Here is a 72,089-nt window from a genome sequence, read left to right as displayed (position 1 = left end):
TCTTTCTTTTAGAAACTCTTGTGGTCACTCTTTTTATCTCTTCCAGATTCTAGATTTTCAACTTCTAGAACGACCATTTGTTTTTAATATAAGATATTTGGGTATCTAGAGAAATTTTTCCATCTTGAAAGATGTCTAAGATATTGTTCAATAGATCATTCTCAGTGGTTAGCTCACTGATTGAATCAATTAGTTCCACAACTAGCTTTCTCAATTCGCTGATCAAGAAGATACTCACATTTCGCTTGACCAGTCAAATAGGGTTAGCTCATCTTTATCATTATCCTCTTTTCATTTTGCCATAAACGCAAACATGGAATCAAACATTTCTTCATCTTCTGTTACTGCTAACATGGAAAAATCATCAGAGTGTTCAAAATCATCTGAATCACTTGAGGTATTTCCTTAGATGGCCAGACCTTTCTTCACCACGTAATCACAAGTTTATCTTCTCTTTGACGTTTCAGCAACCTTGTCCCTTCTATCATCCTTGTCTACTTCATACTTGACATACTCTTTGCTCACCCTTGTGCAGATCTCTGATGAAGTGACATGGTTTACCACACTTATGTCACAGATCATTTGAGTTTGTAGTGTTGTCAAGATTTCATTTCTTTGTAAGATATTCATGTTTTATCATGATTTTTTGAAGTGAGATAGGCCATGATCTCATCTTCTTCATGGATTTTACTTTATGAAACCTTCAAAGCAAGTGATAATTTATCCTTTTATGAATATTTCTTCCAATAAGCCTCATTAATCGGATCCAACCTTTTCTCTTAACCTTTGAGAATGAGGTCGCCCCTTATTCTATGCATCTTATGAACTTGAAGTTTATCAAATACTGTATGCAACGTCAATACTTCAGGATCCCTTGTCTCATCGACAATATCAACTTCATATGTCCAAGATCCGGGAAGAATCTCCAGTATATTAGAGATCTTCTTGCACGTAGTGATAGGTTTTCCACGAACATCAGATCATTTCAAATGATGGAGAATCTAGTACGCATTTCATAAATAGATTCACCTTTTTCATGGTGAAGATTTTAAACTGAGAGGACATCTAACTTAGATTTCTTTGTTTGCTTAGTATCATTGTACATTGTACTCAAACGATCCCAGATTCTGATTCACAAGACGAAATTACGTCATATTCATTAGCCCGAATGCCCACACATTAAAAACTTATTAGCTTTGTGATTTTCTCAACTTTTCTTTTGTCTGAGTCATTATATTGTTGTTGGGTTTAGGGAACTAACCTTATGACATCCCCATCTTTTACTTTTATAGTAGGAACATAGGAACCTTCACAAACAACAAACCATAGCTTACATTCCTCAACCATCATACAGTCATACATACAACTATTCCACCATCTATAGAACTAACCATCCAAAAGTGGTGGCCTTAAAGGAGATTGACCTTTTCTCAGATCTAATGGAGTCGCCCTTGTTCAGAGGAATCTCTCTCTTAGTGTTACCCAAATAGAGAGCCTGAGCTCTGATACCAACTATTAGAATAGATGTTTCCAGACTAGACCAGGACCCTCAATATAATAATAGTGTGGAAAATAAATAACTCAAAGTAAATCAAGCAAAAGGATTTTACATGGAAAACCCCTTGCTCAAGGGAGGTGATAACCACAATTTGTACTCATAGGATTTCAACTCAAACTCCCTACTCAAACGAAGCAAAGTTTCATACTACAAACTCTTGCAACCTAGTTATTGAACTCTTAATCCCTTCCCCTTTACTGTAGCAACTAAACTGCAAAAGAAACTAAGCAATAACTCTATTTCCACTAAACTAACTAACTCTAGTTGATCTAGACTTCAAGAACCCAACAAGGCTAACTCTAGCCACCAACTTAGATCTCAAAGATAAGAGCATAAACAAGAAGCAACTCGGTTGCAGCCATACATCAACTAACTCTAGTTGACACTCCTAGGCAAATCCACCCAAGAGTACATTGAAACAATAATGTATAGAGTCTTGAGTAAACTATACATGATATGACTAACTAACTCTAGTTAAACCGACTCAACCTAACGACTTAGACAAGCAACAAATCTACAATCCTTTACAACTTAGGAGTAGATTTATAATATAAGAACACAAGACACAAGACTCAAAATACAACAAAGACTCTATAGCACTCCATCAGGTCCCTTATTGAGTATGAATAGTCTTTATCCTTGAAGATGACTTCTTCTTTGTAAGCTTATGAATTTTCTCAATTCAAGACATTATGCCAAATCTTGAGTTGTGTCTTAAGAGAAGAGACTCATATGGTATGGACACAAACCCTTGGAGCAAATATATTGCCTAACAGTCTGCTACTCTAAAAAGTTGTGCACCAACCATGTCTGATTTTATAGCATTTAGACAACTATAATTTTGTCTTTTTCATATACGCAGTCTTTCCTTCACTAGGTTGCTTGTTAGATCTGAAAGTCCATTAAATCATACATAATTTCAAATAAGCATAAAGTAACACTACTTTTCCTTTGTTTTACTCCATATTTGTTTGGGTTGTTTTTCCTTTTCATAGGGCTGTGTTTTTATTAAGACATGCATGAGTTCCTTACATTTTTTTCTGATGCATTATTTTGGAAATTGTTTAGGTGGTGGACATGTTATAACTCCAACCAAACATGATAAACCGTCTATTGTTAAGCATATGATTTCTATTGATTGGAAGTTATGGAAACCTTATATGAAGAAAGGGGCTACGGTATCCATGACCATCCGCTTCCTTGAGAGAATTGCTGGTATTTTTCAGTGCACGAAAAAAGAAATGGACCATTTTATAGTGCATGTTTCATTGATATACCTTGTGTTTTCCTCTTTTATGTTACAGCATTAAGAGAGATGTTCAAAGCAAAGGAAGGGAACTACTTCTCAGAGTTGTCACCGGCTGTGCTGACAAGCGATATTGACCTGCCTGTTATTGAAAAGGAAGAGATCAAAATAGAAGTCGATTATAAAATGATCACAGATGAAAGAGTGAATGAGGCAAAAAATCCAGTATCTTCAAATCTCACCAGATTGGATGATGCAGCTGATGAGTTTTATGATGTTCCTGAACCATCAGATGACGAACACTCAGACCTCGCTTGGGCTTCAAATGCAAGTCCAGAAGTGGGTTGTATGGTACACTTTAGTATCTATAATCTCCCAATATCTTTTATTACTTTTTAGAACTGGTTAAGCATGAATTTTTTATCACACATATCAAAAACAACTTTTAGCGGCATTAAATACGCACACATTAACAAAGAGTCTAAAGTCTTTACTGACATTAGTTAACTGTCATTAGATCCAGCGTCCTATAGGTTTTAGGAACATATACAAAGAATGTTAATTTCCACTAAAAATACATATTTAGAGGCAATTAAGCAATTGCCGTTAGATAATTTTTGCTACATTTTTTTTTGTTATAGTGTCGTTATTATATCATTTATCAAAATTGTTTTATGGCAAAGTTCTTTTATCCTTTAATTCGCAGGAATCTTACCACACAAAATTGACCACGGCAAATATTGTGAAAAAGTTACAAGATCTTACAGGTTAATGTTGTTTAATTGAAAGGCAGTGAAGACTTGAAAATGAAGAATGCTTTATGTTATTGTTGTAACTCTGAGTTAATGATATGTTGTCTACGTTTTCAAATGTTGCAGTTCAGAAAAAGGGTTATATGGACTTGCAAGAAATGGCTCGAGATCAAGAGTGTGTCTCGTTTTTCTATGGAGCAACTCTTCAAAAAGATAAAAGTTTTGGTATACCCTGCAGTTGGGCTGCTGCCGATCCATCGTCATTTTTGATTCGTGCTGATAGTTACTTGGCAGACCAAGAAAAGGTTCTCTCTCTTATTAGTAATGACTTGTAAAATATCATGTTTTATATAATACTCTAAAAAATTACGGCTTTTAGCTTTTAGCCTATAAGCCACTTAAAAAAATAATTCCAAACACGTTAGTCATACCAAACTTTTGGTTTTTGGTTTTTTTTTGTACTTTTTCAGCCTAAAAAAGTGTTAAGAATTTTTATGGTTTCTCAAACACCTCAACAGATGAATTTTTAAAAAAGTTTAAAAGTCAAAAGATACTTCAAATAAATCAAACCAAAATTCCTAGATATCTACTACATATAGTTGTTCTACGCATGCAAACCTTAGTTGAATCCATGGCATGTAAATGTTATGTTGATTGTAGTAGTTCATGATTTTTTTTAGGTTAAGGCCAAGAGTACCTTGTTGCAAATGGTTGCAGCTGATTGGTTAAGATCTGACAGACGTGAAGATGACCTTGCTAGTCGCCCCGGAGGCATAGTTCAGGTAACTTTTTATTCTTTTCAAGACTGATGCCGAAAAGTTCAATAGAGTATCTATCTAAAACTTGTCTTGCAATGTACAGAGATATGCGTCTCAGGGTAGGGCGGAGTTCTTTTTCATTATCAACATCCAGGTCATTTCTTCAGCTTACAAATGTATAATAATCAAACACCTAGACTTTCTAATCTTAAATATTTCCATTCCATTGAATGAATCAGGTTCCGGGAGCAACCACTTACAATCTTGCTCTATATTACATGTTGACATCTCCTTTGGAAGAAACACCGTTACTTGAGCGCTTTGTCAATGGAGATGATTCTTTCAGGAATTCAAGGTTTAAGCTTATACCATATATCTCCAAGGTTGGTATATTAGAGGCATGAAGCAAGATTTTAGCTAAACATAATAGGCACAATACGTAAATATGCCCTTTAACTTGGCTTCAGTTGGCATTTTCGATCTCCGACTTTGAGTGCGCAATAAGCAGACACTTCAACTTATATAAAATTGAACAGTTCTTTCTTGGCGGTGTCCTGCAAGTTTAAGTGTCTAGTTACACACACCCAAAGTTGGAGAGTATAAGTTTATGTTGAAGCAAAGTTAAAAAGCACATTTATGTATTATGTCAACAAAACATAATTTAAAGTTCATTTGTCTTCACTTAAAGGAATATACAAGCATCCCATATTAAAAGTTTTACTGACTAATAATCCATAGGGATCTTGGATAGTGAAGCAAAGTGTTGGTAAGAAAGCTTGCTTGGTTGGTCAAGCACTAGAAGTGCATTATTTTCAAGGAAGAAATTACCTAGAGGTAAAACGCACAATAAAGAGGACGTCATTACTAACCAAAAAACTCTTTCTTGTTACGCTCTCATTTCAAATACTAACCAGGAAATTTGTGTTGATATTTCAGCTTGGCATTGACGTTGGATCATCAACAGTGGCACGGGGTGTGGTCAGCCTTGTTCTCGGATACTTAAACAATCTTGTTATCGAAATGGCATTTTTGATACAAGTATAAATCATCATCTTTTTAATATTATACTCCCTTCTTTTATCATCTTGAAAATAGTTGCATATGTTTAATTCATATTTTTATAGGGGAATACGCCAGAAGAACTCCCAGAATTTCTTCTAGGAACATGTCGATTGAACCATCTAGACGTCTCCAAATCGATTCAAACAGACTCCGTAAGAATCAGCTAAACCAAATATTTTTTAGAAAAAAGTTGCATTACTGCAGGGGTCTATTAATCTAGCAGAAGAATGAAGATAGGTAATGGAAAGCTCATATTGATTGATTCATATTTTTATTTTGTTAATCCGTGCATCTTAATTATGGTGATTAGGCATTTGCTTAATCTATATATGTATTAATTAATATAGAAAAAATATATAACAAGTGCCTTGGATATTTGTTCAATCCATATAGGCATTCTTTTACATTAAGATCATTTGAATTTTGAAGTATATATTTGTTGATTTTTATTTGAAGATGGAGGGTTATTCAATTTGTAAATTTTTCTCATTTTAAATAAAATTTCCATTCTTGGAACATACAAATTCTTCAATAACTGCTCTTGTTAGTTTCTATATTTTATATATTTAAGCATGTGTTTGGCACCAAGAAGGAGAGTGTTATAAATAACTTATTTAAATGTCATAATATAATAAAGGTATAATACATATATTGAACCCTAAACTTGGCTTTAAATTTTAACTTTGACCTCCAACTTTCATAGTGCACAAATAGGCACTTTAACTATCCATTTTTTAAATAAATAAACACATGAGTCCTATATGATAAAATACACGTAGGAGAAAAAATAACATGTAGGATGACATGTAGGACATGTGTGTCTATTTGTTCAATTTTATACAAGTTTAAGTGTCTATTTGTGCACATCCAAAGTTTAAGTGCATAAATGTGATTTGAAGCCAAGTTAAAGGACACATTTATATATTATGTCTATAATAAACATGTGTTTAACTTGGACTCATTTTGAATTTATGTCCTCCAACTTTGAGTGTGCATAAAAAGACTCTTAAATTTGTATAAAATTAAACAAATAGACACATACGACATACCTGACATCCTACATGAAAATTTACATCCTATGGGGTGTCCTACATGTATTATTTCACATAGGACTCGTGTGTCTACTTATTCAACTTTATAAAAGTTTAAGTGTCTAATTGTGTACACACAAAGTTAAACTTTATAAATGTGAAATGAGGCTAAGTTAAAGAAAACATTTATATATTATGCCTAATTAAATTGGTGTATACACTGTCCTTAGAGATACTCATAGTGTTACCATAATAATAATAATAATAATAATAATAATAATAATAATAATGTAATGGTAATTATGTGGAGTTAAGTAACATTTAGTGTATCTTGACATAAAACAATTCTGTAAGGACACGAGTAATAACTTGTGAGTTATTGTTAGAACAACATCTTTAGTGTATCTCAACATACAAACAATTCTTTAAGGATGCGACTAGTAACTTGCAAGTTATTGTTACAACAACATATTTAGTGTATCTCGACATAAAACAATTCTGTAAGGATGCAGGTAATAATTTTTGAGTTATTGTTACAACAACATATTTAGTGTAATTTTCTCACTGGCAATAAGAGTGTATATGTATGGGTTCGTTCAAGTTTATCAAATATCAAACCAAATTATTTGTGTCGAATTTTCAAATCTATAAACCAAAGAAAATTAATAAAACTCAAAATTTTTGACCTAGCGTTCTTTTTTCTAACTAAGTATTCATATAAACATAAAAAGGCATGGAGTCGTAGAAGCTACTAACAAGAATGTCAAAAAGATCTTGAGAAAGATGGTTGATAGTCATAGAGGTTGGCATGTGATGTTACCATATGCCTTGTTGGGATACCAAACAACCAGTAGAACATCAATTGGAGCAACTCCATACTTGCTAGTGTATGGGATAGAAACAGTGATACATGTTGGAGTTGAAATACCTTTATTGAGGATCACTAAAGAAGATGAACTGGGCAATGTTGATTGGGTTCACAATCAGATTGAACACTTAGACTTAATGGATGAAAATTAAAGATGATGACTGTTGTTTTTCATGGCCTATTATATCAACAGAGAATGATTCGTTCTTTCAACAAAAGAGTGAGATTTCGACCATTTGAAGAAGGACAATTGGTCCTCAGACACATTTTCCCTCATCAAAATGAGTACAAGGGAAAATATACACCGAATTAGCATGGACCATACATGGTTCATGAAGTTCTATCTGGAGGTGCTTGGATCCTGTTAGAGATGGACGGACAAGAGTGGCCAAAGCCAATCAACTCACATGTTGTCAACAGATACTATGTCTGAATATTAATTTTTCTCTTATATATTTCCTTCTAATCATATCATTTGCTTACAATTACTTTTGCTTAGCTTTTATATTTCTATATAAACTACATCTTACATGAATACTCAAGAATGATATATGTAGACGTCCTATGACGGCCTCAGTCACCGTTTTATCATTTTTTATATTTTCTTGTATTTGAACTACTTTTAACCTAAATTCTCAAGAATGAGATACGTAGGATGCATCAGAAATGCAACTTGGCATAATTTTTTAGAAGATCTCAAAAATTCTACAAGTCTTCCTACCAGAAGTTTAAGAAATGTCAAGACATTTCACTAGGATAGAAAATTTGAGAAGATCTCAAAATTTCCTTCAAGAGTTTCAGAAGTAATCTTCAGCATGATCAAAAGCTCACGATCAACTCCAAATGAACCGCAAAAATGCTAAAAAGTTAAAGTTAATAATCTTCTAATTTTATAACAAAAGGGAATTTCAAACGTTCAAACCAGCTATTGTATATGTCAAAATCTCAAACTCGAGTGTTCATTTAAGCTTTAACATGACATGAGAGAAATCAATGAACTCAACACATATTAGTTCATTTAAAACTAATAAAAAAATTATGGATGCAGGTTTACAAGGATATCATGATATCACAATATCCTTCTATACAAAAAATATGAAAAAATCAAAAGAGTAAAAACACCCATGGATGACATTTTTTTGGTTACAGAAAATGATATTAATATTACCGAGACAAAAGCAAGCAACTTGATATTTAGAAGAATAATGTCTTGCTCATATTTCCCAGAAAAACAAGTTCCACAACGATCATACAAGTGTTCAAAGGAAAAATAGGTGAAAGAACTGAGAGGACGATACTTTAAGATGTATAAATGACATTCATATCGCATTTCTTAGCATTAAAGACATCTGAAGGGTGTTAGTTTAAATTTTTGACGATAATCAATTTAACTATTTTGGGACAACTCAAATCATCAAAAAGGAAGAATCAAATAAGAAGAAGATTCTCATAGCAAGATTGAAGATCATCAATCAAGGAGGTTGAAATATGAAATGCATAAATCATGTAAGATCGCAAACCAAGGAAGATCACAAACCACCTGCCAATAAATCATAAAAATGTAAGATCTTGATTAGATCTCCAATGGCCCTATTAAATCAAGGAAGTTGCAACAATAAATCAATCAAGAAGGAAATGGATCTCCAAAGGATTGCATACAATTCAAGGAAGTTGTAAGAATGAATCAAATAAGAAAGGAAGGGATCTTCAAAGGCTATATACAATAAAGAGAGTTACTAAGTAGAGACATAAGGAAATGATCACAAAAGGTTGTATACAAGCTATTAAGGCTAAATCAATGAATAACTTAATCTTTATTCTTGGAAAATAAGGATATCCAGCTTTTTTTCAAGGATCAAATCTCTTGGGTTGCCATCTTTCTTAGGAGAATATTCAAGTCTCAACCCTACATAAAGACATGACATTGCAAATGGAAAGATAGTACAATGAGTCTAAATCATCACACCGCTCTCTACTCTACTTTTGATAAGCATTGTATTACTTAATTTCTACTATGTAAACAAAAAAGAGAGAAGAGAAAAAAATTATTGGTAAGGCGTTGTATCAAAATAGAAGAGTGAAAAGAAACAGGGTGTAAATTGGGAATTCACACTCAACTTTGTACTCTCATCAAAAGTTACCAAGGCTAGAAGAAAACACCCTTACAACCCAAGGCAACTGGACGTAAGATCTGCATTGGATCCCAACCTGAATAAAAATTATTGTGTCAAGTTTACTTTATGCATTTTCTATTCCATTCATACATGTCTAAAATATGTAGTCGACTGAGGTTCCTCTCAAGTCAACTACTCACAAGAAAAAAATCAAAAAAATAATAGCAAGTACTTTCCCTCCCCTTGTTGCGCTTTCAATTGGTATTAGAGCCTTATTTCACAGAAAGTTTGTCTAACAACTGGTGAGGAAAATATCATGGCTAAGCAAATCATGGGTGCACTTCTCCAAGAAGGTACATCTCAAACAAGACCATCATACTTTAATAAAAACACTTCTCTCATTGGAAAGTAAGAATCGAAACATTCATAAAATCCTACAATGTGCAGGTTTGAAGAGTCACTAAACAGGGTGATATTCCAATCCCAATTTCCAACACTTGTGATGAAAATCATTCCTCTTCTATGCCAAGCTTGGAAAATTATACAAATGAACAGATGGAAAGTATTCAAATAAATTCCAAACCAAAGGATGTTTTGTATAATGCTATCACTAGAGAAGAATATAAGAAGATATCATGTTGTGACACTGCCGAAGAGATGTGGGATTAACTGGAGATTACATATGAAGGAACTAATAAAGTTAAAGAAACAATCATCACTCTACTAGTGTATGAATACGAACTTTTTCAAATGAAGGAAGGAGAAACCATTGAAGACATGTTTCTTCGAATTAGTAAGATCATTGGAGAACTAAATGCCTCGGGAAAAATATATCCTCCCATAAAGCACATAAGAAGACTTCTTCAAAGCCTACCACCTCAATGGCACGCTAAGGTTGTTGCTCTTGAAAGCATGAACTTGAACAATCTAACCTATGATGAAGTAAGAGGAGATTTAATAGCTTTTCAAAAAATCCATCCGAGCAAGAAAAGCCAAGAAGACAACAAGAACACGATAATACCTTTTAAAGAAGATCAAGAACACAAAGGAAAAGATGAACTAGCAGAGGATGAAATTACTTTAATCACTAGATCAGTTAGGGATCCTTCAAAAGATCAAGAAACAACACAATAGGAAGGAATTTTGGGATGTTGTTGATCAATCAAGAAATGATGGAAAATGTTACGAATGTTTAAAGTATTGACATATAGCCAGTGAATGTCCAGAAGAAAAGAAGAAGTAATCCAGAGGAAACCAAAAGAACAAAGCACTAAGATGCTGGAGCGACGAAGACAACTCAAAGAATGAACACAAAGAAATTGGAAAAATATGATTCATGGCAGTCGGAGAGTTGAGCAAAGAGGTATGTAACAATTGTAATGATTTGAAATTTGAGAAATATGCTAGATCATGTTGTGTCTGATTTTAATAGAATTTCATTTGATTTTTGAAATCTTCAGAATGAAAAAGGAATTTAGAAAAAAAATTGAATGTTCGTGAAGTCTAAAAAGATCTTTTGTATAAGGAAATTCATGAATTAAAAACAACTTTGAAACTCTCAGAATAGATCAAAATCTTTCAACTCTTTCTCTAAAAGTAATAAAGTCTCAAGTAGAAAAAGCTCTTCATGTGGAAACTATGTTAGCTATGATCAGTCTTACCAGTTGATTGAGTCAAAATCCAACAGTACCAATTTCAAATCTGAAGATGTTACTCTTAAATATTGTAGTTGAAAGACAACGCACTTATCATACAATTGCAGATTTTAAAATTATGATACCTCTAAATAGATCTGGAGACCTCAAAACAAGATAATTCTAACCTCAAGGACCCAAAAATACTTGGGAACTAAAAGAAGACAATGATTTTGTTTTGCAGGAACACCGTAGAAAGACAAAAAGGAAAATAGTATCTGGATAGCGAATGTTCAAACCACATCACAGGAGACAAATATTTGTTTAAATCTGTTGTTGAGTATAAAGGAGGAAACATTCATTTTGGCAAAAATTTTAAAGGAACGGTTAATGGTATTGGGACAATCACTTTTAATGATGCCTGCAACATTACAAATATTTACGTAGTTACAGGGCTCAATTACAATCTATTGAGCATCAATCAACTATGTGACTCAAATCTTGAAGTTCGATTTCAAAAGAATAAAGGCTTACTTGAGGATCCTTCTGGAAACAACCTACAACAAGGAAGCATAGTCAAGAATAGGGAAAAACAATGGAGAACACATATGACTAACCTCTATGTTGATGATCCCTAGATTTAACATAAGAAACTTGGTCACCCAAGTATGTGTCTAATTGAAAATCTAGCCAAAAATGATTTTGTTGTTGGACTGCCCAAGCTAGACTAATCAAAAGATCACATTTGCAACGTATGTCAAACTGGTAAACAAACTCGACACTCCTTTTCTAGTAAGGATATTGTTTCCACAAATAAACCTCTACGGATGTTACATATGGATTTATTTGAACCCACTAGAACAACCGACATTGGAGTATAAAGGTACGTTCGTAATTGTAGATGATTACTCTCATTTTACTTGGGTTAGATTTATATTTCATATGATACATTGAAAAACTTTGAGTTCTTCAATGAAAAAGTTCAGCAAGACAAAGGGTATTACATTTCATCTATAAGAAGTGACCATGGAGGAGAAATTGGGAACAAATTATTTGAGAACTTTTGCAATGAAAAGGGTTACACACACAGCTTCTCATTACCTTTATCACCACAACAAAATGGAGTTGTAGAAAAGAAAAATAGAACGCTACAAGACACGACAAGAACAATAATTGTTGAGCACTCTCTTTCACATAAATTCTGGGCACAAGTTATAACCACGGATTGTAATATACTGAATTGATGTTTAATTATACCCATTCTCAAGAAGACACCATATGAATATGTAATAGTAAGAAATCTAACATCGGATACTTTCAACCTTTCAGATGCAAGTGTTTTTTCCACAACAATGATAAAGACAAAATCAATAAATTTGATTCTCGAAGTGATGAAGGTATATTTATTGGTTATTCAAACTCTAGCAGATCTTATATAATCTTTAATAAGCATACTTAACATATTTAAGAATCTGTTAATGTTTTTTTTTATGACACTAACAAATCTGTTAAGATTAGAATAAATTCTAATGATGAAGATAGTCAATTCTCTATATCGATTCACAAGGAAATAAACAATGCTTAAGAGTTGACTACTGAAAAACATCCTAATGATCCTATTGTTGAGATAATTACAAACGAATGGTGAAGCTAACCTAACTATCCAAACAAATTCATCATTGAAAGTTTCAATGAAGGCATAAAAACTAGATCATCAAGAAGAAATGAGACACATATTGCACTTATTTCTCACTTGGAACCAAAGAAGTTGAATAATGCTCTCACAAATGAGCATTGGATCGAAGCTATGAAATTAGAATTAGAGAAATTTGAAAAGAATCAGGTCTGAACTTTAGTCCTTAAACCTGAAAACAAGTCAATCATTGGAACCAAATGGGTTTATAGCAACAAACTTAACGAACCTCGAGAGGTGATTCGAAATAAAGCTCGACTAGTGACTCAAGGATACTCTCATGTTTTAAAACTGTCAAAAACTCTTTACAGTCTTAACCAGGCACCTCATGCGTGGTACGATTGTTTAGCAAGTTTCAGATTGATCATGGTTTTACCCAAGGAAAAATGGATACCAACACTTTTATTAAACAATCCCCCTCTGGATATCTTAATAGCAAATTTATGTTGATGAAATTATTTTTTGGAGTGCTAATAATTCTTTGAGCAATGAATTTTCTGAGCTTATGCAAAGCGAATTCGAAATGAGTATGATGGGTGAGTTAACTTTCTTTCTCAGACTACAAATTTATCAATCTGAGAAAGGCATATTCCCGTGTCAAACTAAGTACTACAAGGTACTTATTCAAAATTTTGGTATGGAAAATTCAGAAATCGTTGGGAACTCCCATGAGTTCAACTTTCTCTCGTGACGAGGATAAAAAACGTAAGAAAGTCAACAAAACAAAATATAGAGATATGATTGGTTCATTACTTTATCTTACTGCCAGTCGATAAGACATTATTTTCAGTATATGCAAATATGCAAGGTTCCATTCAGCTCTTAAAGAATCGTGAAGCATATTATTCGTTATCTAGTGAGAACAATAAAAGAACTTCTTTCTTGAAGGGTTTTCTAACACTGACTATGCAGGTGATAAAGATGACCGGAAAAGCACCAGTGACTCATGTCAACTTTTAGGAAAATCTTTGATTTTATGGAATAGTAAAAAACAGGGTTTTGTATCTCTCTCTACTATGGAAGCAGAGTATATTGCTAGTGGTCAATGTTGTGCTCAAATTTTATGGATGGTTCATCAATTGGGTGACTATGAATTGTTTTTTAAAAATGTTAAAATTATGTGTGATGATTGCAATGATATTTGTCTCTCAAAAATTATGTGCACCACTCTAGGGATAAGCATATTGACATAAAACATCATTTTATTCGAGGTCATGTTTAAATGGTGATATTGGAAGTGCTTTCATAAGTATTGATTTTCAATTGGCTGATATTTTTACTGAAACCCTTTTGGAAGAAAGATTCTACTCTTAATATTGTCGAAAATTCCTTAAATCGATTTCTTGCCTTTATGGTGTGCTCATCCTCCCGTATTTCTGATGTCCTGATTATTGTGTTGTTTTTCTACTCTGGTTATTGGGTTGTGTTACCCACCTTAAGACTGTGTGGTTCTACTTTGTGTTTTATTGAAACTCTATATTCTTTCCTTTTTGTTGATGCCAAAGTGGAGAATATTTTTATCTGATATTATTATATACTGTGTTCTTCATATGTGTTGATATTTGATGCATTTGTTATTGTTATTGTATTCTTTATTTTACTCTATCTGTGATTCTTCTTGTACAGTCACTTTTGAAATGTAAGGTTTAGCCTTATAATGAGAAATTGAGCCTCTTTAAAATAAAATATGTTGAGTCTCTTGAAAACTATGTGACTTTATTTATATACTTTAGCTCTATAAAGAAACTACTCAGGGAATCTAGTTAAAATCAACGTCGACTACTCCTCACTATATTTCAGGGAGAACAAACCACAACCTCAAATTCATAAAAAAAATAACAAAAAACAAGGAAGTATTACTATTAAATATTGTCATCATCAAAAAGGGGGATATTGTTAGTGTAAATTTTTTATGATAATCAACTTAACTATTTTGGGACAACTCAAATCATCAAAAAGTAAAGAATCAAATAAGAAGAAGATTCTCACAGCGAGATAGAAGATCATCAATCAAGAAGGCTGAAATCTGAAATGCACAAATCGTGGAAAATGGAAAATCAAAGAAGATCACAAACCACCTGCTAAGAAATCAGTAAAGTGTAAGATCTTGCTTAGATCTCCAATGGCCATATTAAATCAAGAAAGCTGCAAGACTAAATCAAGAAAGAAAGAAAGGGATCTCCAAACGATTACATACAATTCAAAGAAATTGCAAGAATGAATCAAACAAGAAAGGAGGGGGATCTCCAACGGCTATATAGAATAAAGCAAGTTAATGAAGTAGAGACATAAAGAAAGGATCGCAAATGGATGTATGCAAGATAGTAATGCTAAATCAATGAATAAACATTAATCTGTATTCTTAGAAAATAAGGTATCTTACCTTTCTTTCAAGGATCAAATCTCTTGGGTTGTCATCTCTTTATAGGACAAGATTCAAGTCTCGACCCTATATAAATACATCACACTACAAGTTAAAAGATTGTACAACGAGTCTGAATCATCTCATCGCTTCCTACTCTATTTATGATAAGCATTGTGCTACTTAAGTTCTAATGTGTAAAAAAAAAAGAGAAAAATTATTGGTAAGGCATTGTATCAAAATATAAGAGTGAAAAGAAACAAAGTGTAAATTGTGAAGTCACACTCAACTTTGCATTCTCATCAAAAGTTACCAAGTCTAGAAGAGAACACCCTTGCAACCCAAAGGGACTGTATGTAAGATCCACATTGGATCCTAAACAGTATAAAAATTATTGTGTCAAGTTTACTTTACACATTTTAGATTCTATTCATACTTGTCTGCAACCTGTAGTCGACTAAGGTTCCTCTCAGTTTATCAACTACTCACAAGAAGAAGATCTAAAAAAATTATAGCAATCCCCCCCCCTCTTGCACTTTCAAAGGGCCTATATGAGTCATATTAAATTCTGGAGAGAATTTGAAGTGCAACTTGACAAAAAATATCCATTGTCACGTTAAATTTGGAAGAGACTAACGTTATAGGATATTTGTAAGTCACATTGACACTGAACATGGTCATATGCATTGCCAAAAGGTCATTTCTATCATGTCATCAAAGGTGGTGATGATATTTCTGAGAGGTCCATCAACATTATATTATCAAAGATGATAATGTGATTACCAAGATGGTCATCCATATTATATTATTGAAGGTAATAATATCATTTCCAAGATGGCCATCAATATTATATTATCAGAGTTTGTAATACCATCGCTGAGAGGACCGTCTGTATTATATTAATGAGGTGATAGTATAATTGTTGAGAGGGTCAGAAGCATTATATTATCATATATGGTTCATTTCCGAGAGGTTCATCCGTATTATATTATTGGAGGTGATAATATAATTGCCAAGAAGGTCGTCCATGTTATATTAAGGATGGTAATATCATTTGCTGAGAGGGTCACCCATACCATTTCCCAAAAGAGGTCATATCTTGCCGAGAGGGCTGTGAACAAAATACATCATGTCAATTCATCATATATGGCGTCAAAACTGGAGGAGGCTAACATTTATGAAGTATATTATAAATCACACCAACTTTGAAGGGGTTCTCTATTTACTCTACATAAAATTCGGAGGAGGCTGACGTGCCAATGTAGTAAATACACTACTTTTCTATTTAAATTACAGTTTCTACTAATAAGTATTATTTTATTATTTATCGAGAACATCCAAGAGGAATCATTCTCAATTAAACCACATGTGTGAATGTCACTAAAAATGATGTAGCAGGACCTGCAACTATTTCTTCAGTTAACTAGGACGTAATATGAAAATGAATATCAAACTCTTTGAATGCAAGAATAGGAGAGATTTCCACCACAGTAAAACCACATCCCTATCAAAAGGCATGTCGGTATTTTCTTGGGTTCTTAGTTTTAGTCTCGCATCCACTGTAATTTTCAACTCCAACTGGAACTGTGTGTCACCACCTCCCACCTATCCTACACATTCGATTAAGGTTGTCACTGCGAAGCTATAGTTAATGTGCACGAGGTCTTACCGTCTAGCTGTTGGTACTCCGCATCTTCATGGAGAATTTAATTTCACCAGGTCCATGTCAGAGACAGCGGTGCAGTCGTTACACCATTCGTGCAGGTAAGTCATCAAATCTAATTGATAATACACCAAAAGTTTTGAAAATTATGCCCATGTATGTTCTTACTTATGAATGTGAAGAGATCCACATTCATGATTAAGAGGTTGCAAACCTGTATTTTGCAACTTGATTTTTTTGTCACTCTTTCCAAACCAAAGGTTATCTTGGCATAATAGATTGTCTTACCAACCAATGGAGTTGAACTACAAACAACCTTATTCCTAAGGTTAAGGGATATGCAAGGTGGTTTCCATGTTGAAAACTCATATGTATTCCAACAATCTCTCTTGAGTCTTATTTTCGAGCATCCTAGTCTCTACGTAATTTGATACCGAATATCTTGTGAATTTTTTTCCAAAAAATCATGCACTAAATCTAGTGTTATTTTGATATATAAATGATTTGACTTCTCATGTAATTTTAAATATGTAGGAAATTCAATGATAGGTTCCGATCATAATAATTTTTAATTTGTATCGATTTTTTCTTTCATAGATATGGAAATAAGTTTGACCAAAATTAGATTTGTTAATCTTCTTTGTCAGGTTCTCTATCGTCGGCCCTATCCTAAGAATGGGCTAGTTGTTGACACCTAATTTGATCCTACGCATTTCGAGTTGGTTATCAAGCTTCTTCAATTTCAAATAAATTGAAATAGTCGTCTTTGAAAAATCCTAAAATATTTTAAATCTTTCTCTAGTTAGTTTTGCTAAAAAAAATTCAAGATATAATTATAGAATTTTATATATTGATGTATATATAATTTTCTCTTTTATGTAAATTTAAATAAATAGCCTAAAAGCAGTGTTTAGTGTAAATACATATGTATTTCCTTTTAATTAGCGAATTTTAAAATGATGTATAATTACTCCTCCATTTTAAGTAATGAACTTATGACTTGAGAATTATTTTATCTTGTTAAAATTAAGAAGCTCAAATAATTAATCGTTATCCATCTCATTTTAATTTTAGTTGAATTCAGTTATTTGACTCAATTAGGTTATACCTTATTCTAATTTAGTTAGAATAGCAACTCAAGTAGTCAAATTTTAAATCAAATAGGTCATCTTCATAACTCTTGCAAACATGTACATATATATGTGTGTGTGTGTGTGTGTGTGTGTATAATGTGTCCGAGATTTGGACTTATTTAGGGTTTTATTTTGATGGTTTTAGTGTCCTCAAATGTCTAATTTATAATACAAACTTATTCTAAAACCTTGATTTTCAGGTATGTGAGCTAGGGAGCAAGGTAAGGACACTAACATGCAAAAGGAAACATATTAAGCTAAAGAAGTGTAAAAAGGTGATCTTAGTGATCACCAAGACCACTTGGTGACACGACTAGCGGTTCTTCAGTCCACCTAAAGTTCCAATGTGCCAACCCTGAGGAAAGAAATCAAGTCTCCAATAGGAATGGGCAGTTGGTTAATAGCTAACCCGTTCCGCGATGAAAAAATAGACCGCCCAAAGTTACAGGACTTGAGATGTTGAAGGCTAATGCAAAATGGCGATTGAAGAGGACAATCGGCGGATCACCGATCCACTTAGCAAGCCCGACTTATCTCGCCTAATGAACCTTCATGCCATATTTTGGGCAACTATAAATCGAAATATGAATTGTAAATTGAGAATTTTGTTGTCTTCTAGAAGAGTTTTTTTCTGAGTTTTAGAGTTCCATTGTACATTCTAAAGCTTTTTAAGGCTCAATTTTGAGGATTTACAAGTGGGTTTCTAATTTTTTTAATTTGGACATTTGTAAAGACTTATCCAGTTCATGGCGAATGTATTTGGTAATCATTTTCTTATTTTTAAGATGTGTGGCTAAAACCCGTACTCTTGGGGTGTGACTATGTGGTTGTGTGATTTTAGGTTGAATTAGCTTGTGGGAATTGTTAACGACTAATTAAAATGCTTTATTAAAGTTGGTTTAATCATTAGTTGTGTTTTAATCTATGAATGGTAGTTGCAAATGTAGTTCTAATTTTGAGTTCTTAGCTTGCTTGAGAGAAAGGTTTCTGAACCAAAGCTTTTGATTAATGGTTTGTAGGTGTTGGGTTGATGTGGGTTCATCTCAAAATAGTGAATCCTAAACCAAATCCTACCCACCTTGCTCGAGAGAGAGGATGTATTAAGGTTGTGGGTTGTTCTTAATTGTAAAGTTTATTGTTTTTCAAGATAAATAATTTAAAGCAAAGTAATTGTTCGAATATTTCAAATCATAGTCTATCCTACCCACTAATAATTAGATATTTATTAGTAGTTTCAATTACCCATATAGTTAAATGTGCCTATAATTAATCACATCCTGAGAATTCCTCTCTATATTGTTATTTCACTATTGTTTGATTGCATCATAGCTGATAACTGAAAACAACCCCCCCCCCCATTTGACATTTGTTGTCACCCCTTAGACTTGTTTACATGTCTTTTTTCGATAACTTTCTTTGCTATAACAATTTAGAACACATTTGTACTTCATAACTCAACTTGAACATGTACTACTTTCTGTGGGTTCGAACCCAACTTTTTGTTGGGTTTTGGACTAATCAATGATTGTTTGTACGTAGAATTGGATGAGGTATGCTTGAAACATTAGTCAGATAGAGTCGTTTATGAGGAGTGGTGTTGTTTGAAATTCTTTTACTGAAGTTGAATTTTGATCTTTCTGGTTGTAGTTAAATCGATTTACTTTAGTTTTTCTCATGTGTTGCTTGTGTTGAACGGAGGAAAAGATGAGTGTAAATGAGAGTAATGATAAACAAGTAGACAACCAATACGATATTGGGAACCTCAATGATGTGAATGACCGAATTCCATTGGGTGGTATGGGTGCAATACATCTACCCCCAATTCAAGGGAATGTCATCTTCCATGTCACAAGCACAATTTTACAACTCCTCCTAATAAAGGGACTATATGGAGGATTGGATCACAAAGACTCACATGAAAATATTAGGAACTTTGTGGATGTCTCTGGTCCGTTCTCATTCAAGAATGTATCACAAGAATCCGTCCATTTCAGGTTGTTCCCATCATATTTGATGGGTGAGGCTTGTAAAGGGTTGGCTGAGTTGCAAAGGTATTCCATCACCTCTTGGGATAATCTTACTACAACATTCCATATGTGATTGTTTCCGCTATCAAAGGTGATGACACTTAGGGATAGTATCAAAGGTTTCAAACGCTTGGAAGGTGAACCTATCCATGAGAGGTGGTTGAGGTTTAAGAAGTTAGTACTTCAATGTCCAACCTACGAACTGCCAAATCATATATTGTAGTAGTACTTCTATAGGAGGCTTCACTAGGTGAACAAAGGAGTTGTTGATTAACTTGTTCCCCTAGGTATAATGCAACAGCCCTATGAAGTAGTGTCTCAACTCCTTAATGGGATGACACAGATAAAGAGAGAATGGTATACTAGTGAAGACGAACTCTCTCCTTTCCCGTTTAGAATAATAAAAGATCAGAAAAGATTAAGAGAGAGATAAAAACATGGCAAAAATATGACCCAGTGGGACATCTTGGCAAAAAATGTGATGGGCATTGGTATGAAGAGTGTTAATGATGGGGTTATTGGTGGATCAAATGTCGAAGAAACTCATTTTAAAGTGCTTCCCAATGATGAAGTGAATTTAATAGATAATAAAGTAGGAGGTTATCATTCAAACTATCCAAGGCCGGGTGAAATCCGGGTTGGAATAGAGATGAGGGATGGAGAGACCGTAATGGAAACTGGTGTGACCATAACGCCACTTGAAAGGAAAGAGAGAGTTAAAAATAAAGGTACGTCACATTTCATGAGCAACAAAATCCCAAGGAGTCTGAAAATACCCTTACGGACATGCTCTCATTTATTCTCGACAAAGATGAAGGGTCGAACAAAATGTTGAAAGATATGAATAGGGATGTCTCTACAATTAATCACAGGGTCACTTCCCATTCCGTGTCAATCAAGAAGTCTACACTTAATCACACGGTCAATTCCCATTCCGTATGAATCAAGTAGTTAGAGACTAAAATTGGTCAAATTTATTATCATTTAAATCCACATCCAAAAGAGGTCTGCTAAGTGATACCTCGGCAAACCTAGAGAATAATCCATAAATTGGTATTTGCATCGTGCCACAACGTTAACTAAGGGGCTTCTTGAGAGGCAACCCAACTTTATAATGCTTTAGTTTTTTATTTTTAACAAAGAGTGTTTGATTGAACAGGTTGAAAAGTGAAAAATATAGGAAAATGGAAAGTTTGGGAAGCCAAATTCCAATTGGCGACACGCCAAACAGGTTGGTGAGCCCCGACATAGATCATCGTTGGGACCAAAAAGCTTTAAGGGGTACTCTGAAAAACTCGACAGGCTACATGCTCATTTTGCGACTCGTCAAATAGTTTGTCGAGCCCGACTTTGTTTGTCATTTGAAACCCTAAGTTGCTAGGAATCCTATAAATATTGGTGATATAAAGTACTACTCGGTGCATCACCGAGTGGTTTGGCGAGCATGACTTACTCCGTCAAAGGTACCATAAAATAAAAGGTTTTGAAGGACAAATGGTTTAAAATTTCAAAATCCTTCTTCTTCTCTTATTTTAAACTCTCGTGCCCTCTCACCCAACTTTAGATCTTTCATACTCCCTCCGTTTCACAAAGAATGACCTTGTTTGACTTCGCATGGATTTTAATGAGTATAAAGAAGACTTTTGAATCTTGAGGTCCTAAATTAAAGTTAGGTCAAATGTACATAATTATCCTTTGATCTTACGGCCTAAAACATTCCACGTGAAAAGCTAAAATTAAAATGTTACCAAAAAAAAGAAAGAGGTCATTCTTTTTTAAACAGACTAAAAGGGAAAGGAGATCATTCTTTTTGGAACGGAGGGACTATTATATAGTTTTACCCACTCATTTTGTGAAATCGTTGCTCAAAATTTTGGAACTTTGCCGCCTAGCTATATAACTCTTGAATTCGGCATTAAGGTTGGTTTTCAAAACCCGTACTTTAATTGTGTGGTTGAAATCGAATATAATAGGTAAATTGATGTTGATATTTTCTGGGTAATTGATAATAATCATGATTAATTGTTGGATTGCCAATAATGAATTAAAATGTATGCCTAATTGCTTTGAATTGATCGATTCTTGTGTTCTTTCCTGTAAAATCGAGTCTAAATTATTGGGTTGCGGTATAATTGTATTGGGTCTAGCGGAGTGAAGGCTAAGTAAACTGAAAGTGTGCTAAATGACATAATTTTCTCAATGATAGAGTGTTTGACATCATTCTCAAGAGCAAAATTCATTAAATGGCCACTTTTTGCCAAATCGGGGAAGTTGAGTAACCTGAGGGCATGGATAGTATGGGTCTAACCTTGATTTAAGGGTGTATATGTTTAATTTTGATTTCAGGGGCTGGGGGCTTGATTTTGAAGTTTGGGGTTGAAAATTGGCACGTTGGGCCGTTTGGCGAGCTAAGTTGATCTTGTTGAGTGGTTCGCCAAAGTTCCCACAAATTGCCCTTAATTTCCAATTTTGGTTGAGTTTGTTCTGTAACTTTTGACGAGTTGTTTGAGGTCGCTGAATTCACTCAATGACTCCTTGAAATGCCTTCTTAATCGCCTTTTATACGCCCCTAAACCCTGAAATACATTTTTACTTTCATCAAGCCACTTCTAGCTCACTAATTGGTGTCGGGGATTCACTAAATGGCCCTGAACATCACCGCCCTATCATGAGTTTACAAAAATTGAATGTTGTTACTTTCAGCGAGCACGATTTGGCTCACCAAAACAACTCGGGGATAACATTTTTCTGAAACTTTTCAGGAAATTTTCTAACTTTTTCCTTTATTGTTTTGAAAATATGTCTATAACTAATTTTAATGATAGTGGCATGTCGCCCCGAAAGAGGGTACGTGGAGTTATCATCAATGCAGAAGCATCTATTTCCAAGGATAAGGGTAAGACATTACCTCCAAAATGAGTCAAGGGAAAAGGTAAAGCGTCAATAGGTTAAGACACCGGAGTCTAACTGTAGTGAGGGAAAGTCTTATAATGCTCAGGCCTCATTCTCTGAGCGTGAGGATGAACAGATCCAAATATCATCATGATCCACCTAGGATTCTAGAGAGGACTCCTCCAACTTCTGCCCAGTGCCTCTTCCAGCACAAACGGTGGTTCTAGCGCCACCAATTTATAGACCTTCTCCCTGTAACTCAATTTGTTAAAGTCTGAGGGGTAGAGGACAACCTTGGAGGAGAAGATATTTTCCATAAATGGTGTAGTGGACAGGCATCTAGCAGTGCAGGACACTCTCCAGTTCCACAAATTTGAGGTCTTCACCAGGCCCTGTGGTCCATACATTACTACATGGGTTCGGGAGTTCTATGCTACCTACAGTGACCTGGTGCCTCAGATGAAGAAGAAATATAGTGCCTTCAGGCCAATACAATTTGTAATGGTCCGGGGGAGGAAAGTTAGATGTACCGCAATGATATCAATGTTGTATTTTTGAGAGGGCTACAGATTTTGTGCACGACTACCAGAGTATGATTACTATAAATAATCTAGATGACCTAAAAGGTTAGCTAGCCCCCCTCGATTTTTCACGCCACCTCGAGGTGGATTAAGGACAGAGCGCCTACAAAGAAGGATCTTAATGTAATTGCTATATATTGGTTTGGATCTATCAACAGCTCGATTATGCCTTCACAGGATAAGTCCATTATTCGCCACCCAAAGGCGGCCTGCCTTGGGTCTATTATATCCAAGAAACAGCTTAATTTAGGATTAATCATCAAGTAGAAGATAGCCACGAGGGCCAAGCAGCACCAGACGTCTCTCCCTTTTTCATTACCAAACACAAAGTTATGTCATCAAGCTAGAGTTCCTCTTGATGAGAAGAGGGATGTTGAGGTTATGCCTACATCTTCTACCGACATCCGATGAATAGATGTCGAGTACACGTTGTACGAGGCTGATAAGAGGAGAGTATCTCCGATGTAAACATCCCCGGAGGATGATACAAATACATTACCTATAGATCTAGTCTTGCCTACCCCAGACTCTTTTCCTTCAGGTACTTCTAGCTTCGTTGCTTTTGACAATACTAGATCTTCTACTTCTTCCCCGCCCCTAGATCTGTTGATGGTACTAATGCATCCGGGCCTCTGATCACCTAGTCCATGCTACTAAAGATGGGGTGCCTAGACCATTCTTCTTATGTGTGTGCTTCCCGGCTAGAGGTCAAGGTTCCCAGGATGATTGAGATAATTATTCCTGCTGCACTGACACCTCTCAGGGGTTGCTATTGATACCCTTAGAGTGATAGTAGAGGTCTATGAGAGAAGGCAGAGTGCTACTGATGCAGTGAAGGCTTTGAAAGACGATGTTTCTGAGATGAGGAAGGAAGAGGACCATCTGAATTCCACAAACTTTAATTTTCTATTTGGTACGGTGAAGATCCCAGATGACCCAAGTGTAGATGTTCCAACCTGTGGTGAGGTGTCTCCGACTCCTACTAGAGATCAGAATAGGGATGATGTTATTGTTGCTGAGTCCGAGACCAACACAGATAAGGAGAAACTTGGTGATCATGAGGAGGTTGTTTATGAGGACATGGCGGTCCTAGAGGTTCATGTTCGAGACAACTAGAGAGGCATGTCTGCGGAGCATATTTATGGTGGGCTCTAGTGGATCCAAGGTTAATTTGAATGTGACTTCGAGAACTGATTCCTAGACAAATGGAGTGTCCAATATGTAGACTTCACCCAGGCTTATCCAGCCAAGATGTAGACTTCACCCAGGCTTAGCCTTGCAGGATGAATTTCCCCCTCCCATTATGTTACTTTTTATACACTTTTTTTGTTTAAGTTGCATTTGAGGAAAACTGCTTATTTTTTGTTGGGTGGGGTGAGGTATTTCCATACCTGCCTCTTGTGATATTGATTTTGTTTTTATGATAATGTCTTGTGAATATTGGGCTTATTTGGGATATTTATATATCTTAGTTTTGATTTTGCAGATGTTTTGGCATGTGGCCCATTGTTTTGAACCTAATTTTCAAATTTTATCACCTCTTTTGTGTGTGATTGTAGTTGTTCTTGTGCAGATTTGAGTGTGGTCAATACTGATAATTTGAATAGTGCTTATAATTCAAACAAAATGAATGTGTGGCTACGATGAGGCAAAAGAAGTTAAATAGGAATTATGGGAACTTTTAGCATCTTCTTGTGACTAGGAGGTTGTTGAACGAGTCTCTATTGATGAACATTACACGCTAGCTAGAAAGCATGGAATCTTGTTTGATATTGGTACTATTTTCTTATATTATGAGTCTTTGTTGATCCAGTTGATTGAGTGATGCAAGCACTTGAAATTAGCTTACGCAAAAATTTTGAAGAGTGAACCAATTTGACAATATACCTCTTTTGTGACCAATCTATGAGATATGTGAATAAATCTTGTTACCTTGTCACGACCCGGGAGCACCCCCAAGTCGTCACACGGCGTACTCGACCTCTCAGAGGTCTTATACAAGCCGTTAAACGTCATTCATAGCACATATATGAAAAGTAGTGTGGACTTAAAACGTTTCATCATAATAGTTAAGCTCTTTATAGAATATAAGAAACTAAGTCTCGTCATAAGCCATATTAGACACATACGATATCATAGGGTCACATCCCTTACAGCAATATAAAAAGAAACTAATAGTCTATTATAAAGTCTTTTTGAAAAGGAAACTAAAACATAAGTCATGTCCTCAAACATATGAGGACATACCAATCCTGAGAGAATGTTATTCCCAAGCTTCAACTTCTATGAGAATCCTCACTCGCCACATACACTTGTAGAAATAGATAAACATATGGAATTAACACACTAATGCGCTAAGTATGGTGTACATGAAAGAAAACCATGCAAAAACGGACATTTGCTTTAAAACATACTTTTCATGCTCTTTTGATAGAAACCTCATAAGCAAATATAAGAACCATCTTTAAGTCAATCTTCACATATAATGCATATTCAAGTAATCCACAATATACAACCATAGTCACTTATAATCCATATAAACATTTAGACTCTATACTTAAGGTTACTCTAAGACTCACCTAAGTAAGACATGAAGAGACCGCCCATACACCCTTTTCAATCACACCTAAGCAATTCTCAAATCTAGCCTAGATAAGAACCTTATTAATTTAACATGATTTAACTAAGTCAACATATTTCATTAAGACATTTAAGAGATAAGTAACCAATTAGATGACTTCACATAATGGTCTTGGAGGACCTTGGGAACTTGTCCTAGCACCTTCAAAGCCTACTCGTGCCATGTATAGATAGCGTCTCATTCCACTACTTACATGTTGTAGAACTTCTCCAATACTAGAATCAACATCCCATATGATCTCAATAGGCACTAACTGACATAGACCAAACAAGCTAGGTATGGAATCCGGTGTCATAAATCGACCCCACTCTGTTGGAGGTGTTCTACTTGCCAAAGGTAGAACTAATAATCATCCCATGTTGGCACATGGTTAAGGGCTTCTTTGTAGTATAGTCTCATTCTCAAGTAGAGCTACTACCCACAAGCATATACTCGCGGTGCTTTGTCTTTGTTTTCATAGAGTAATTCATTCCCTAGGTGTATTAGAGAAGGTTTCATTACTAAGTTCTACCAACTCATAATACTTTTTCTTCCAATGATGGGTCCGCTAGGGCTTCCAACCAAGGTCTATCAGGATAGCTCACTTGACTACTCTTGAAAGGACGCCTTAAGCCTACATCCAAAAGTTATCATTAACCTTTTTTACATTATTTAGGGTTATAGACTCATCATGAAGGGGCACCATGCAAGTCTACTGGTTCAAGACATATTCTAGAATACCTCATATGATCATTCAAGGGAGGGCACCAACTTAGGTCTACCGATCCTCGACTTTCATTCATACATTCATTCAATACCTTTTCAAGTACCAAGTAGGGACAACTAGTCTACCACACAAGATACCACATCATTCTTTAAAGGCTCTCCCTAGTCCTTCACATCACACATCATCAAGTAGAGAGGCAATACATTCAATCATATCATTATAGTATCCATAAAAGATCATATAAACATCACATGAGTACTTTCACTTTATACCTTTACATATAACATATCATGATCATACTATAGTTCACTTAATAAGGTCGACATGGCCATATTCATAACATTTATAACAATTAAACAGCGCCATTATAAGTAAACCATACCAAAAAATTATAATTCAACATTAGATCTATACTAAACAAAGGAATTAGGTCAACTTATCACCTTCCAATAGCTATGATCACCATTATTTAGCCTTTTCAAGAAATTCACATAATAAGAGGTCATTACTATAACAATATACATAAGACTAAGCCAACAATTCATCCATGTCCATGATCCATCAATACTCGATAAAGATATCAACATTATAAGGCAATTATGAACAATTCTAACATTAATCAATACATAATTCAATAGCCCAATACAATCTACAGATAAATTCAATAAGATTAAGCCATGATCAATTCACCCAGTTAGAGCCAAAATTAGGAAATTTAAGGAATACATGAGTTCATAGAGTTTTTGATCTTAATCTTTCATTTAACATTTATCAATCCATAAAACGTCACTTAAAACTTTTTCATGCAAGAACCATGTTTAGAAGTCAAAATAGGACTTTAAGGTTTTGAAAAAATCTTTGAAAAACCTTTGGAATTGGATCCTTAAATGGATGAAGAATCAAGGATGAAACACCATACCTTTATTGAAGAAAATCCACAAAATTTGGTGAAGAAATAAATAAAGAACTTCAATTCTAGATTCACCTTGAGTTATAACTTCAATTAAGTCTTGAGAGAGTTTTTCTTGGGTGGGAGGTTTTGATTTTGAATAGTGAGGTCTAATTTAGGTTTTAGATTTATAAACTAACTTAAAATTTCAAAAACACCTAAAATAACCATCTAGGACTTAATTAGGACGCTAGGTGTATTTCGCAAATTACCCCCACCTTGGCCGAGAACCTGCAGAAAGTTGCAGGTGTCAATCAACGTCTGTATCGACGGAGCGTCACCTAAACCACGGCCCATCCTGCTGGGCGTGGTTTTGGTCAGAGAATCCCTATATAGGGGCTAATCTCCCACAACTAAGTGCGGAACCATGCCCTTAATCGACGGGGCGTCATTCAAACTAAGGGGCATCGTTTGGTGGTCGTTGATTGGACTGCATTTTGGCGGCTTCTTTCCAAGGTTTGGGTCCTCCTCAAGGACCCCTACGGTGGTCCTTGTGGATATGTGCCCAGAAGTTTCGACCCTAAATAGTTTTCTTTAGATGCTAGGGTCCTCTACTACAAATTTAGATACCACACAACACGTAAAACATGCAAAGGTACACCGCACATATAACGACTAGTTTCCAAACGTCTTGTTCGTTCTTTAATGTTTCACTTCCAAACTCCACAACATGCCCTATAAATATATTAACCATCATTTTCACACCTTATAAACTCATAAACTCATGATTTTTTCTAGTTAACCTAGATCGTTTTTAGGGTTGTTGCACACCTTTTGAGCCTTATCCCTTTTCTTTGAAGAAACTTGAGAAATTGTGACCTCTCTTTATCCATTCACTCATATCATTAATGAAGTATGGTTTGTTTGAATAGCCAACTTAGACCAAAGTGGTAAAAAGAACAAAAGTCAAGAAGTGTGAGAAATCCCCCTTGATGTGATTGCTTTGAAAAAGATGGAACCCCTCCATATAAAAAAATGAAATGAAAATAAGAAAGAAAAGAAAAAGACCGAAAAAACTGTGAAATAAAGTAGTCGAAATTGTAAAAGATATGGGGTTTCTGGTGATCCTTATAAAGTTGAACAATAGGGTGGATTATGAGCATGTCTGAAATGTTAAAGAAAAGGAGAAAAGTGATGTTCAGATAATACTTCATGAAGGTAGAAACTACTAAGCCTAAATGACCAAACCTTTACACTCAGCCCATTACCAGCCTTGAAAAGACCTTTGTGATCTTGAGTGAACTGAAATGAATCTTGATTGGAAAATAAGGGCAAACATATGGGTGAAGTCATGCATGTGTACATATTTGTGAGTGTGAGAGTTGCATGTGATTTCAGGACTTTAAATTGTTGAAGGATTTTGTGTGAATATGGAATTATCTTTGTTGTGAGGCCATTTGAGTACCTTTATTGAGCTTAAACTTGAATTTGAAGCAAGTATTGTGAGCTTTATCATCTTTGACAATGGTGAGTCACAATTTGAATCTTTGAGCACACAATTGGGCATTGTATGTGTAGTTTGAACTTGTTGTGTACATTTCTGTTGAATCTTATGCACCACTACTTGCGACATCTTTATTGAATTGTTGATCTTGTGTTTTACTTGAGGACAAACTAAAGTTTAAGTTGGAGGTATTATTGACTCCGAGATTTAGACTCGTTTAGGGATTTGTTTTGATGGTTTTAGTATCCTCAAATGTCTAATTTATACAATAAAATAACGTTAAAGCCTTGATTTTCAAATATCTGAGCTAATAAGCAAGGTAAGGACACTAACAATTAAAATGAAACATAACAAGGTGAAGAAGTGAAGAAAAGTGATCCAGGTGATCGCCAAGACCACTCGCCAAGTGGCTCTCTATCCCACCTAAAGTTCCTGTGTGCCATTTTTGAGGAAATAAACCAAGTGGGTGATAGGAATGGGAAGTCTTCGAATCTTTGATCAATTCCGCTATGACGAAATGAATCACCCAAAGTTACAGGACCTGAGATGCTGAAGGCTAATGTAAAGTGGCGATGAAAGAGGACAATTGGTGGATCGTCAATCCACTTGGAGAGCCCAATTTATCTCGCCTAATGGCCCTTGAGCTATGTTTTGGGAAACTTTTAATTGAATTTTGAACTGTAAATTGAGTATCTTGCTATCTTTAAGAAGAGTTTTGTTTTGATTTTTAGAGTTCCATTGTAAATTTTGAAGCTTTTTTAGGCTCAATTTAGAGGATTTACAAGTGGTTTCTAATTTCTTCAATTTTGACCATTATAAAGACTTGTGAGAATTTACTAGATCGGTGATAGGAATGGGAATTCGTCGAATCTGTGATTAATTCCGCGAAGACAAAATGAGTCACCCAAAGTTACAGGACCTGAGATGCTGAAGGCTAATGTAAAGTGGCGATAAAAGAGGACAATCGGCGGATCGCCAATCCACTCAAAGAGCCCAACTTATCTCGCCTAATGTCCCTTGAGGCTATATTTTGGAAAACTATAAATTGAACTTTGAACTTTAAATTGAGTATCTTGTTATCTTTAAGAAGAGTTTTCTTTCGAGTTTTAGAGTTCCATTGTAAATTTTGAAGATTTTTGAGGCTCAATTTAGAGGATTTACAAGTGGTTTCTAAATTTTTTTTCAATTTTGACCATTATAAAGACTTGTGAGAATTTACCTAGATCATGGTGAATGTATTTGGTAATCATTTCCTTATTTTTATGATGTGTGGCTAAAACTCCAACTCTTGGGGTATGATTAAGTGATTATAAGTTGAATTAGCTTGTAGTTATTGTTAATTTTAAATGTTATATTCATGAAGTGGGTTTAATCATTAGCTGTGTTTAATCTATAAATTGTAGTTGCAAAAGCAATTCTAATTTCGAGTTCTTAGCTTTCTTGAGAGAAAGAGGTTTTTAACCAAAGCTATTATTGGTTTATACGCATTGGGTTGATGTGGATTTGACTCAAAAGAGTGAATCTTAAACCAAATCCTACTCATCTTGAGAGAGAGAGAGAGAGAGAGAGAGAGAGAGAGAGAGAGAGAGAGAGAGAGAGAGAGAGAGATGATGATGATGTATTAAGGTTGTGGGTTGTTTTTAATTGTTAAGCTTGTTGATGTTCAAGAAAAAACACTTGAATCGAAGTAGTTGTGCGATATAAAACTATTTCAAATCATAGTCCAGCCTACCCACTATTATTAAGTTATTTATTAGTAGTTTCAATTACTCATATAGTGAAATTCGCATATAATTGATCACATCCCGAGAATTTCTCTCTATATTGTTATTTCATTGTTGTTTGATTACATCGTAGGCAATAATTGCAAACTAGACCTCCCCCTCCCCATCTGACATTCGTTGTCACCCCTTTACACTTTTTTACATGTTTTTTTTTTTATAATTACCATTCCTTTAACTATTTAGAATACATATGTGCATTACAACTAAAGAACACGTAGGCTCCCTGTGGATTCGACCCCATCTTTTTGTTTTGTTTTATACTGCTTCAAGGTCGTTTACACCTAGAATTGGATGAGGTGTTCTTCAAACATTAATCAACAGACATGCTCCCATGCTCTCCTCTCTCTTTTCGTTGTCCAATCCTCACACGCCCTCAATCTCTCATGCCCTTTTGTCTCCCTACTTGGGACATATTCGCTACTATTTTTGGGCTTTAACTCTAACTTGAATGTTAATTTTGTCCCAAGTAGGGATAATATCGTAATTTTACATTCAAGTTATGGCGTTTTCTCTATCTTTGTTTTTCTAATTGATTTGATTCTGTTTTGATTAATTTTATTTAACTCTTAACTTTTTTAATTATCTTAATAAGATTCCTCAAAAGATGAACGGTTTCTTTTGTGTAGGTTTACTTTAATAAATTTTATTTACATAAATCAAATATTTGTAGTCAAAAATTTCACTTGTCTTCAATTAATTTAAGATAGTTTCATGTCTGTATTGCAAAATTGGTTTAAGGTAAAATCTTTGAAGTGATTCAAATATATTACTACATAATCTATTTTTAAAGTATTAATCTTAATCTATTTCTAAAGTGTTAATCTTAATCTAGTTTTTTCATGTTTTAATCACTTTCTTTTTATTTCAAAAGTTTAAGTTAGGTTTCCTTTTTCTAAAAAAACCCTCAGAAAAATGTTCTTTACTTAAATTATTTTCTCAAAATTTAGTCAAATATTTTAATTAAATCGTCAGATAACCGCGTATTAGCATCTATTTTAAGTGTTAATATCTTCTTAAAATAGAAAAAAATTTCTTATCCATTTTCTCTAAATTCTTAAATGTTTATCTATTAAGACCTTTTTAAATCAAGTTTTCTTAATTTTTTTTAGAAAAAATTAAGTGATTGTACTTTTTCTAAGTATCATTTTTAAAATTATTTTTATACTTAGAACATTTCAAAAGTGTTTTTTCGAAAGATAGTAAATCAAGACATAACATATTTTCTCCATCCAATAATAGTTGTCCACTATACTATTTTAAGGTGTCCAATAATACTTGTCCACTTTATGAAATCAATAGATAATTTTAATCTTAGTCCCTAATTTACCCGTATTTTTATTTATAATTATAATCATTTCACAATGATATTTTTCAAGACATTGTATTTTTTACATTCAAAGGGTGATATAGTAAAATTAGTCTTCTATTTATAAACTATATCTATATCTATATTACCTTAAAAGTGTAAACTCCTAACTTGAATGTTAAATTACGATAATATTCATTACTTAGGCTGTCTTTTTCGATGATTTGTGACTTTCCGATAAGCTATGACTTTTTTAAAGGGTTGTAATTTTTCGATGAGTTGTGATTTTTCTAAAGAATTATGACCGTTTCAGTAAGTTGTGACTTCTCTGAAAGGTCATGTCTTTTCAGATAAGACACAAAAAACACTTGTTCATAGTACAATTTGTTGACTATAAATAGAGGGATTTTCTCTCATTCTTCAACAATAATTTCTTTTTAATCTTCTACTCTTCTACTCTTTTTCTTCTTCTTGTATTTTATAAAAATAATGTTTGATTTATTGACGTTGAGTGAGTCCAAAAATTTAATGGAATATGAGGTACCACTATTCTTATGAAGTAAATCGTTCTAACCTAAGAAGATATATTTCATAATCTCAAGTACTTGTGGAAAATAATTTTGATAATATAATAATTAAATTTTTCCTTACCATATACATGTAATGTTCCAATATATGAAGTTAACATGATATACTTTAAATTAATTTGTTTCTTATTTATTTATGTAAGTATAAGATTTATTAGAAATTCAGCTATTGCACATTAATTCTTTAGTTGTAACATTATTACTAAATATTGCAAACATTATTCACTATTTTACATTTTAGTTATAATATTATGATTTCTTATAGTTATCACATTAATTATATCTATCTTTCATCTTTCCTAATATTAACCTTTGATAAATAAATAAAAATTAGTATATAGTTCTAAAAAAATACATCTAAAAGGTTTAACGTGGAATTCACCGGCAAAGCATACCTAGTTAAATGAAAAGACAAATGCACAACGAGTATCACCTATAAGGTAATATTAGTAAAGTACGACTAATTACATGATTAAACCTCATCAAATTGAAATAAATATATAATTTATTGCAGTTAACTAATAAAATATTTCATTGATCGACTTTATAGGATCGGGCGAATAAGAGTATATATGACAATCCAACACATGTGTTGAAAAACTAATTTCTTCAAAAAGTGTACACAACCGATAATAGACAAATATTATTGGACAGATAGAGTATAACTTAACAATAACTATACTCACCTACCAACCCTGAAAAAATTTAAAATGTTTGAGGTACAAGTTGTATGAGAGTAATATTTTACTAATTCATATTTTAACCTGAGTATTATTTTATTAATTTTTTTTAACCTAGGAATCCATGTTCTATTTTTCTTCTTTGCCTTTGATTTCTCTTACATGCCCTTCTCTTTCTTCTCTTTTTTTTCTTATTTTCTATCTTTTCCTAAATCTATTTTGAAATTAATTTAATTACCGGTGTATATGAAAAAATAATTTATTTTGACAGAAAAATGTTTTTGAGATTTGTCAAATTTATCATCAAATAACGACATAGGCATCAATAGTAAAACTTAAAAAAATTTAAAATATAACTAGAAAGGCTAGTTTAGTAAAATGAATCTTTGACAAAAATACAATCGAAGTTAAATATAAGACTTAATTTTAAAAAAATAGTGAAATAGTTGTTATTAAAATTGCACATTAAAAATTAAGGGGTTATGAGCATAGAAAACATGATTATGATTATTATTTGGCATTTGGCTCTAGAATTCAAACATATATTTTTTATTATATTTGAAATAAATGAAATTACAGTTGAACATAGAGTCAAATTTTATTTTTGCAGAATAAAATATTCGAAATAATATGTATGTTAGAACGTACTTAAATACGGTTTTAAAAATGAAAAGTGAGTTGAAAAATCATATTATACTAACATTTTCAAATTTGAAATATATATTTGAGTTGAAAAAGTTGTATTCAAATTTTCATTATCAAACGTCAATTTTCAAATTAAGTAATAAAAAATTATTCTTTTAAAAATAATTCTTATGTTTGAATGAGTCCTAAACGAAGAAGTTAAAAAATATATAATATGAAGATAATTTTTTAAAAGCGTGATAAATGAAAAATGAGAGAAAGAATAATAAATTTTCTTGATTAATTTTGATGAAATAACTAACAATTCAAAGAATTAACTTGAACTTTTTTATACTCTTAACCTTTAATTATTAAATAAAAACAAAAAATTTTAAAAAATGAAATATTTTCATATGTACAAACTAAGGGAGTAGTTATATTAGTTTAAATGTCTTTTTAGAAAAAACATAAAATGAGAAAAGAGGAAAGAGAAATAAAAGGCAAAGAAAGAAAAATATAATATAAATCTCCTGAATCAAAATATAAATTAATAAAATAATATGCTCATATAACTAGTACTAATGCTTCATTCATAATAAAATTTCTCAACTCCATGAGAAAAAAAAAAGAACAAAACATAATCATCAATGAACATACACATCCAAAGTAGGATTAGATAGTAAGAAAGCATTATAACTCAATAATACTTCTCAAATTTGTAATTTTAATTTTTTTATAACATATTGAAATGATGATAAATTTTATATATTACTTTATAACTCTCTCCTTCCGTATTTACTTGTCAAATATTTTCTAATTTGATCTTTTTTTTATTTGTCATTTTTGACAAATAGGATTAAAAAAAGATTTCCAATTATGCTATCATTTTATTAACATTGAATTAATATCTTTAAAAAATATAGTAAGTAAAAATATGTTATCAATTAATAGAGATAAAATAATAAATTCATCAAATCATTGTATTCTTAATGAATGTACCATGTGGGGGTGTACAAAATCGGACCGAAAATGAAATCAAACCGCAAATTGAGTCAAACTGAAAAAAATTCGATTAGTGATTTGGTTTGACTTGGTTTGGTATTTGAAAAAAAAATCCGACTATATTAGGGTTGATTTGGTTTTAACTAAAAAAGTCAACGCGAGACCAAACCGACCTGAGATTATATATGTAATTTTAAAATTTTATTTTATACATAAAAATATTTACTTTGATATCATTATAAAATATTCTTATACTATTTCATAATTTTTATCTTTTAATATATTATCTCAAGTTTAAAACTTATAATTCGGAATGGTCCAATAAAAATTATAGTTCATAGATGTTGATAATCATAATAATACTTAAATCAAAATCAAATTAATACTAACGCAAAAAGAAAATCAATTCAACACTAAGAATGACAATAATATTGAATATTTATTTTTTACTCTTACATTGTTTAGATAATTAAAATACATAATCTAATTTTAATTTTTACTTAAATATTTAGTAATGTAACTATACATATTGTACTTATTTTAACATAATTTCGTACTTTTAAATTATGATTATTTTCATTATGACTTTACAATATTTATTTTTTAGGGAAAAATTACATGGAAAAATAAACTTATATCAGAAATTACTTAAAATAGCTACTGTTTGCTTTATTTAGCATTCTTCATTTACTTTTTGTCATTATTACGTTGTCAATATAGTCACTTTAAGCGTGCCTTTTCCCCCTTTTTTAATCCCAGTTCACACGACTTTTTTCACCATAAATTCAAAATTTCTACCTTTTGCCTCTCAATTTGTTCTCCCAGATTTTCCAGGTAATTGTTTTCTCGATTTCATGCTTATTTCATTATTTTGTATTGTATATTACTGCTAATTTTTTGTTCTTTTTCAGTTTTTCTGTTTTATACATCCAAAATCATGAATGAAGAAGAAACACCTTTTAAGAAAATCACTAGAGGTATAAAAGCGAATCAACAGTTTTTGTATGATTTTTCATCTTTTTCTTTGGGTTTAACTCAAGATTTCAAAAAAATTTCAGGATCCATGGCTAAATCTCGAATTAATCAACAAGATGGTATGTCGAAGCCTGGTAATGAAGATGCAGGAAGTCATGCATGTTTGCAAAACCAAAAGGAAAGATCAGAAAAGTGGATAAACATAAAGAAGACAAATATGTTGATGTTTTGACTTCAAAGAAGAAGCGTAAAGTAAAAGAGATTGCATCTACAAGCAATAAACAAGACAAATCAATTGAAGTTTTAATTTCAAAGAAGAAGCGTAAAGTAAAAGATATTGCATCTACAAGCAATAAAGAAGATGATCAATCTGATTCAATCGAACAACTACATTTTGAAAGAATTGAGGTAAGTTGTATTATGTTTGAAGTTCAGATCTAATTTTGTGTGCATATCTTAACTGTTTAAATATATTTTGTATCTCTATATACAAAAATGAAATTCTATATTTCAGTTGTTGTTGTCATTATTTTGATATTTGTGTTATACTTATTGATAAGTTGTATAATTTTTTTTGTTTCGATCGTATCCATATTTGTATAACTTTGTATTTGTATATAGATATTCACTTTGTTATATTTTATATTTTTATATAGATATTCACTTTGTATAACTTTGAATTTGTATATAGATATTTAGTTTGTATAACTTTGTCTTTGTATATAAATAATCACTTTGTATAATTTTGAATTTGTATATAGATATTCACTTTGTATAACTTTGTATTTGTATATAGATATTAACTTTGTATAAGTCTGTATTTGTATATAGATATTCACTTTGTATAACTTTGTATTTGTATATAGATATTCATTTTGTGTAAGTCCGTATTTGTATATAGATATTCACTTTGTATAAGTCCGTTTTTGTATATAGATATTCACTTTGTACAGTCCTGTATTTTTTATAATGTTTTTGATATATGTCTTGAATAATTATACATTTGAATTTGTATAATACATTTACATTATTTACTAGGGAGTACAATTTCTTCTCAAGGAAGATCCACTTTACACCCCACACGTGCAATGTTATACCAACATTGGGGTAATGGATCAATATTGCCTGAAGTTGCGTTCAATCAATTTTGCGCATCATCTTGTTTTGCTCAAATATCAAGTATGCATCGTTGTCATGTTCAAGCACAACTGTTTAAATGTTTTATGTTGCGAGAGGTAGAGGGTAGTTCTTCTAATGTCATTATGATTTACATAAATAGTAGCACTCTATGTTTCACCCGTAGAGATAACTGTCTTGTTTCTGGGCTTAAATGCAATGATGATCTGTCACAATTTGTGTTCAACACTGAAAAAACAAATAGACTTCTTCAGATGTATTTTCCAGAAAAAGAGAGTGTATCGAAAGCAAAACTTTTTCAGAGTTTTAATAATAAGATATGGTGTGATAACGATGAAGATGCATTGAAGTTTGGAATTTTGTATTTTATACATTCTTACATTCTATCTGAAGAGTCATTCTATACAACAATTGATCGAATCGACTTTAACTTGATAGAATCTGGAATGTATAGGGATAACACATATCAAAAATAGTTATACATAGTGGGTACCTGTTGAATTCATTTGTAAATTGTAATGCACAGGGGGTGCATGTTAAACAATATAATACCATTGAAATATATCGAAATATCATTTTAAAAATGAATTGAAATACCATCTGTGATCATGTATAAATACAACTAAAATAATATTCAAATGACAAAAGTCAGGCAATATTAAATGTATAAAATCATCATACACATTTCAAATTGAATCTTTTCTAAGCTTGTCGAGGTTGATTTCTACAAGAACGCCTATTGTGACCTGTTGTACCATATGTACTGCATGTATTTGTCCCCTTAGATTCAAACATCTCTCTTGTTGATTTCTCGCAAGACTTTTTTCTTGGTCTTCCAGGAGGCCTTTTGAATTCTGAAGGCAGAACTAAATCAGTCAGTATGTATCCAGGGAACACCCGCTCTGTTTTATCTGATAATGGGTATATTAGAAAATCATAAGTCTTCAACATTGTTGTCCGTGTGTATAAATTCGAGCAAAACTCATCTCGTCCTAAACTCTTGAACTTCATAATAGCCCAAGCATATTCACATGGTATTTCTGCATACTAAAAGCTACCACAAGTATACTTTTTCTTTTGAAGACAATCTATATAATTTCTACCTTTATCATTTACATTGTGAACATGTTCTGTTGACGGAAAAACCTGAAGTATACAAAAATAAATCAAAACAGATTATTATGTACAAATTTATACAAATATAAAGAAATCATATCATCATTCATGTATTCATTGTTTCATTGATTTTGAGTGTCTCCTGAAATTTTTCAATCAAGGGAGTAAATGCTGATGATGCCTCATTTTTGTTATCATAATTCCATCTGTCGAACATTAGCCTAACTTCCTCTAGAAAATCATAAATTGACAATTCTCTTGCTAAAACTAATGCCAAATTTTTCAGCGATATTTGATGTCATTGACGAACCACGATGAATGGGTGTATACATCCTAGACCACTTATCATATCCAGCTAACTTCAAGTAAGTATTCCTTTACTCGTATATCTACTTTCTTTACTATTTTCAATAGTCTATCAAAATCTGACTGATTACATGTTTTAGCCATTGTATAGAATACTGGACTTAATTTTTCATGAAATTTTCTGTACTTTGTTTGTACATTTGTCCAAAGGTGCCACAAACAAGCATAGTGTTGCACATTATTATACACTTGCGTAACAGCCTTTATGATGCTTTCATTTCTATCAGACACAATACACATATTATTTCTTTTCCCATATGATTCTCTTAGTTGTTCAAAGAACTATGTCCAAGAGGCAGCATTATCTAAATCCAAGACATCATATGCTAGTGGGAAGATATGACCTACACATACATATTTATACAGTTACAGTGTTGCAGATTATAAGTATATATACAAAGAGTTATGTAAAACAGTTATTCAAAATTCATATATTTATATATAATATAAAATACATATTATATACATGCACCTTCAGTCGTGGTAGCTGCTTCAAAAATTTCATTGTAAGGTCCTCAGAGATGACTCCCATCAACTACAACTACAGATCGGCAATGGTCAAATCCTTTGATGAATTGATCCAATGCAACAAATAGGTACAAAAACCTATCCAAGTGTATATGGGATCATAGATATGTAATACCCAATATATACAAATACAAAGGTAATTTGTTGTACGATCCTCCTGGCGTCCCCCTCAAAGAAATCAAAGCCCTTTCTTTAGCTCTCCTAGCCAACATGTAGGATATATCAACAACAAGATCCAACTTCATATCTTTGTTTATGTCAGAAGGTGTGTATTTCCTCTTATGATCTACCAATTTAGGTTTAACAATTCCACCAACTAAGTTGCTTATTACTTGTCGTTGCGAATAAACTCTATCTTTCGGTGAACATGTATGTTTAGCATTTAACATTCTTATTCTAAACATTCCTGATTTATTAATAAGGCCATCATTAACCACTTGCATTCATTGGAGAAACATACAAGTGTATAATTACACGTAAAATAATTAAGATATACAGATAAGTCAAATTTATACACCTAATAACAGTTGAACAGATTTATACAAATGATGTTACCTGATTGAATTTGACATTTTTGTCTTAAATTGAAATCGTTCTGCAATTGCATATTGCTCCATCACACACTTCAATGTAGCTTTATTATTGTTCACTTGATCTACCTTTACATACTTATATGATGTATCGGTAATCACCACACTGCAATTCTCCATTTGAAAGATATCGAGGGGATTTACTATCTCTGCAACTTTTAGTTTCTGTTTTTTAAATTTTTTAAAACCAGTTATACAAAGTTATCCTAAAATATTAGATGTTGCGTTAGTTGAGCTTTCACAAAGTTCATTGTTTTGACAAGACCTATTAGAGATAGTTATACAAAGGGGGTATTTGTTAAATTCATTTATAGATTTTTTTTAGCGTAACATATACCCGCCCCCCCCCATCTCATTGTGTATCACCATCCTAGTACTGCTCTGATCAACCTTTATATTCAATTTTTAGTAACTTCACAGTCACATCCACAGATAGTTGAGTTGCAATTATATTATATAACTCTGTAAAAGAGGCATTTTCTCTAAAAACAACTCCCTCAATAAAATAGTCAACTTAACAGTTTGCATCATCCCATTTTCCATAATGCATTACCAAGATAGCTAAGAAAGACATTCCTGCATACTATCAAATATCAATATAAATCAGTTGTTATTAATACATCTATACATACACTAATCATACAATTTTACAAATCATAGTCACTTTATAACAACTAATTTATACAATAATTAACACAGTTCAATTCTTTCAACTTTTTTATACAATCAATCACTGAAATAGCTCAGTTATACATCTACAGATATAACAGTCTACGTTTCTACGAGCATGATACGCTCAAACTTACTTCTCAAATAAGAATGAAAGCGGTTGTGTCAAGTAAATAACCCAACTAGTGAGGTTGGGATCGTTCCCACGAGGAAAATAGTCTAGACTTAACTTCAACCTGTTATTACTATTGCTTGGTCAATGACTTCCGTGGAAAGTAAAAACAATAATAGGGGGGTTTCTATTTCTAAATGAATGAAAATAACTAACGCAATTGAAAGAGACACTTAACAGCTTTGAATGTTGGATTATAATCAATTAATCAAAGTAACTAGGGTTTACGTGTTCCCCACAGGTTCATAACTTGATAATTCTAACTATAACAATTCTTTCCTAGTATCTTGCATGCAAAGTGATAAGTTATGTATTTCTAAATCCTTGGTCCGGCATCTAGAAAATCTCACTCCGTACCTTGGTCCGGCTACGTGTGTTGCTATCCTAACCCTTATCTTTACCTCATATTAAGCATCGTATTCGATATTTGACTAAGTTATTACCTCGTACCAATCAATACTAGCCTATTAGATAGTATACACTAAATCTATGTTGGTAATTCTTTTCCTATTACCTACCTCCTTGGTCCGGCAAGTAGCATTAAGGCGAGTTCTAACGTTGGCCATCCGTTAAAAAGACTTCTAAGCGAAAGAATTATTAATACATGCAAGACACCATTCTAGAATTGTTATTTTAGTTAGGTTTTATCTCATTATTTGCCTATGGTTCCCACAACCCTAGTTATGGAGTTTAGTTACTCATAGTCATAATCACAATATTCAAATATATGAAATAAGAATTCATGTACTTACTTCAATTAGCAAGAGTAAAATCCAAAAGTTTGCTTGATTAATCACCAATAATCACTTGCAAGAATCTCAAAATAATCAACAATCTCACAAAAAGTCTAATGATTCTCAAAAGTCTAACAATACAGTGTCTACTAATATGATGTCTAACAATACGGAGTCTAACAATGATCCCAAGTCTAACCCCACGAGGTTTTTTAAACTATTTATAGAAAATAAAAACCTAATTAAACAAGGACTCTATTTGCTGGAAATCTGCCAAAACGAGGCTGGGTCGACGAACCTCTCGTCATGGTCACGACGGACCGTCATGGACTCCGTCGTCCCGTACTTGTGCAATTTCTTTTGTTGCTCTCTTCATTACCCTCGATGGCAAGTATGACGGACTGTCATAGGCACAACGGTCCGTCGAGGATCTTCGTTCCAAAACCCTTCAACTCTTGGAATATGGGTACTGGATTACTTCTCTGAACTTCATGACGAACCTGCAGGACGGACCATCACAATCTTCATAACCCCACACTTGGTCAGACTTCCCCATCTTCCTTCAGCAGCTGCACTACGTTGCCACCTACGGACTGTCACAAGCACGACGGACCGTCATAAGTTCCGTAGGTGGTCTCTTCTGCATTTTTTCGCTCAAAATCTCTGCATTCATCTTTGGACAGATTTCCTGCAAAACAAAGAGAAACTTACATAAAATTAGCACAAAAAGGCTTTTGGACACACTAAACTTAAGGAAAAAGTATTAATAATACCGTGAAACCACGGTATATCAGAGCACTAACTTATACAGTCACTAACTACACATAAACAACAAATATCAATGAATTATACATATACAAATCGCAATTCCACTAAAACTAATTTATACAATTTTACAAATCTAAAATACTCTATACAAACTAAATTATGCAAAAATTAACTTTATACAATTAATCATTGAAACAACTCAGCAGATATAAAAGTTTACGTTTATAAGAATACTAACTTATATAATCACTAACTACACATAAACTATAAATATCAATGATACATATATAAATCGCAATTTAACTAAAAACTAATTTATAAAGTTTTACAAATCTAAATCACTCTATACAAATTAAATTATACAAAAATCCATGACGTGCAGTAATTTTTTCTTATTGATTTTCTATTAATTTAGCCAAAATTCCAAAAGTTTATTTTTATTTTATAAATTTTGTATTAATTTAAATTAAACTCATATAAGTGGACTCACAAAGGAAAGCCGTCTTTTGGGAGTTACGGATTAGTCGTCGTATTGTTCCATACACTTATCTCTTTGCAAGGCAGAGACAGCTTCTTTCTTTCTCCAGCCATGGAGACTGTTGTTCAAAGTTCAGTTGGTATATATTCGAAACCCTTCCATAGCTTAGCTAGAAAGCTAATTAAGGCATCATCAGGTCCAATTACAAGAGTTACAGAAATGGATAGGAGAAGAGGGGGAATTTCACTACTCACTTCTCATTCTTTTTTTCCTGCAATTAGGAGAATAAGAGCAATGCATAAGAGCATCACTTCTTCTCCAACGGGTATCTACGTTTTTGTTCCTGCAACTCCCTCGTCTTACAGATTTTGTTATTTCACCTTTATCGATGGTAAACTGTATGTAACTTTAATTTTCGAAATTCCACTAATGATGAGTTTTTATCTACTTCTCAAAATTGGGAAGGAAGGAGTAATTCTGAGTTTTGAATTATTAATTGTCACCTGCTTCTCAGAAATATACTAGTTTGGGCCTTTATTTGCTACTATTTGTATTTATCTGAATAATAATAATAATTGTGCTTACTATGTGGTGTTTCATCAATTCTGATGTAGTTTCTTTTGCAACACCTGAGGTGGGAGTTACAAATACTGAAACGCGTGAATGGGCGATGCAAGGTAAATTTATACCATGCCAAAATGATGTTATTTCAGCATTAAAGAAACAGTATGATGAAGCTTAAGTTTTTCTTTTAATAATTTTGATAAGAAATTTTGGTTATATTGGATGGTTGTACTCATTTAACGATCAAAGTGCATTCTGAACTTCCTTTTGGCTTTCTTGCATTTTGTATTATGTTTTATTTTGGATAATGGTGGTGTCTGGGCAACCTGTGTACACTTCGGCTAATTCCACGTGATACTTGCATTTTGTCTTATGTGACTTGTCTGGATTTTGATAGAACTTCTAAATTGAGACATAATGTTTGCATCAAGGAAACAAAATAATGTGTTATGGTGAAGTCTCTATGCTTAGCTGCATCTAGATTTTTTAATTCAGTAGTATTTACATGTATGTTCTTCATTGTAGTGGTTGCGTGAATGTGCTTTTGTAACTTTGTGAGAATATGTCCTAGAAGAATTACACACCTGACACCTTACTAGCAAGGCATTATGTAATTACTCATACTGTGCTGTTAAACTCTTGTTACTGAACTTGACAAGAGGCTATAAGACCGTAAATGTGTTTATCCATGCTACCATTCCACATCCACAGCTTTTAGAAGGTTGCACATTCAGAAGTCTTTGTTTCAACAACTAGTTGAATATTCTACGGAGTATGAGGTGAACCAGTAAGGTCATGAAACCTTTACCAACAGATCAACTTTAAGGAAATGAAAAGTTCTGTTGTCAACTTTGTAATAAATTTTGCGTTTCTTTTAGATTGTAAGTACCAATATTTTGGTGGAGTGATAGCTAAAATTTTTGCAAGTGCAATATTACCTTGCAACCATTGCCATAATCACAGGCAGCCTTCATAGGAAAAAAAGGGCAGTGCCAACTATTTGAAAGAAATGGAATGAATGGGACCTTAAGAAAATAACACGAAGGTGGTGGCTTAGGGGGTGTTAAAGCTAAGATGCTAGGGATCCTTATAACAGAGAAGATTTCAAACATTAATGTTATAAAGGTTCTTTTTGTTCTTGAGGAGAAGGGGTCATGATTGATGAGGATGGCAATACAAATGTGTATGGTGGAGGTGTGATGCTGAAAGAACGGTATTTGAGGAAATGGAGATGCATAATGGTGAGGCAAATCTGTGATTTCCTTGTTTTTGATGGGTCGATGTAGGGGTGGCAAAATGGGTAAAGTATATGGTTATCCGGTTGATTCAGCCATATCATCAATCATAAAATATGGGTAACTCATGTGTATCCACCAATTACACTCTCCTTAAAGTTTGTAACGATGTAGAAACCTATATAAGTACACTTATTAAGAGTGTAATTTCCAATTTTCTATTTTATTGACTTAAATTTAATGTTTTGGAAATCTTTCTTCTTTTTTTTTGGACAAATGTTTTGGAAAATATTTTTCTCTAATTTATGAAAAATGATTTCTGTACATAAAGTAGGGGAAAATTTCAAAACTTTTTTAAATCATGAAATAATTTTTCAGAACTTTCCTTAAACCACACCACTTGAAACTGGTCCGGGATCTGACTTCCGACCCCGACTCGAGGCCCAAAGTTTTACCTCCCAACCTCGATTCAGGACCACTAATTTTCCAAAAAATACTTTCCTTCATACTAAATACACACTAAAAGGAGAAGAAGAATAAGAGAAAAATCTTGTAATTTGAAAGTATTTATTTCTTTACATAATAAGAAGCAATGGACAGATAATATGGATATATGTATTACCCATTGGGTTTACCCATTTTAATCCATATCAAATATGAGTCGAGTAGGATATTCTATCAATTTTCACCTAACTCATTTTTTCCAACTCATATCCGACTCTACCCGGCCATTTGCCACCTCTAGTCGGATGTCTGTAGTTTGGCATATGGGTGTACCTTACTTTTTATATTGTAGTTCATTTTATTAATTCCAAGTCAGCCATCTATTTTTATTTTATTTTTGCTAATAAAGAGTTATACGATTAGTTTTTTTTTCTTAATTAATGAAATCACACTTTTTTTTACCTTTCTCAGAACACAAAATATTTCCTAAGGGATTTTTTCATAGGTGAAACCATGTGCTTCAACAAAGTGTACACTTCAAACAATGACATGCAAAGTAATCCAAACTAAAAGCAGTTGGTTCTTTGAATATCAACTCCGAGGAGTTGGATTATGTAGACATTATTGTATATTGGATGTTGAAATAATTTATTTTGATTATAATTTGATTATTATATCACTAAATTTATCTATGTTTTTGTATCTTTTGAACTTTTAATATTTGTGCGCTTGTCTTCCTTGTGGGATTACGCTTTGTTTGTTGTTGTTGTGCACTTGTCTTCAAAGAAGCATGCACTTCACTTCTTGCTTTTTCGCTTCAAACTGCATGGACCTTATCACTTACTTGCGCTTTTCAATTTTAAAAGACTGCTTCTGAACGCACATTTAGGGAAGGGACTCTTTTTAGTCATCTTTGAATGAAATTCACTTTTCTAGAAATCGAAATTCAAAGTTGCGGATGGCAAGTATTGTCTGCAGTCACAATTTTCTGGGTAGCACTTTGTGCAATCTTCTGCTGATTTTTTCATCTTTTATGGAGTATTTGGCTCCTTATGTGTTTGAGTGCTTGTACTGATTATATGTCCACAGATTTCTATACTTTAAGGAAGGATGTAGAAACTGTCTTAGAGCGTGTTCAGGAGATCAGAGCTGCTGCTGGTCTAAAGCAATTACAGGAAGATCTTGCTGCTTTAGAAGCAGCAGCTGCTGATCGGTCTCTCTGGGATGATCGTGCGAAAGCTCAGGAAACACTTCAGGCTTTGACTGATTGCAAAGACAAATTAAAGCTTCTCCGTGACTTCAAGACACAGGTACCTATACTTGCCTTCAAAGAGAGACGGAGAGCTGAAAACACTTGTACTATGTTGTTTCCTTGTTAACATCAAAACTCATTTTCCATTTTTGCTGAAACATCTTTATACTATATTAGTCTTGCACTGTAGGTCCTATTTTATCTTGTGAGGCGTATGTCACCTTTAACTTTGATTTGTCTTTGTAGTAAATGGTTAATGGTTCTAGGACATTTAGAAATCCAGTGATTACCAATCTTATTCTTCTGGAGGATCTCCTTCATTTCCCCTAAATACCTCCTTCTGTCCGAAGTTTGGAATCTTGGTTAAAAATCAGAGAGGAAGATAATCGAGTGGACAGATGTCCATTTGAAAGATTAAAAAAAAAAACATTTTTCCCGTTTGATGTGCAATTAAAAAAATTTGCAAAGCTTTTCTGTTTGGGGGACTTTTAGATTTCTCTTCTAGTCCTTGAAAACATCTCAGGTATCTGACCATGTATTTGGATATTTACTCATGAATCAGTGTCAGTACAACAGTGACAATTCAGTAATTCACACTTCCACAGGCTGATGATGCAGAAACGATTATTAAGCTCACTGAGGAGATGGACTCAATTGATTCAGTGTTTCTTCAAGAGGCCTCTGGTATCATAAAGGAATTGAACAAGGCACTGGATCGTTTTGAGTTGACTCAACTTCTTTCAGGCCCCTATGACAAAGAAGGTGCAGTGATTACTATCACAGCTGGTGCAGGCGGCACTGATGCACAGGTAATGCTGGATCAGTAGCAAGGGGCTAGGTCTATTGATTTTTTTATTTTATTTTTGATGACAAGGTCTATTGATTTTTTTTCTTGATAATCTTAATGCTCGGGTCAGTTTTCACGCATCTCGACTAATTCAACAGTATATATGCTACCATATACTAGGTAATATCTCCACCAAGGCTAAGGCTGGTATTGCTTAGTTGAGTGAAATCAGAAAAAGGACAAAAGATAACTTATGAATATGAAGGAATAAAATAGTAAAAGGGAACGAAGAACTAGAAAGAAGAGAGCTTATGAATAGAAGTGGAAAAGTACGTTCTATTTCACTGCAATTAAAACTTACGTTTATAATATAACATTAACTTCAAATACCTAAATATCAGCCAAAATCTGCTGAAAATAAACAAACTCCTAAACACTAGGAAAATAAGTTATCTCAAGAAAACTAATTGACTGCAGTAAATAAATGAAGCTGCAGTCCTAAAACATACCAACTAACATCTCTTAAAATACTAGAACAAAAGAAAAAAGATATGATGTGGAGTAGACACTATTGAAGCTCTTTAACAATTTGTATATTTTGCTTTGAAACCTTATCTTGCTTTTTTCTCATTACAGGTTTGGTCCATCTATTCTCTATTAGTCCTGTTTTATCAGAAAGTTTTCAAGTGTTCAAAAACTTGCAAAATCAGTGTCACAATTTTTATTACCTTTACATAGAATATTTTGATTAATTCCAGTGCAGGATTGGGCTGATATGCTTCTCAGGATGTATGTGAGATGGGCAGAAAAGCAGCGCTATAAAACAAAAGTTGTTGAGAAGTCTGTGGGAGAAGAAGCTGGGATCAAGTCAGCCACTGTTGAAATTGATGGACGGTATGCATATGGCTACCTGTCTGGGGAGAAAGGAACCCACAGGATTGTTCGACAGTCTCCCTTCAACTCTAAAGGCCTTCGTCAGGTTATAATATATCTTTAAATGATAACACTCTTTTGGGCCTCCTTATATTCTGTATTTTCTAGATACTCACACGTATATGAAAGATTTCGTATGAGTTTGAGTGGGCTACTTCACACTAAAAGTCCATAAGCATGATAACCATACCGTGTGAGCTTGCTTACATTGTTAGTCCCAAGTCCGAATAAAGGGTGAGAACTAGCATAAAAAGCCAGTTCATGATGAATTCTCACAATAGTATCATTGGGACATGCTCATCAAGGAACACATTACATCGCCGCCTGGATGTGATGAAAAATAAGGTAGTGATTCTGTCAAATTACCAATTGGATGTGACGGAATATGAACTGCGGTTCCTGCATCAGTGGTCGCCTGGTGGGTATGAGTAAAGATGTTAGTACTGCCACATCAACACCTTGATGTGGTACAACATAGGAAAGGGTCCCATGTCATGGACAAATGTATGTAAAGAAGCTAGTATGGCCACATCCTGGATATGTTACAAAATAGGGAAGGGTTCCCGCATAATCAACTAATGAGGGTAGGAAAGCTAGTCCAAGAGAGTTGAACTTGAGTAGAAGCTTGAACATAGGATTTTTGATTGGAAAGTTGATGGAATTAGTAGAAACCTTAAAAAGGAGGAAAGCTATATTGCATAACTACATGAAACTAAATGGTCGGGGTAAAAATAGTAATGGGGTGGGAACTATTGTAGAACAAGAACTTAAGGATTAAGGTTGTTCGGATACTATTATTTCATTATGTCTTGCATGCGTAAATGAGAACACTTAATGTCATTAGTGCGTACGCTCTGCCAATAGGATTAGATGCAGAAGCTAAAACTAACTTTTTGTCAAGATATGGATACCTTGGTTCAAGTGACTCCAAGCAAACATATGACGGTTTTGAACATGTAAAATTGTCCATGGGGGATACGGTTATGGTACTAGGGGTGATGAAAGAAGAGTTCACCCTAGCTTATGGTTTAGTCTAAGCAAACACATTTTAAAAAGGGATACTCTCGCCTGATAACATTTAATAGTAGGGTAATCATAGTCAAATAAACTTCATCCTTTCTAAGAGACATGATAGAACCACATGTTTGAGGGTTGGAATTGAAGAACGGTAACCAATTAGCGTTTCAAGAAAAAACTATAGGAGTGACATTGACTTATAGGGGGACACTGACATCCAGTGGAAACCCAATTGTAGTAAGAAAATAAAAATGATGTGTTAGGCAAGTCTAAAGATAGTTTTTCAACCACAAGAATCCTAGTGTTAGTATAAGGAGATACAAAGGGGTCGTTTGGTTTGAATTCAAGTTATGATAAGATTAATTATGATGAGATTATATTTTATTGAGTGTTTGGTTTGTTGTATTCAAAATAATAAATTTTTAGTACAATTTGTTTGTTTATAAATTGCCCTTCATGAATGTAAAAAGTGATATAACAAAAGGGTTGAAAGAGACATTTTTGTGATTTACTTAGTTTATCCCAGGATAAGTTATCCCGGTATTACTATACCACCCAAGGGGAGGGATAACTTATCCCGTAGTAATTATTAATCCCGGGATAAGTCATCCCGGACTTGCCAACCAAACAACAAATTAATTGGTATTGTAATTTAATCCCACGACTATTTGGTATTATCCTTCACACCAAACGAGCCCTAAGAGTTAATAGAGCTAAAGAAAGTGTTATAGGAAGTTATCAGACGAAAAAGAGGAAGACGTTGAATAGTATAAGAGAGCCAAGAGAAAAATTAATTGTAAGAAGGTTATTAGTATAAATCTAGGGAAAAACATTAGATGGATTTTACCAAATGTTAAGGACACAAGAATGAGAGAATGACATGTTTAAACTATCATGGTTAAGAGAGAAGAAGCGTAAGGACTTAAACAAGTGTACATAATGAGATAAATGGAGAGATGCTATTTTGATCAATTTTCAACTCGAGCAACGATTATAACATTTTGGATCTTTATATATTTGTACACAATATAAGCTTTTAGCCGCACTCATAAAATTAGGCCACAGAGGTAAAAGATGCATTGAAAAATATGAGAACTAGAAAATTCTGGTCCAATTGTGTCTCTATAGAGGTTTGTGAGTTGCTCGGAAAAGTTGGAGTAGGATTACTAACCAAGCATTTTCAATGTTGTACCAGGAAGTGATAGAGTAACTTGATTTATATTTTATAAGAACAGAGGAGATATTTGAAGTTGTATGAACTATCGTGGCATTAAATTTATGAGTCATATGGTGGAATTTCGTAAAGGATTGACAGAGCAGCATGTTGACACCACATGTTAGGTCCAAAGAGCAAGAGCTTGTATGAGTTTATTGTGTTGATTAATCTTAAGTGCAAACTTAAAAGTAGTGGTGGTTGATCGATTTGTTTCACAAGTATTTCCAGTTTCTATTCTTTTATATTCTTTGGGCATAATCTCCCAATTGTTGTAGCCTAATGGCCATTTTGTGGGGACTTTGGAGATCTCCCCCCTTCCCCTCGCTTGTCTAGTGAGGGTCCATTGTTGAATGTGGCAAGTTGTGTAGAATGTCTTGTCTTTAGCTTAAATGGTCACATCATGATGCACATTTTTTCCTGATGTAGTTCAATAAATGAGCTTTGATTTTATTCAAAATATGCTCATTTTGTAAGGGTGGCCCAGTGGTTTGAGCTTGGGACTTCCATGTTGGAGGTCTCAAGTTCGAAACCGCTTGTCAGCGTAAGCAAGGGATTTGCCTTCTGAGTCGAGCTCGTCGTACCAGGCTTTCCTAGTGCGGGTTACCTCTCCTATGTGGTTTGCGAGCTATTGCATAGGAGTGGGGTTTTACCCTGTGCACACCCAAAAGAGTAGCGGCTGCGAGTTTCCCTTGTCATCGAAAAAAATATATGCTCATTTTGTTTTTAAAAAATACCCCGTCCTCGCATTTTGTAAATTAGATTTCTTGAAAGTGTGAAAGTTGCATCAAATGGTTATATCAGTGAGTGGTGCCAAACACGTTTACAGTTTTGTTTTTCTTTATAACGTTTTTCTTCGCTAAAGCTCGTGCTTTAATTGCCCTTGTGCTTTAAACTTAAATATATTTTGGCACTTTTGTGCATTCCGCTTTTGAAAACTCTTTCCAACACTTTTTTCACACCTCAACCCTAGGTGAGGCGGAATAATACCTTATGAACACATGCTTTACAAGTAATCTATGATGAGAAAGTACACTACTATGCAGATTACTGATGAGAAGCTTCATATGCAACACATTTTGACTAGCTGAACCGCTATATGTGATAAGTGAAACTATGAATACAGATGGTAGCTTTACAATGTCTACAAAGCCTCTTCTGGAATCCATGATGGTACCATATGAAAATACGCATAGTAAAGACTCGGCAAAGCCCCGAATCGACCTGGAGCTCACCAACATCCGCTGAGTATAATGTGCTTCTATTGGAAAGATCCACTAGTTGAGTACTTGTACCTGCAACATGAAATGCAACGTCCCCAATAAGGGACGTCAGTTCGAAAGAATGTACTGAATATGTAAGGCATAATTAACATGAGCTCAAGTGAAACCAAATACCAATAGATAAGGATTAGAGACCACCTTTGCTTTGTACTTGTGGAATCGTGCATGTTACATTCTTTTCTTTAAATTTCTGTACTTTTTATAATCTTTATACAACATATGATACAAATGACCAGCTGATCACGGTAGAAGAGGATGACCCATGCTAGGCTTGCGCCCCCTGAGCTGTCACCCTTCCATACCAATTGGGATCGGCCCATGCTAGGTTTTTGCCCCTGGGTTGCCACCCTGTTATACCAATCGGGATCGGCCCATGCTAAGCTTTCGCCCCTGAGCTGTCACTCATAATCATATTGATTACTTCACTTAGATTCTTTCATCTTTGAGATTGTTGTTTATCAGTTCATAACTCTTTTGGGATTGTTCTTTAGATAATCGTAACTCTTTTGATATTGTTATTTTGATGTTCATAACTTGTTTGTGATTGTTGTTTTGGTGGTCATAATCCTGGTTTAGATTTGGATCTACAGACCAGTAGTAGAAGACATATGAATATGAACTTACGATATTAATAATGACATGGGAAGCAAATGTGACTTGAACGTAGTACTTAGGAGCCTATATGACTCGGTAAGCATTTTGATATCTCAAATCAAAGCACATCTAGTGAAGACAATTTGACATTCAACCAAGAGATTTGAACTTCATATGATACAAATACAAGGTGTTCATGAATGTGGAACCAAGGGGGAATGTGGGCAGATTCAACTTAAGGACGGAGACATATTCCAAGTAAGTACATATAAACGTACAATTGAGCTAGTAGTGATCCTGTGAGGTAACATTATAGTCTAACACAATGTGAGTAATAACAAAGAAGGGAACATATGAACATGTGACAAGATGACATATCTATAAACAATGGAAGCAAGTTGGCATGATATAGGCAGATTGTACCATGTGTAGTCTACGATCACTTTGACTTATGTAACGGGGATACATGCCATGGGTAATTTGACAATGAAACAAGTTTAAACCTTGCATGCTAACACTTGATAGAGTAAACACGCACATTTAGTAACAAACTCATATTAGAGTAGGAACTGCAACTATGGATCAGTCACTACCAAGGGCACTTAGAAAGCTTACTTTTTGTAATGCAAGTTTTGGATTCATGCCAAAGAAATAAGAAATCAAATAGCCTTACATACCTTGCTATACAATTCAAAAAGTATTGACTTAAGCTCCTTCTCTTCAGATCACTGATCTACAATAAAGTAAGTTGTAAGACTAGTATTAGTAGCTAATCAATCAATTTGAGCCACTTGATCACACCCAAATAATAACGAAGCAGTAAGCTGCAATCTATCTACTGAGTGTTCTCTTTCCTTCCCTATCCCATTAATCGCATCTATATACTGTACAACCTTCGTATTAGGTCCTCCCCAAAACTCCCTGCAATATTTAAGTTCTTTAACGTCTCCATAACTTCCCCGTTCATCCAATCACATCCCTTATCATAACATACATAAAATAATCTTTGAACATAATAGTGTAATAGAAGCAATATGAATCATGGTTTCTGATCACCAGCACTTGAAGAGCTAACATTACTTTTAATGTGCTAAAACAAGCTCATAGCTTAATTTAAAGAGGACTCCCCACCATGGTAGTCCCAACATGCACTAATCACCATAACATCCTCCCAATATTTACCACCTAAAAGTAACAATTTCCAACTCACTAACATTTCGACTGTCCTAATTAACTCAAGCACAAGAAGGAGAAAATTGCAGTAGCTTACCTTGCTGGACATAACTACGGCTTGCTAAAACTTGGATTCTTCAATGTAAAAGTTGTCCTCCTTAACTAGTCTTAAATTACACCTTTCAATAGCTTGAAAATACCTATTATTCAAGAACCTAATGGTATTTAATGGTTGTTGTATGAATCTAAGAGAGAGAAGAGATAAAGCTCTAGTAATCAGATTTTTTGTCAAAGTAAAAATGGTTGGAAAAAGCTGATATCAATCTCTTTTAAAGGCACCCTGCTTTGGCCGACTTTCTCACTCATTTAGGGCCATAATTTGTCAAGTAGGTGACCCACCTACTTGGACTTTTCATTTGGACTGTTTGGTCTTAAGAACATTGGCCCTTTTGCCACCTTTCTTGTACTTCATTTGCAGCCAACAACTGTCTATAATTTGGGCCACACATTTAAGTAGGTGATTCACCTAGTTTTCCATTAAAATTATTTCTTGTGGGCTTGGGAAGATTGGGCCTTGGCTGTCCATTTCCCCTTATTCTTCTGTTCAACTTGGGCTAAATTAATGCAAATAGGTAGTGTACTTGGCCCAATAACATGGTCAAAAGAGTCTTAGTAGGTGATGCACCTACTTGGTCCTTTGGTTGGTCAATAAGTCAAGTAGGTGATGCACCTACTTGGTCCTTTGGTTGGTCAATAAGTCAAAGTAGGTGACGCACCTACTATCACCTACTAGAAGTGAAGTCAAGCAAGCACCTCAATGTTTTATTCCATTTCGAGACCTTAATAACTTTAATATAACTTAGAACTTATATACACTATGTCACTTTATACTTTAGACTCAAATACCACCTTATGATCTAAAGTTTAAATACTTCCATCGATATCAACTTAATTGGGTCGCATTAAAATCTATGGAAAGTTCACTTAAACCTATTCTATTGCCACTAGTCGCATAGGAAATCGAATCCATAACCATACCACAAGGCAGTTTAATGCGTTATATAAATAAAACCAGTACACGTAAAATACGGGGTGTTCATCCTCCCCCTCTTATGATCATTCGTCCTCGAATGATAGGTGCACCTGATAGATCAGTTAATCTTTGAATTTCATATAGGGATTTGCGAGAGTCCTCATTGTAAATAGGAAGGACTATTTAAAATCCATATACTAACCTAAAACATGTATAGACAAATGTAGCGTGACGTCTCGATAGATATGATTCATGAAATAGTACTATGAAAATTAAACCCCTTCTTTATCATGTAATTCACTGAAGATATACAAGTTGGACTCATACAAATAAGGACTGTAATATGCCTAAATACAAGACACTCAAATGACATATCAAATGAACAAATTCTAGTAGGATTCATGATCATATAAGGGGACCACATGATCTCAGATCCTGATGTTGATGTTTAAAATAAGGAGGGTTACTTAATTTATTTTTAGAAACAAGTTAACTTTAAAAAGTTCATTCTAACCTAAAAAAACTAAACCTGTTTTTGGAGTGCAGACACCTTAGCACTTTGACACCTACACTAAAGGGCCAATTAAGCCAGATGAAGCTGGTTTTCATCAAGTTCCAGGGCTTAAGCGTGCTTAAACGAGCCTTTAAGAACAACACTAGTAAAAAATGAGCAATGTATCATTGTTTCATTAACCACTTTATTATGATATCGTGCATCTTAGTATGATATATCTGTTTTTCTATCTTCATAGCAAAAGAATCTTGTCGTTTACATACATGGACAACACATAAATTTTTGAAGTGGCCACTGTGCAGACAAGCTTCACTGGCATTGAAGTTATGCCTCTTCTTCCTGAAGACTCAACAAATGTTGAAATTCCCGAAGAAGACTTGGATATCAGCTTTACAAGAGCAGGTGGAAAGGGAGGTCAAAATGTTAACAAGGTTGAGACTGCAGTTCGCATCACTCATATTCCCACTGGTGTAGCTGTTCGCTGTACAGGTTTCTTTGAAACCTTTTTCTCTTTATTATATTATGTGACATCTGTAGCGAAGAAGTTTGAGATGGAGCGACCTTTTGGTTCTAGTGGATAAGTGTTTGATCTTTCTGAATTCTGACATAGATTGACATATGGACTCAGTGAGATTAGAGCTGTAAAGTTGTTATAAACTAGCATACTTTTGTTCTTAGCTCGTTGTGTTTTTGTTCTCTTCCCATCCTTTGGTCTTCTTTCTCTTGTTAGATTTTGAGCTATGGTTAAAGCATTAATTTTCTTGTCTAAAGTATTAATCGCAAATCTATTATAGTATTCTAGCTGCAACTAAAGTAAAATGGAATATTAGTGGAAGAACAATATAAACAAATGTACGGAATAGACCAAAAATGATCATCTCTTTTCCCTAAGGTGTGGTTTATTTGGAATTGATGTGTGATACTAATAATATAGCTTAACAATTGCAGAGGAGAGGTCACAGCTGGCAAATAAGATAAAAGCTCTAAGCAGATTGAAGGCAAAATTATTGGTGATTGCAGAGGAACAAAGGGCATCAGAAATAAAGCAAATAAGAGGAGACACGGTGAAGGCGGAATGGGGCCAGCAAATAAGAAACTATGTCTTCCATCCTTACAAGCTAGTAAAAGATGTAAGGACTGCTTATGAAACTTGTGATATCACCTCTGTGATGGATGGTGAGTTAGATCCTTTTATCAAAGCCTACCTTAAGCACAAGTACAGTTTGGCAGCAAATCCTAGTGGACTCACTTGATAATGCAAATGAATCACTAGATACAACATCTTTAATGTTGTTATTACCTTGTATTTGAGATTTGTTCCCATCTTTCTATAATTGTTGTGTTTAGTTAATAGGAAAATGACATATTGAAGTATGAAAGGGAAAAAAGACAATATTCAACAAAATAGTTCAAAATAACAAATCTCAAAAGCGGTATGTATGCTCACAACCAACAAAAGCTGTCAAATTTTATACTCGAAAGTAATTGAAATATCTTTTTGTGCGTGTGGGAGAGAGAGAGGAGACGTGTTGGAGGAAGACGTATCTACCAAAATGAAATTCAATCACAAGGAAAAAAAAGAATGACTGGAGATGAAGCAAGCATTTCTGGTAGAGACATAAGAGCAAATGCACAAAAGTAGCTTGTACAAGCACTCTCGTATCCTAACACAAGTTGTGATCAGATCAGTCACAATTTAAGTGATCAAATAGAGGGTGCTAGACAGGTTTTACAATATCTGAATAGCATCAATAGTCATCACGACTCATGGTCAGACCAGGATATGAAAAAAAGTTTGTGCAGCACGAAACCTCATTTTCTTGCAACTACCCAGCTTGACTATTAAGATAAGGGCCTTCCTCACATGTCATGTTTGAAGTCATACATCCTAAGTTCATCAGCAATTTAAAGTGCGCCTATGATATTTGAATACTATAAGAATATAGGTCACATGGTGCCACTGCTATTGACCTCATCTGATTGCTTCGGAGAGTACTTCTCCATCAGTTTAGACAGTTCAAGGTCAAATTTCCTTTCAAGTTCAACCTCCTCTTCCCAGTATTTGCGTCTCAATGCAGCTATCCTATCGTCATGAGTTCGCATCAGATTCTCCCTCTCTTCCACAAACTCCTCCATTTCCTTGTCCTGGAGTTTGATAAATTTGGCAACTTTCTCTGCCCTGAAATGCAAATGACAAATAAAATATAAGGACAATCTGGATCATTGGAAAAATTGTCAAAGCATATCAATTTTTATTGATAAAATATTTCAGGAAGCGTAACATAAGGTCTGAGATTTCCCTTGCAACACACATAGAGAGATCAAAACTATAATAAAGCTGAAGTGGTGTCTATATTGAGAATCATCTGGCTTTTGTTCTGGTATTAGGAGAAAATACTTTAGTTTTGTTTTTTGGAGACCTTTGGGTTTTTCTTCTTGAAAAATTAACACTCAAACCCTACAGCAATATTTATAAGAGTAAATTATTTTCTTACTAGGAACCAAAGGCAGTATTTTTGAATTACAAAAGAATTTATCATGAAAAATAAAAAGAACTCAATAAATTCCTAGATGAAAAATTTAGACACAATTATAATTGCCAAGTTAAAATAGGGGCCAAAAAAGAATACTTTTGTTCTGGGCCCCTAGTGGAGCCACTAATTTTCAAGCAGAAATTGCTCATAATGAAATTTCTCCCAACACAGCAGGGATATAGAACAAGAATTAATTTCTCTGATTCAGTTCCAGATTTAACAAAGCGAAGGCAAAATACCTACCAAACTACAGGTACCTAAATGAAGCTATAAAAGAATGTTTTACCTGACCCGATGATCCTCAACCGAGGCAGTATTGGCATTAGATTGTTTAACCATCTCACGCTGCTCCTGCTGTGTCTTTTCAAAATTGTCCTCCCTGGCAGTCCTGGCATCATGAATTATTTTGATCTGATCCTTGAAGAACTGTTCTTGAAACTCCATCTACAGAAAGTATAACCACATGAATCAGATTGTATGTAGAGAGGAGGACAACATTCTAAAAACACAAGGAAAGAGTTGAGGGATGATATCCCCAGAAAAAAGAATAGAAAACGCCAATGACATGAAAAAAAATATCCAAATGCAGAGGGCAAAGAAAAGTTCAACAATTGACTTCTATGAATAATTGAATGTCAAAGCAAGACAAAGTTGTCCCAGTGTCAATCCTAAGCAATTTTAGATCGTAATATGTGCAACATGCAGCTACAAAGAGACACATGACACGGTTTAGTCACCACTAAACAGAATTTAATATCAGACATTGCAATTAGGAGTTAATAATCAAAGAATATATCATCATCTAAATACATGAAGCTGTCAGTTACTGCAGTATTTTGTTTAGAAGGTCAGTAACTGCAGTTTAAACCTATGTTGCTTGGATTCTCCAAAAAGAACTGTCGCACCCGTGTCAGATCCTCCAAAAATCCACTACTTCCGGGGGATCTAACATGCATTCGCCAGCATTTGTGGAGAGCCCAAGTAACATTGGCATTAACGTCTCAAGGATTCAAATTTTGATCAAATGGTCCTAGTAGTACCCACATTCTATATCTGTCATTTCTTACATACCTCTTCCTTGATCTGTTCATGGTGCATCTTTGTTTTCAATCTGACTATCTTGTTCTCTTCCAATGTCTGACGGTGTTTTTCACTCACCAAACTGAGAGACTCTTCAAGAGCTTTAGCCTGCATTTGGTGTTTAGCAGCTTTGTTCTTGAACCATATTAGTTGTTGATTATCTTCCCTCATCTGTTTGGCTGGATTCCAAACAGCTTCTTTGTATGACCGCATCTCAAACTTCAACTTTGATTTCCCTACAAATCACAAGTGAAATCAAACTTCAATAGACATTTGTTAAATACAGGGAAGATCAGTGTTTCAATGAAGTACAACAATTTGTTCAGAGAAAAAAATAATCACAAATACCAGCTGAATGCTGATTGAAGTTATCTATGTCTTTTTTATCTGCCATGTAACCATAGAGCAGACGTTTCCCCCCAGGATAAAAGCGGGCTGAACGACGTTCCCATGCATCTCTATTTCTTCCATTTTCAGAAAAATGCTCACTGAGACGATCAGCCTCAATGTATCCCACTGCAGAGGCCTCAAAAATCAACAAACTCATGCCACGATGGCCTTGTGGACCGTATGAATGTCGAGCCTTGACAGCAGCATAAGAGCTAAAATACTCAAGCAGCTCCTGATTCCCCATTCCAATCCACTGTGAAACACAGCTCAGAGAGAGAGAGAGAGGGAGATAGGTAGGGGGAGGGGGAGAGAGGTATTAGACAGCCATCCAATAAAGTCTTAAATAAAAGTAAATCAAACAAACAGAAGACAAATAATCACTCTACCTTATCGTTTTCATCTTTATCAAGCCTTGTGTTCATGATAATCACCATTGGTGGCCACACAATTTCTTTATCTTTAAATTCCATGCCACCCCATCTTCCATACACTTCACCTGGAGGTACAACAGAAGTACCTCTCTGACGAAGCTCTTCCTCCAAAAGTTCAGCAAGTTCTCTGTGTATTTTAACCCTTAATCCTTTCGTTTTTGCATGGGTCATCAATGATTGCAACCCTGTAAACCATTCAATTGCGCCTGGACCACCTTTGCATGCAGGGCAGTGCCACTGTCGTTCAGGCTCATTGATCTCAGTGACAGTCAAACTGTCAAGAGAGTGAAAAAGTTGATTGAACCAAGGATTTTTCTTGCGTGTCTCATAACTCATTTCACCCACATCTGAATCAAAGTCATCACTGTGAAGGTCATCATCACTTTCATCAAGAAAATCCAATTCATTATCCTCAGCATCATGTTCACTGGCCTTATCATCATCAGCAGCAGCAGCAACCTGGGAATTATCCTTGGGATGAGCTGAGGCTACTCTAGAAGACCAATCCCAACCATTCTTCAGAGCAGGAGGAACTGGAGCAGATGATGGGAAACCTCCATCATATAGATGCGGCCTTGCAAGTTTTTGAGGATCACTAGGTGTAGACCAGTTATTTCCAGAACCCCGCCCTGATCCAGCATTGTTACGCGTTCCCGATTTCTTACCAACATCTGGATGACCCCAAGCTTTAGTATTCTGGTTTCCCCAAGCTTTTGGACTAGGATTCTGAGGAGCCCATTGCTTCCCAGCACTGCTTCCACCCTTGTTCTTGGGCTTCCTAGCATACACTTCCCATCCTTCATTCTGTTCAGAGTTCAAACCAATATCTCCAACACCTCGATTTATCTCCTCAACTGTTGGTGTAGAGGAAGCTTTCTGCTTTTCTGATGAATTTGAAGGCTTCCCACCCCATTTGCTGAAACTCATCTTTGGATGAAGCTGTTAGCTGGAGACAAAAACATATACTCGTGAATCAACATTCAATCCCTGCCAAAAATAAATAATAGGTAGTGCAATGTTTCACCAACATAACATGCATGGCTGATAATTAGAACAAATACGAAAAATATCCAAAATATATACTCGTGACATGTTATATACATTTATATATATTCAAATTTCACCTAAAGCATTTCCAGTCACATAGATACCAGCCAGTATAAATTAAACTGTAAAAGCAGAGATTAAACTGCAAATCTTAAAAAGTAACACCCAGCAAAAAGAAAAAACAGGAACACAAACAAGGGAAATAAATAATGGAACAAGAAAAGGCAGGTGCACTTTGAGAGCATAAACCCCAAAACCTAATGTGTAACACAGATATTAGAAAGAAAATGACGTGAGACAAACCCCAAAACATAATGTGCATTAGAGATACGATGCCCAATTACCATTTGTGATGGCCTGCACCACATAAATTAAAATGAGTTCCCTACTCTTCTTCTTATGCTCAAATCATGGGCATAACTAAGAGATACTACCAGCATTGGTACATGAATTGATCTCAAGATTTGTTCCCCGAGATTTATTTTCATGTATTAAAAGATGAGTAGGCCAACTGAATCAAGTAATTTGTAACCTAGATAGATTAGTGTCAACTCTAGGAAAAGAGCACACACAAAAAGGGAACTTTTAATCATGAGACACAACGTTGGTGTAGATATTGGTGAAGCAGTAACGAAGAAGAAGACAGAGGTCTGCTAGGCGTGTTTCTTGTCTGAAAAGGATTCTGGAAGATAAGTCATATATAATTTTTTATTCCTTGTAATTATCTTTTAATTAGATAAAGTAGGACACGTAAGTTTGTTAGATAAAGTAGGACATGTTTCATAGTTGGTCAATCACATCCTCCATTATCATTTCACAGTTTGTGATTCACGTATTCCATGCGTTGTATTTATACGCACCTTTACAGTGATGTCAAATATACAGAAAAGTGAATTTTCCCTCAATCAATTTCTTGCTATTTTTTCTGCCTAAAATCCTTAATTCGTTTTCTCTTTTGTTCATCTTCTCTGCAATGGTACCCACGTCTTATACTTCCAATCCAATTATTGAAAGCGCTCCAGCTACTCTTTCTGGAAATAATGTCATCGATCCAACTCATCTCTACTATATTCATCCCTTTGATTATCCAGGGATGAATATCTTTTCCAGAGTGTTTGATGGGAAAAGCTACTGTGAATGGAGAAGGGCAGTTATAAATGCGCTCTCTGCCAAAAAAAAACTTGGCTTTACTGATTGCTCACTGGCGATTCCAATTGCAGATTTGGCTCTCCAAAAGGCATGGTCACGCTGCAATGACATGGTTCTCTCGTGGCTTCTCAACTCTTTATCTAAAGAGATAGTTGAATCGGTGTTTTACTCCCAAAGTGCCACAGAACTCTGGAGCGACTTGGAAAATAGATTTGGTCAGATGAACTAGATGCGTTAAACTCTTTTTTTCTTTGTGTTTGTGTGTGCGAGTGAATGAGTCCTTTATTGGTGTTAGAAGCTATATTGTGTTGTCATCCCCTTTACCCTCTGTTAGACAGGTTTATTCCTTGGTTATCCAAGATGAAAAACAACGAGAAATTAATACTTCTCCTGTCTATCCAGGGGCCTCTACATCTTTTATCATAGCAACTCAATCAGGAGGAGTATTCAAACCATCAAAGGGATCTGTTGAATCAAAGAAGAATTCAAGCACATGTGCCCACTGCAAAAAGGCAAGTCATAGCATTGACAAATGCTACATGATTCATGGAATTCCTCCAGATTTCAAGTTCACAAAGCAAAGGAAATTTCAAACCTTGGCTAACAATGCTTACCACGTTGTAGAGGAGGTTAATCAAGGAGACAATGGGTTCTCAAATGCGAAAACTCAAACTTGGGAGAAAATGGGAGAACTTCTGCAATTACTTCAACAATTCAAATTGGGACAGCAAAGTGATAACAATGCTGAAGCTACCACGAGTGTCAATTGTGCATGTATGAAAAGGGTTTTTTCACTCTTCAAGCATTTTGGTTAAAATAGACATCAATTCTTGGATATTGGACAGTGGTGTGCATTGGTGTGCATCTGAACATGACTTTTAACAAGCTCATTAGGAAATCCAATCATGGTGTCTCTTCCTAATTCTCACAAAGTTAACAATTGTGCATGTATGAAAAGGTTTTTTTCAATCGTCAAGCATTTTGGTTAAAATAGACATCAATTCTTGGATATTGGACAGTGGTGTGCATTGGTGTGCATCTGAACATATGACTTTTAACAAGCTCATTAGGAAATCCAATCATGGTGTCTCTTCCTAATTTTAACAAAGATAAGGTCACATTATGGTTCTGTTACTCTTCTGCCAAACTTGATCTTGCATAATGTTCTCTATATTCCATTTTTAAAATTCAATCTTATGTCTGTGCACAAGTTGTGTAAACAACTTAATCAACACATTCTATTCACTCCTGATTCATGCTTTCTAAAGGGCCCTTCTATGAAGCAGCCACCGGATACTGGAGAAGAAAAAGGTGGAATCTACATTTTCAAATCGAAGTCTAAAGCTGCAGCTTCCAGATATAGTTTTATTTCCAGTGAAGTTTTAATTCCAAGAAAGCATTGTGATGCCAATCCTACTCCTATTTTAAATGCTAGTTTCAATATTCTTGTTTCAGATGTAAAAGAGAAGTGGGGCATTATAGACTCGGTCATATGCCTTCAATCAATATGAGAAAAGTTAGGTCTATAAACAGTATCTCACTGTTCAAATTTTCTATCTCCGTATATTATTTGTCCACTAGATAGACCGTCCAAACTCCCTTTTCCTTCTAGTTCTATTTCTACAAAATCTATTTTTGAATTAATTCATGTAGATACTTGTAGACCCTACAACAATCCTACTCATGACAATTTCATATATTCTATCACTATAGTAGATAATTTTAGTAAAGGAACATGGACTTTCTTACTATCTTCCAAATCAAATGCTTTACGTGTACTTAAATCTTTTCTAATCATGATAGAGAGGCAATTTCGCACTAAAGTCCTGATAATGCTTTAGAATTGGGGACGGGAAAACTACAATCAGAGTTTTTGTCATCTCAAGGCATCATTCACCAAACAAGTTGTGTTTCCACTCCACAACAAAATGGAGTTGTGGAAAGGAAACAAAAGCATCTATTAGGAACGCCGAGAGCTTCTTTTTCAATAGCAGTACCTATTAAGTTTTGGGGGATTGTCTTTTAACAACAACTTATTTGATTAATATGTTTCCTTCCAAAGTTCTCAGATACAAAACAACAAAACCATCTTATGAGATTTTTTTTTCAAGTCTAAACCAAATTATCAATCTTAAGTGTTTTGGTTGTTTGTGTTTCGCTTCCACACTTTTTGGTTCATAGGGCAAAGTTTGAGCATAGAGTTGTGTCATGTGTGTTTTTGGTATATCCTCGTGGAAAGAAAGGTTTAAAGTTAATCTTCAAACCAAGAAAATTTTTGTTACAAAAGATGTGATATTTCATGAAAACATATTTCCTTTTGCCTCTACTAAAGTTGGTGAATGTACAGAATCCTTTCTACCTAAGGATCATATTTGTCCATAGAGGACAATTCTATTCCTATTTTACCTACCACTAAGTCTGCGTTTCCTGATGATCATCATCCTGGTGTCTTTGAATCTCCATCTTCTCCTATTATTCCTACTAACATTCCCCTACCTTCCGTTTCTCCTATGGTTGTAGATAATTCTAAGAAAATCTTCTAGGTATCATAAAACACCTAGTTATCTAAAGGATTATATCTGCAATGCTTTGCAACTCACCAATGTCACCGGTTCCTATTTTCTTTCCTCTGTTACTCCTCAATTATCTTTTTCCAGTTTGTCTTCCACAGATCAAGCATTAACAAATTCCTTCTCAAACTTCAAAGAACCTACCAGGTACACCCAAGCTATAATGCAATACAAATCAAGCATTCATAAATTCCCTCCCAAACCTCCAAGAACCTACCAGGTACACCCAAGCTATGATGCACCCAGATTGGCAAAATGTCATAGCTAATGAAATTACAGCATTTAAATTAAACAAAACTCGGTAGGCTGTGGAGTTACCTCATGGGAGAAGGCATTACCCTGTAAATGGGTGTATAGAATCAAACAACATTCAGATGGAAGCGTCGATTGGTAATTAGAGGTGATATACAAAGAGGGAATACATTTCAATGAAACATTTCACTCGTGGTTAAAATGACTACAATTAGATGTATCTTGTCTATAGCAATCAAGAAGAATTGGGGATTATTTCAACTGAATGTGGATTATGCATTTTTACATGGAGATTTAGATGAGAAGGTGTACATGAAATTTTCAATCGGACTCACTCCTCCTTCCTCAAATGGTCGGACAAACTCCTCCTTCCTCAAATCATGTTTGTAGGCTGAAAAAGGCCCTTTATGGGCTTCGAGCATCTTGGCAATGGTATGCCAAATTGACTTATGCCTTACATTTCAAAGGTTTTACTCATTCGTTAAATGACTATTACCTGTTCTTTAAGAAAAGAGATTCTTCTATATGTATTGTGGCTATCTATGTAAACGATATCTTGTTAGGGATAAATGAACTTAAAGTTTTCCTTAATCAAGAGGTCAAAATTAAAGACTTGGGGAACTTGCACTATTTTCTTGGTATGGAGGTTCCTCGTGAGCAGCGGGGTCTAATTCTTAATCAACGCAACTTCACTTTGAATTTTCTGGCAAAATTTGATATTCTCGGCCTTACTCCAGTATCCTCCCCTCTTGATCCCACATCAAAATTGCTTGCTAATTAAGGTGATCCAATCAAAGACCCAACTTTGTATCGCCATCTACTCGAAAAGTTGGATTATCTCACACATACTTGCCCAGATCTTTACAATACAACATTACAGACAATATATGCAAGATCCAAGGGCCCTTCATTTGAATGTTGCTCTTCGTGTCTTTCGCTACTTGTTAAAGGACCCTCTTTTGGGATTATTCATGTCTTCATCACCATCCATTGAGTTGATATCTTGTTGTGATTTGGGTTGGGATACTTGCCCCAATTCTTGAAAGTCAGTAAATGGAATTAACATAGCTCTTGTGCTTTTCCTATCTCCTAAAAATCAAAGAAGCAGACTTCTATCTCCCTCAACTCTGCTGAAGCTGAGTTGCAAGACCCCGAAAATGACTTAGGCGAAGCTAGAGCCTAACATGGTTGTCATGATGGTTTAAGGTCCTAAAATGGTTTATAATGTGGATTTGAGGCAGTGTCTAAGTGTTTGGGAGCATTGGCAGTCAAACGTCAACGGACGACCAAGACGTTCGACGACTAAGTCACCTATGTACCTCATATGTGGTTTATGTGTTTATGTGTGATTCATGAGGTTATAAGGTCCTTAAATGAGTTATTATGGTTTATATAGGCAGTGTGTCAAGTTTCGTGAAGTTTGGAGGTCAAACATCCAAGAACGTCCATGACATTCGAAAGGTTTGCCTTAAAATGACTTTGTGTGTCTATGCATGTTCCGTTGAGTTTTATGTGTTTGTTTTGGATGAAAATCATGTGGTAGGTCCTAAACTCGTATGCGAACATATTTGGGTTGGAAACGTCCGAGTACGACTCCACATAGGACCCACAAGGGGCTCTAAAGGAGGACCCCAACTTGGAGCTCAGCACTGCCAGGTAGTGCCAAACGAAGACCCAAACGACGGCCAGTCAACCAGGCAACGGCCCATCAATGGGTGGCGCCGATGGAGCCTGAAAGATTGAATGTTGAGGAGCAGCAGGAGCAAACCACGAGACCCCATCGACGGGGTGTGGTCTCACCCACGGACCGTCAATGGTAGGGCATCGATGGTGCTGTGAAACTGCCTACAATTTTATGTTAAGACTTGGAGGTTTTGGGAAATTCACCCCAAGTCTTATAAAATGTGAGGACGTTGTTTTGAGTGTTTATGGGTATTTTAAAAGTTTATAAGTCATTAAACTCTCACTATAACCGTCACACCTAAATCAAAACACATCCCCTCCCAATGTTTCTTCAAAAACCTCTATGAGAGTTCAAGGTGAAGATGGAGCTTGAAGATGGTTCTTTAATGGAGTTTCTTCTTCAATTTACATTGGGTTCTTCTAATAAGGTATGTGAGTTCTTCATCTAAGGCTTGCTATCACCTTAGAGCCAATTTCAAAGAAAAATTTTCAAAGATTTCAAAAGAGATGAAAAGTCCAATTTCTACTCTAAGTCTTGGTTTCTTGCATGAAAGGTTTTTAAACGTTAAGATACGATGTTATTGATGTTTTCCAATGAAATTCTCCATGAACCCTTGACATTCACAAATCTCTCAATTTGACTAAAATATGGGTTATGTGATCATGCTTTGATATTGATGAATTCATGTGTAGATTGCTATGGGCTTTTGATTCATGTATAGATTATGGTTAATTGGTTTATAGGTTGTTTCAATTTGATCAATTGAATATTGTACATACTTAGAACAATTGGATATTAGGCTTATTAAATTGATATTGATTTAAGGTTTATGAATTCTATTATAGTTTTACATAGGCTTTTGATTGATGTAATGATTATAGTAAATTGATATCTAGGTCACATTAGATTGATGAATATGTAGTAATTTGACCTAGTTTCATGAATATTTTTATAATTATGTTGAATTGTTGGTTATGGCCATGGGTAAGGGCCTTGTAATGTCGAATTGGATGATTTAGCCTCGGGATCGAAGTGGTAAGATGGAGTGGGGGTATGCTGCCCTAATTCCTTCTATTTTATGTTAATTAGACTTTAATTAGGTTGTGATTGGTATGGTCCACTTATGGTAGCAGTGAATTGATGTGACCTTGTCGGTGTTACTTTATGCAATATGATGATCATGGCCTTGTGGGCACTACTTAAGTACTATGATGTTTTGTATAGTTGATTTATGTGAAGTATGAGCATAATTATCTATATGTGAAGTAATGTGAAAGAATGTGTTCTTCCTATGTATGTCAGAAAATCATGTAGACTATGACTATGTGCTTCTATGTGTAGTCTTAGGGTAGATACATGGTTGTTCCTATGTGACTATATGAGTCTATAATAGTTATATTGATGATGATATGATAGTGTGTAGGATGACTTAAAGATGATCATGGTTATTCCTATGTGCTTATAGAATGACATGTGATATGTGTTAAAGTGAAGTATGTGGTGTCTTGTCTTGGTTGACTTGTGTCCCTTGCTTGATGTATATATGAAAGTGAATATGTGATGTCTTGAATTAGGATGCTAAACTCTCTTAGTCTTGAATGTATTAATGATGTGTGACCTTGAATGATGTTAAGAGGGTCTTTATGTGCAACCTTGAATCAAGTGGTAAGGTTATGAATGTTGAAGTCATAAGCCGTCATGGAATCCTTCAAGTAAAGGAATGATGGACTTAAGGTTGATTGGTTGGAACGACATCATATCACACCTTAGAAAAGTCATCATGAGCTTCTTGTCGCCATTGGAAGGTAGCCCTAAGAGGACCTCTTTGGTAGGGTAACTGTGATTGGTTTATGAACTTGATATGGAACCCTTTTATATGAACCTTAAATGTGAATTACTCTATGAGAACGAAAGCTAGCACCGAGTGAGTATGGTAAGGGAAGTAGTTCTAGTTAAAGGATGAGACTAGATTACAAAGCATGCCCTTTATATTTCCATGTGCCTGCATGGGATGTGTCCAAGTTCTACCATTGGCAAGTAGAACACCCTCATCGGAGTAGGTTAGAACTCCGTATTCCATGTTTTGCTACCATGATCTCTGTCGGCTATTGCCTATTATCATCACATGGATACTTACTAGCATTAGAGAAGTTCTATGAAGTTTAGGTGGTGGTATGGGACGCTATCTAGAAATTGCACAATAGGCTTTGAAGGTGTTAGTTGGAGTCCCTAGGTCTTGTCCAAGACCATTACTTCAATATCCATTATGTGATGAATGTCTCTTAATGAACTAATGAATGAAATGACTTAAGTTAACAAGATAGGTTAAATGAATAAGTACTTATCTAGAGTAGTTAAGGGTTGTCTAGTTAAGGTGTGAAGAGGGCATAGGAATGATCACTTCTTATCTTACCTAGATAAGTCTTAAGAATGATTCTAGTTAGGGAAGAGGGTTGAATATGTAGACATGATCTAAGCTTAGGTAGTCTTAAGGATTACTTAGGTAATCTTGAAGAGGTCAATCATGGACTTTATCTTCTTGATTTACTGAAGTAAGTCTTTTGATAGCCTTTGGAAGGAGAATGTCATATTATATATGTGTTGATGTTTTAAGTGAGAATGATTCTATCTTAGGTAGTCTATGGAACTCTTAAGTGTGTGTAAGGGATTGTATGGGCGGTCGCTTCAGAACTCATTCAAGTGAACCTTAGAATCACTTTTGGTAGGAGGATCTCATGTTCATATGTTAGTAAATGTATGTTGATCTCATTATGGGTGGTCTTAAGGATCATTTAGGTGTGCTTAGAAAGGGTGTATGGGTGGTCTCTCTTTGTATTACTTAAGTGAGTCTTAGGATGGCTTTAAGTGAGGGAATTATATGCTAATAAGGTGTGCCAAGTGAAGTGAAGGAACTTCACTATAACAATGAATTGAGTTCATTGTACAGTGAAGTGAATTCACTGTAACATTTTCTAAAATGTGACTATTTGTCTAAATGATTTCTTATGTGTTTTTAAGTTGTTAAATGTTGTTCTTATGCTTCTATTCATGAAGAGTATGTTATTTAATAAATGTCCCTTTTTCATGGTTGATGCATGGCTTCCATTCTTAATACATCTAATGAGTCAACTCCTTCTTTTCCCGTTTTGACTAAAGTGTAAGGAATTGGAAGTCTTGATGTGCCATAAAGGATGGATAGGTTTCTAAGGCTTGAAGATGAAGTATTGGTGAGTCCTCATCGATTCGAGAATAATATCCACATATCCCTTATGTCATAATCTTTATTTTATTGTCTTGTATGGGATTAGTCCTGAGTGTTGTATACTCTAAAGTTTAGATGGTTCAAGTAGATGTTGTAAAGATTTAATATTTTAAATGAAAGTCTTCCGCTTGTGTAATGTTTATGAAAGAGTTCTTCGTGTGTGAAGACGGTTTTAAATTCTTACTCATTTTAGTATGTTTATTATGCAATGAATGATACGAGAGGCTTAGATGAGACTTCTTGAAGTCTCATTTGCCGTGTCACGAGTCACGACACAAGGATGCTCTAACTTCTAGGGTGTACTTGTGGGTCTTGACATCAATATAGGTCGATGAGGAGAGTTTGTTGCCGAGTTGACTTGGTGGGTGCGATTATCCATTGATCTTTTGATTCCTATAGCTTTGTCGGTTCCTTTTCATTCGGATAGCAAAGTTGCAATACATATTGCCAAGAATCCCATTTTTCATGAGCAAACCAAGCATGTGGAGCTTGATTGTCATTTCGTCTGACAACAATTTCTTGTTGTTTAATTTCACCCTCATTCACTCCATCTTCATCTCAATTAGCCAATTTATTCACCAAGCCCTTAACAAGGCCTCTTCACTATAAACCTTTTAGGCAGGTCTTCTCCTTCCAACTTGAGGGGGGAGGCGTGTTGATATAGATAACGGTGAAGCAGTAACGAAGAAGAAGATTGTCTGCTAGGTGTGTTTCTTGTCCGAAAAGGCTTTAGAAAGATTTGTCATATATATTTTATTAATCCTTGTAATTATCTAGATAAGTAGGACACATTAGTTTGTTAGATAAAGTAGGACATGTTTCATAGTTGGTCAGTCATATTCTCCATTATCTATCTTCTCACAGTTTGTTATTCACGTATTCCGTGAGTTGTATTTATACACATCTTTAGAGTGATGTCAAATACACAGAAAAGAGAATTTTCTCTCAATCAATTTCTGCTATTTTTCAAACAAAGGGAGAGATATGAAAACCAAATGCAAGATATTGTACGAATCATCACTACCATACACCAATTCAATTAAATCTAAAACAAATAATGACATACTAGCCACTTATTCCATCCCCATGAACACTAGAACACCAAGTGCATTAGTGTTCCTCACAAATTACACTAACCATCTCCCACAATTCGCTTAGTTAGCTAGTTTCTACACATCCGAAATCAGAAAAAGAACCCATATCCAATTTAGTTCCTAAATTGGTCAAAACCCAGAAATATATACATACATACTTTAGTGTTAACAAACTCAAAACCCAGAAATCCATCTTCAGTTTTTTCGCCAGAAAAAAATGTAAAGAATTAAGGGTATCATCTATTAACCAAAAAAAACAAGAAAATTGACAAGTCAGAATCAGGGTCACTTTATGTCACAAAATCCATCAACAACCCCAGTTAAAAAAATTGCACAAAATCAGTAAAAGGGTTTAGGGTTTTGATCGACAAAGAGGTGAAGAACGAGGGTCAGCATTAACAACAACATTTACTCAACAAACTCAAAACCCAGAAATCCATCTTCAGATTTTTCGCCAGAAAAAAGTGAAGAAATTAAGGGTATCATCTATTAACCAGAATCAGAAAATCCACTTTATGGCACAAAATGCATACAAAATCAGTAAAAGGGTTTCAGGGTTTTGATCGACAAAGAGGACTTACAGCTGGGCTTCACCGGGATAAATGAACGGCGGTGGTAGAAAGAGTAGAACCGAAGTTCGCCGGAGAAAGAAGAGCGAGTGTAGAGTTTGTCTTTGAGTGAGAGTAAATGGAGAACTAGTTGATGAATTCAAGAATCTGCCATTCACACTGTGACACCTTTATATAAAAAATAAAAAAAAGGGAAAAGACCAAAATAACCTTCAATTTTATTTTATTGGTTGAATTTATCTCTACGGTTAAAAACAAGTTATTTTTACCCTTGTCATCAATAAACTTAATGAATATATCCCTTTTTGGATGGAAAGCCTCAAATCGATTAAAATTGGATAATTTAAGTAAAATTATCTAATTTTAACTCGTTCCGACCCGACCCACTTAATAATACAATTTAATTTTTTATTTAAATTAACTTTATTTCCCCCGCTATTACCATCACTAAAGTCATCACTCTCTCTGAGATTTCTTTCACCACCACCATCGAACAAACTTATCATTTTATCATTTTAACTAACTATAACTATATTTGTGGATGGGTGGGTGGAACAATTTGACAGTTATTCCCTTCAATCACGTGAAAAGGAACCCTCACCTAGGCGTTTAGTTTCATTTGATGGCATATGTATAAAAGAAGTTGCATGGGGTGATGTTCACACCAGTGTTGTGACTGAAAAAAGAGCTCTTTATGCTTGGGGTGGAGGTCAGGCTAGGGAATTGGGAGTTGAGCTATTGGTAGAGTAGTGGGAGAGATAGTAATTTCGATGGTGGTGGTAAAGGAAATTTCGAAGTGGGTGATAGCTTAGATGGTGATGGTGGTGGTGGTGGTGGAGAGGGGGGAAAAGTTAATTTGGATAAAAAGAAAATGAGTTATATTATTAAGTGGGTCGGGTCGGATCAGGTTAATAATTGAATAATTTAAGTAAAATTGAATAATTTTAATCGATTTGGGGTTTTCTATCCAAGGAGGGGTATATTTGTTAAGTTTATTGACGGCAGGGATAAAAAATAACTTATTTTTAATGGCAGAGATAAATTCAACCAATAAAATAAAGTTGAGGAATATTTTTTATCCTTTTTCCATAAAAAATAATAATAAATAACAATTGTAGTCTATTTATTATTGTGTAATTATTATTTATTTGTTATTCAACTTTGCACACTTTTCATCATTCAATATGTGTGATGTTCATCTTTATTTTTTACTTTTATTTGTCATGTTATACTTTTCGAAAGTTAATTTGACTAATTAATTAGATTATATTAATTTGATATTTTATTCAAAAATTTAGATATTCAAAAACTATACGAAAAGTACTATACGTTGCAATTTTTTGCATTATAAAAAA

The 72,089-nt window shown here is 34.4% G+C and overlaps 3 protein-coding genes and 1 long non-coding RNA gene across 11 annotated transcripts in view; 2 read left to right on the top strand and 2 right to left on the bottom strand.

Annotated features, from left to right (window-relative positions):
• The window catches only part of LOC101256766 (protein ENHANCED DISEASE RESISTANCE 2-like), a 15,265-nt gene extending 9,479 nt beyond the window's left edge, over nt 1-5,786 (top strand). For 2 of the 3 annotated variants that reach the window (XM_069297102.1, XM_019213522.3), the window contains 10 exons: nt 2,627-2,773; nt 2,863-3,155; nt 3,511-3,571; nt 3,683-3,861; nt 4,237-4,338; nt 4,418-4,468; nt 4,554-4,697; nt 5,053-5,148; nt 5,251-5,352; nt 5,439-5,786. In XM_069297102.1, coding sequence (XP_069153203.1) covers nt 2,627-2,773; nt 2,863-3,155; nt 3,511-3,571; nt 3,683-3,861; nt 4,237-4,338; nt 4,418-4,468; nt 4,554-4,697; nt 5,053-5,148; nt 5,251-5,352; nt 5,439-5,543 — 1,280 coding nt within the window. In that variant the 3' untranslated portion in view covers nt 5,544-5,786. The remainder of the gene's footprint in view (nt 1-2,626; nt 2,774-2,862; nt 3,156-3,510; nt 3,572-3,682; nt 3,862-4,236; nt 4,339-4,417; nt 4,469-4,553; nt 4,698-5,052; nt 5,149-5,250; nt 5,353-5,438) is intronic. The other variant, XM_069297103.1, reaches the window with a different exon arrangement.
• Nucleotides 5,787-42,620: 36,834 nt separating this feature from the next.
• Nucleotides 42,621-56,077, top strand: LOC101257065 (peptide chain release factor PrfB1, chloroplastic). 2 transcript variants are annotated; one of them, XM_004237199.5, is made up of 7 exons: nt 42,621-42,955; nt 43,245-43,307; nt 45,963-46,183; nt 46,731-46,934; nt 47,676-47,891; nt 54,975-55,161; nt 55,621-56,077. In XM_004237199.5, exons 1-7 carry the CDS (start codon nt 42,742-42,744, stop codon nt 55,923-55,925), a joined length of 1,410 nt encoding a protein of 469 aa, XP_004237247.1. In that variant the 5' UTR covers nt 42,621-42,741; the 3' UTR covers nt 55,926-56,077. The 2 variants fall into 2 exon arrangements, with proteins under 2 accessions (XP_004237247.1, XP_025886471.1); XM_026030686.2 differs by having other exon boundaries at nt 42,647-43,021.
• On the bottom strand, nt 50,965-53,427 carry LOC104646822 (uncharacterized). 3 transcript variants are annotated; one of them, XR_011220634.1, is made up of 4 exons: nt 53,223-53,426; nt 52,630-52,685; nt 51,473-51,942; nt 50,965-51,370 (listed from the first exon to the last, which is right to left on the bottom strand). It is a non-coding gene; the product is annotated as an uncharacterized lncRNA (long non-coding RNA). The 3 variants fall into 3 exon arrangements; XR_011220635.1 differs by having other exon boundaries at nt 51,497-51,753; XR_011220633.1 differs by lacking the exon at nt 51,473-51,942 and having other exon boundaries at nt 53,223-53,427.
• Nucleotides 56,078-56,259: 182 nt separating the features above from the next.
• SGS3 (SGS3-like protein) lies at nt 56,260-70,900 on the bottom strand. Of its 3 annotated transcripts, none has more exons than XM_010321267.4 (6): nt 70,747-70,900; nt 59,063-60,053; nt 58,635-58,929; nt 58,278-58,522; nt 57,493-57,650; nt 56,260-56,851 (listed from the first exon to the last, which is right to left on the bottom strand). In XM_010321267.4, the coding sequence occupies exons 2-6, from the start codon at nt 60,032-60,034 to the stop codon at nt 56,620-56,622; spliced, it is 1,902 nt and encodes a 633-aa protein (XP_010319569.1). In that variant the 5' UTR covers nt 60,035-60,053; nt 70,747-70,900; the 3' UTR covers nt 56,260-56,619.
• Between the last annotated feature and the right edge of the window lie 1,189 nt (nt 70,901-72,089).

This window comes from Solanum lycopersicum, chromosome 4 (assembly GCF_036512215.1).
Source record: "Solanum lycopersicum chromosome 4, SLM_r2.1".
Lineage (NCBI taxonomy): Eukaryota > Viridiplantae > Streptophyta > Magnoliopsida > Solanales > Solanaceae > Solanum > Solanum lycopersicum.
The sequence above is the reverse complement of the archived record's forward strand: the minus strand, read 5'-3'. Positions and strand labels throughout refer to the sequence as shown.

What these genes read in the sequence shown, in the direction of transcription:
- LOC101257065 (XM_026030686.2), top strand. Translation starts at nt 42,742, where the DNA reads ATGGAGACTGTTGTTCAAAGTTCAGTTGGTATATATTCGAAACCCTTC. An exon ending in TTATTTCACCTTTATCGATG is followed by an intron (nt 43,022 to 43,244) that starts GTAAACTGTATG and finishes ATTCTGATGTAG; the next exon opens with TTTCTTTTGCAACACCTGAG. An exon ending in TCCGTGACTTCAAGACACAG is followed by an intron (nt 46,184 to 46,730) that starts GTACCTATACTT and finishes ACACTTCCACAG; the next exon opens with GCTGATGATGCAGAAACGAT.
- SGS3 (XM_010321267.4), bottom strand. Translation starts at nt 60,034, where the DNA reads ATGAGTTTCAGCAAATGGGGTGGGAAGCCTTCAAATTCATCAGAAAAG. An exon ending in ATAAAGATGAAAACGATAAG is followed by an intron (nt 58,930 to 59,062) that starts GTAGAGTGATTA and finishes TGTGTTTCACAG; the next exon opens with TGGATTGGAATGGGGAATCA. An exon ending in CTTCAATCAGCATTCAGCTG is followed by an intron (nt 58,523 to 58,634) that starts GTATTTGTGATT and finishes TGTGATTTGTAG; the next exon opens with GGAAATCAAAGTTGAAGTTT.